Below are 72,089 nucleotides of genomic sequence, written 5' to 3'. Positions count from 1 at the left end.
CAGGGGGCCTGGGGCAGGGCCGGGCCTTCGGTGGCAATTCAGCGGTGGGTCCTTCTCAGAGGGAAGGACTGCCACCAAATTGCTTCTGAAGAATGAAGCGGCAGCGGTAGAGCTGCCGCAGATTGCAGCTTTTTTCTTTTTTCTTGCTCGGCGCTCTGAGGCTTCAGCAGCACTTCAGCGAAGGGTCCTTCACTCACTCCAAGTCTTCCGCTGCACTGAAGGACCCTCCGCTGAAGACCCAGAGGTGAATGAAGGGTCCGCAGCTGAAAACCCAGAGCAGCTCGCGGGGCCCCAGGCCTGGAACAAATTGCCCCACTTGCCCCCTCCACCTCTAAGCTGCCCTGCTGCACATAACTCATTGTGGGATCAGGCCTGAATTCTATCAAATTACAAAATTGGGCAAATAGTTTGCTTGATATACTGGAAGAAAAGGGACTTTAAAATGGCCAAACTATCAATGTTGAAAAATCATGCATTCTGTTTGAGTGGTGAACATTTTAAACATCATCAGGCTGTTGACAAATATTCCTCATTGGCTATCTGACAAGCTTGGTCATTTTACATCAAGTGATATAAAATTTTGTTCGGTATCCAATAATGTGATTTTGTAACAAATCTCTTATCTTACCATGCTTAAGTTACTCATGTTAAAAATATTTACTGCAAATATTTGTCATATGTCACTTCATGACAAATTGTCAGACAAGGTGTCATATTACATAAAGACACCATTTGCTGTAATTATAGTACAATATTGTGCTCAAGAGGAAAAGTGGGGAAGATTTTAGATGCTCCAGATGTTTAAGAAGAAGCAGAGACTTTCTTTATCCACCATGGGCCATTCATAGGTAAGTATATAAGTTGAATATAAAACGCCTAAAAAACCCTGGTTGAAGTGATGAGACAGCCTGTAAGAGGACAATGGTCCTTTTATTTCCACAGATTCCCATTCAAATTCTAGTTGATTCACTAGTACAAATGAGTTTTGTGGAACCATCTTTTTAGTATCTAATGGCCGTATGGGCCTGGATTTGGAACTATGACCACAGCTCAGGAGGTGGGATGTAAGGATGGCTTTAAGTTAGAGCCAGTCAAAAAAATATATATACTTGGAACAGTTTGTCCAAAAAAAATCAGTTTTGTCAAAATCAAAATATTTCTCAGGAATGTGTCAGTTCTGATAAAGTTTTTCAGCAGGAAGAAGTCACGATGTTTTGTTTCAATAGTTTTGATTTTGTTTTGACATTTATAATATATTACAATTAATATTTTTTAACAAAAATGAATAAAATGAAATAATTAGTTCAATGTATTTTTTCATTTTGCATAAAATTTTGGCTTTTTGTTTGAAAAAAAGTCATTTTCCCTCTGAATGGAAATTCAGGTTCCCAACTAGCTCTACTGTAAGCCATCTGGTGCTCCCCCTGATTCTAGGACAGCTCAGGTACTGGTCTGGATTCTGGCAAAGTTTAGAGCTGCCTGATATCCACTGAAGTGTATTCTGGATGCAGAAGGCCCTGCTGTTCTAGTTTTTGAGGATCAGCATGATATAAGGTTCTAAGCTACTCAAGGATTCCTCTACACTGTGACAACTTCCAGTGATAGAGCACAAACTGGTCCCTTTTTAACAGAAATTTATTTGATTTGTGTTGCAGACCCTTTGGCACAATAGGATGTCTATGTAGGACTATAGAGGAGTCACATAATATGCTAGGATTGTGTGTGGAAACATTACCACCATCTGCTTGCACTAAGCCTGGCTTAACTCAGTGTTAAATCCCTTATTTTATGAGCAGCAAGTTACTCTCTCACTCAGACACTTCACAATGAACGAAAGGAAGGAGGAGGATCCGGGGAACTACAGGCCACCCAGCCTCACCTCAGTTCCTGGAAAAATCATGGCGCAGGTCCTCAAGGAATCAATTATGAAGCACTTTGAGGAGAGGAAAGTGATCAGGAACAGTCAGCATGGATTCACCAAGGGCAAGTCATGCCTGACTAACCTAATTGCCTTCTATGAGGAGATAACTGGGTCTGTGGATGACGGGAAAGCAGTGGATGTGTTACACCTTGACTTTAGCAAAGCTTTTGATATGGTCTCCCAGAGTATTCTTGCCAGCAAGTTAAAATATGAGCTGGATGAACGGACTGTAGGGTGGATAGAAAGCTAGCTAGATCGTCGGGCTCAGCGAGTAGTGATCAATGGTTCCATGTCTAGCTGGCAGCCGGTATCAAGCGGAATGCCCCAAGGGTATGTCCTGGGGCCGGTTTTGTTCAATATCTTCATTAATGACCTGAAAGATGGTATGGGCTGCACTCTCAGCAAGTTTGCAGATGACACTAAACTGGAAGGAGTGGTAGATATGCTGGAGGGTTGGGATAGGATACAGAGAGACCTAGACAAATTAGAGGTTTGGGCCAAAAGAAACCTGATGAGGTTCAACAAGGACAAGTGCAGAGTCCTGCACTTAGGACGAAAGAATCCAATGCAGTGCTACAGACTAGGGACTGAATGGCTAGGCAGTAGTTCTGCAGAAAATGACCTAGGGGTTACAGTGGACGAGAAGCTGGATATGAGTCAACAGTGTGCCCTTGTTGCCAAGAAGGCTAACGGCATTTTGGGATGTATAAATTGGGGCATTGCCAGCAGATCGAGGGACATGATCATTCTCCTCTATTCGACATTGGTGAGGCCTCATCTGGAGTACTGTGTCCAGTTTTGGGCCCCACACTACAAGAAGAATGTGGAAAAATTGGAAAGAGTCCAGCAGAGGGCAACAAAAATGATTAGGGGGCTGGAACACATGACTTATGAGGAGAGGCTGAGGGAACTGGGATTGTTTAGTCTGCAGAAGAGAAGAATGAAGAGGGATTTGAAAACGGCTTTCAACTATCTGAAAGGGGGTTCGAAAGAGGATGGATCTAGACTGTTCTCAGTGGTACCAGATGACAGAACAAGGAGTAATGGTCTCAAGTTGCAGTGGATGAGGATTAGGTTGTATATTAGGAAAAAACCTTTTTCACTAGGAGGGTGGTGAAGCACTGGAATGGGTTACCTAGGGAGGCGGTGGAATGTCTTTCCTTAGAGGCTTTTAAGGTCAGGCTTTACAAAGTCCTGGCCCTGGATGATTTAGTTGGGAATTGGTCCTGCTTTGACCTCCTGAGGTCCCTTCCAACCCTTACATTCTATGATTCTATGAAAGGGAAGTGCATTAGATGATATATATCTGTCCTTTGGTGTAATTACATAACAAAGACATTTCAGAATTATTTTTAAAAGGGAAAACAAAAAAATTCCTTAAATACAATGTACAAAAAAACCCCTTAGAAATAATACTGTCTGAGAAAGCACCCCCAAAATGAGGGCAAGATTTATTTTTCTGCCTCTAAACTTCACCATGCAAAGCAGAAATAAGTTAATATTATAGATATAAAGAGCTACAGTTTACTCTATACAACACTATTGGACTGGTGACTTAAAATGAATGGCCATCCGTTCATTGGGGCATCCAATGCTGATGATCAATAGCAAGAAATGCCTCTAGACATTTTTTCCTCTATTCATTGCTTATATTTCTGGTACTCGTAAGAATTGTCTGTTGTTTTTGTCATCAGGTGAGGGAAGAAGTGTGGTACCAACATTCACTCTTAGCATAGCCAAAAGGCTACCTGATCAAAAGCTTTTGCTATAGGAGTCCTTGTGGTAAGACTGTCTTGGTAAACTTGCCAGCATGAATTTTTAGGAGTAGCAACTGGTGTTGTGTGAGTCTGTTTTTGGGAATCCAACTTGAAACACCTGAAAGAGGTCTAATTTTCAGAAGATGGATACTCAGCACTTTCTGAAAATCAGATGTGCACCCCAAAACTGGAAGATCCAAACTCACTTGTCACTTTTGCAAATGTGGGTCATCATTACCAGGTGCACATGTGCTAGAAGACATTTGGAATAACTTGTTAGTATGCATCAATTTATCTAACAAATGGATTTGGGTTTAGGCATCCAAGAAACCAGGCTGAAATTTTAGTGCTATTGAAGTCAATGAAATTTTGCTATGGACTTCAACTGAGCCAGGATTTCACCCCAGAGTTATGCATTAACTGTGAATGGCACTGTAACGGCATGCACTCATCTCTCGTGAACATCCTCTTGGCCGAGTATATGCACCTGCACACTCTCTCTGTCTCCAGGCAGGGAGCCCTGGGTCACTGCTCTGTCCCAGAGTAGGGACAATGTCTTTGCTCTCTTGATGCTTCCTGGCTACAACTCTCCAGCTGGGCTACTATAGTTCAGTTCTCTCTCTGGGGTGCCTCAATGTCCAGGCCACTTCCTCCCAGTGGCTAATGGAGGGTGGGGGAAAACCCAGGCTCATCCACCACTCTGGGTCCCAGCCCAGGGACCCTGTAGATTGCAGCTGTCTGCTGTGTCCCTCTCACTATGTTGCACAGCTTCTCTAATTCCCTGGGCTACTTCCCCATGGCCCCACGTCATCTTCACCCTTACCTCAGGACCTTGTCCTAACAGAGTCCCAGTAACCAAATCAGGGCTCCTTCTCACTGCTTCTGGCAGTGCTGCCTTGTCCTGGGTTCTGTAGCTCCGCCAGCCAGCCACACACCATTCACATTCCTACAGCTTCAGCAAGGAACTGAACTCCCTCTGGCCCTGCATCTCTTCCTATACTAGGCTGCTGGGCCCTGACTGGTTGTGTGGACACAGCCTCTCTAGGCAACTTGGAGGACACTCTGCATTGCCCTTTCTTAGGGTGGAGTGTGCCAGGGCCAGGAAGCCTCCAGCAGGGGGCTAAGAGGGTTTCCTGAGTAAGCTTTCATTATTAATACTGAAGATATGCTAAATGATTGTAGAACTAGATATACCTTTGAAAACAATAAGAAGCTGCCTTTAAAGTCTCTCTGGTGCATTTAAACCAGTGAAGTGCTGAGTGGAGGTAGAGAAGTATTCCTGATGAAGCTCCCAGAACCAGTTAAGTTTCACTTATTCTCACTGAACTACTCATGAAGTGAAACTACTCATGAAGCAAGTTACTACTCAGTGTCAGAGGGTGGCCATATCAGGCCTTGAGTATACATAGAAATCATATCTAGCTTGATATGTATTAAGTCTCTCTTTCCACATTTTATTTCTCTATGATCTCATTCTGATCTGAAAACTTTATCTTTCGTTGTCTGAAGAGTCAGGATGCATATGTCTATTAAGGTCTTGTCTTCACTACTGGAGAGATCAACGCTTCTGCAATTGATACAGCGGTGTCAATTTAGGGGGTCTAGTGAAGACCCACTAAATCGACAGAGCGCTTTCTGGTCCACTCTGGTACTCTAGCTCTCTGAGAAGAGTAAGGTAAGTCAACGTGAGAGCGACTCCCATTGACATAGAGCAGTGAAGACATCATGATAAGTCAACCTAAACTACGTCGACTCCGGTTATGTTATTCAGGTAGCTGGAGTAACGTAATTTAGGTTGACTTACTCCGGTAGCGTAGGCAAGGCCTAATTGCTTTGTACAGAGAGATTGTTGTTCACGTGTTTATACAGCGAATGTTCATTCTTATAAACATTGGGGAAGTTCAGCACTGGCACCAGTGCTTTCCTGCTGGTAATCTGTCAGATACGGAAGATAATTCCTTACGCCCCGCCCCCTGCAGTTTTTGCCAGTTTTGCCAGTTCTGAGCACATGAATAAGTTTAACTCAATATATTCCAGCATAAAAAGAGAGAGAGTCAATTGGATATTTTGGCTAGGATACAAGTGTTCATAATATCTTTTTGTGCTACTAAAATGTTATCTCCCATATGCAAGCTAACAAACACTAGTATATGCAGAAGTTTAGTTTAACTCCTCTTCCAAAGCATGGCAGATTCTGCAGCTGCACTGCATCCTGCATAACTACAATGAGGGCTTGATGTGTTAAGGAGCCTTAGCCATGCTGGAGAACTGAGAGGAAGGAATAAGGGACACCATGCAAGTTCAGAAGCCAGCATAATGCCGCAGTGGTGTCTTGGGGAGAGCTTTTATCTTCAGCAGTTTCCACACCTATGTAACAGAGTGGTTTGTGCTGTCTCCTTGTGCTAGCTGGTATTGGGGAAGATATGACCACACACTGAGTATTGTCAACCCCAAGCATTCAAAATCATGAGGCAGGCCCCCAAACATCACAAGATTGTACATTTGAGGCTGTTTATTTATATTCTGATTTTTGTGACTTTATGGTTGTTTTCAAGTATTTCTCTGCTTCTAATGGAAGTTTGCCGTTGAGGCCAGGGTTTCGCCCATAACTACGTTTAAAAGAAACAAAGCAGAGACTCTGGCATCTGGAGCTTTAAGAAAAAGACCAATAATGTGAGACTCCCATTAAAATTCCAGAAGTTGAGAACACTGCACTCTCCTGTCCAGATGTGGGACTTTCAGTACCTTCTTCCTAAGGAAACAAAAAAGAAGAGAGAATCCCTTGTATACGGTGCCAAGTCATTGTTGCTTCCTTTGTGGGTACACCCGGTACCTCCTCCCTGCTTCCATCTAGTGCATATACCCCTTATAGCAGCCATACCTGGACCCCAACAATTAAAGTTTGGTAACAACTTAGATACAGAACAGTAAATCAATAGGAAATAAGATATATGAGGATATAGTTCTAGGGCTTACACGCAGCACAGTATTATTATAAAAGCTTTCTCTTCCAGTCTCTATCAGACAAGTGTAAGTGGAGAATAGATCCATATTGTATCTTTTGCACTGAATTATGCTCAGTAAAAAGTAAAATTGTATATTCTACAAGCCATGGAAATATAGGGTGGAATTCTTGAAAGTGCCTGAGTGACTTAGGAACAGAACTTTCATGAAAAGTCAATAGGATTTATGCTCCTGAGTGACTTAGGTGCTTTTGAAGTCCCATCCATACTCTTATAGAAGACACGTAAGAATGTGATGGGAATGAAACAAAAAGGGCCATATAGAAATTGCTCTAATAAGCTGGAGATCTGAATGGAAAATGGTAACATTTCTAGAGAATTTTTAAAATCATCCCATAGAAATCCAGGGTGAGCAGTATCCACCTAACCTACTCCCATTGACTTCAGTCAGAGAAGACTTAGGTCAATACTGAATGTTTTTGGAAAAGAAATCACACCCCTAAAGCAGGGGATACAATTCTCTATTAAACTCTATAGTAGGGTTTCACAAAGTTCTATAGAAAGGCTGTCGTTTGCTGTTCAATTTTACAGAGGTTTTTCCCAAGGATAGAGAGAAGACTCTTTGCAAAGTGGTTTAATTTTCTGCTGTACCTGTCATTCCCAGAATGTAGGCAATTATTATTTCTGTCAGACACCTTACTGTACAGATAGACAGACATGATACTTGCCCTGAGGAATTTACAATCTAAGGCTCCAAATTCTGTAATTTATAACCCGCAGGCGATGCCCAAACAAAGTCAACTGCAATGAATAGCCTGTACACACATGCTATCAGTTGAAGGATTTGGGCCTAATATAGGCTACCCTTTCACCCCAAAATGTTGGGGCCACCTCCAGAACTCTCTGGGATAGCTCTTTAGCTGTGAATGTGTATAACTATCACTTTCCTTTATAGGGGAGTAGAAAGCAACTCCATCATTTGTCTCTTTTACCCTCTCTGCATGTGTGCTCAAAGGACCTAATTATTAGCACCCTCCATAGTTACCCTGAAATTACATAAAGGAATTTCCACTGTGCTGGGTGGGCTACATCATAAAAATATTATGATGGAAGGTGTTAATGGCTGCCATCAAGCACCTCTTTATAGATAATTACAGACCTGGTTAAAGCCTGGTTCTTTCAGGCTAATGGAAGGAACAGTTAAGTGCCTTTATGTAGTGAGATAGCTGGAAACAATAGAAGCCTCCACCCAAGGGAATGGTCACTATTCCGAACCAAAATTGCATTGACTGAAAGCATTCCTTGATTACAAATACAGGGACGAGAGAGATCATTTGTAAACTGCAGGGTGTGAAGTGATGTGTCCCTGAGAGGGAACAGAGACACATAGCTTTTTGGGCTTGGGAATTTCTAAGTAAGGTAACTGCCTGCTGTTTGTTTCTACAGTGTTCAGGAAACAGGACTCTCCATATGTTTTTTGTAAATGAACAGGATTTCACGTACTTGACTCATAATATCAATGTCCTCTCCTAATGGAGAAAAAGCTGCAGTGCCCCAAACATTGGTTATCTGCTCAGGCCAAAGGGGCAATAACAAAACAATTTAGCAATATTAGCACCTCTCATTATACTGTTAGAAAATATTGATTTCATAAGTAAATACTTTGTCTACCATTTCTATCCTCCATGCTTCAGTCCCATTTGCTATACATTCCATAACTTACACTTTTAAAAGTGTATTGTCCATTGTTTCTCTTAACAAATGTGGCTTAAATATAGCAAACAGGGGTGGATTTGTGCTGAGATTATATATGGACTGGCAACAACTGTTACTGTACCATGCATCTATCAATAGCTGTTTATTTTATTTTAAATCTGTAAAATCCCTTGATCTGTACAGTAATTTCCTTTTGTTCCAAGCTGTTAAAGGTGTCTTTGAACTACTCAGAAGGAACTATTCGTGTTCCCTCAAGACAAGGCCACTTTCATCATAAAAAATGAACACAGAAATCAAAGCAAAACACCAAAGGTGGGTGAACTCTGCACTACAACAAGATAAGTCTGGATGGCTGTGGAAAACTGCCAGTCATTATGGTTTTAAATTGCTCTTGATTTGTGCAGGGGAACAGACCCAGTGCACTGCACCTTAATCTTTCTTCAGAGTTATCTGTTGTGTTTATTTTCTGCTCTCAGGATCTCTAAAAAATTCTACTCACTCTTTGTCACTGCCAGGGAAAAAACAACAACCTGTAAGCTCTCCCCTTGTTGATATGTAAGTCTGGTTACTTATGGATAGATATCCTGTTGTGTTTGCCTCCTGTGGTCTTGAATTTTGTTATTGGTCCACCACAGTGCTCTCGGGTCAGCATTCTTCACAAAATACGTTTACATGAAAATCTGTCAGTTTGAGCTTTAAAAAAATAGCAAATAACCACCTATCTACATGCTTCTGTTTGAAAAACATGTAACCAGAAGAAAATCTTCAAAATCTGGAATGAGAAGCAAGATCCTCAGATTGTAATCACAGAGAACATTCACTTTTGAAGTGTAATGTGTATAAACACTGATGTGTTTCCAACATCAATGGAGCAGCAAAAGGAACATGCTAAAACAAAAACAAAAACCCCAACAATTTGGAGATATTGTAAAGAAAAAAGAAAAAAAACATAAGACTTGATCTGGTGCTAGTGTAAATCAGCATACCTCCACTGGAGGTAAAGAAGTTATGCCAATTCACCCCAGCTAAGGTCCATGATTCAGGCAGCTAAAGAAAAATATAAAGTAAAGTAAAAAGCATAGGCTTTGTACAGCTGAAAATGTTTTGGGCTAGTTGGTTTCAGGTAATTACTGGAATTAAATTAGTGTATTTGATTTACAATGCAATTTTTGGAATTAAATGGCAATTTCCATTTATTTTTCTGAACAGGAAGCAGTGTTATACTAGTTTCATGCTATTTTTCACTTGAACACAAACTCACATAACTAAGCCAAAATTATCTGGTCTTTTTTTGCAATTAAAGAAAATACTCTTTTGTAATGGGCACTTCTTGGTTATGCTGTTCTCTGAAATATGTGACTTTGCAAAGAATAGGAAAGAGATGAAAACCTGCAAGATGTATTATTTAAAAAGAAGAAAAGAAAAGAAAAGAAAAGAAAAAGATCACTAATCTAAACAAAACCAGAGGAAAAAAAACCCTCGGAAAATATTTCAGAAAAGGAGTATATTTAATTGACTGCAGCCTCAGGAGAGGCAATTTTTGTGCCAACAAGTTATGTGGATTTTATGTGCCTATTAGTCTGCTATTCAATTAAAAAATGTGCACTTACCATGGAAACTCCTGCGTCTTATGATACACATGCTAATTCTGAGATATTTCTATAAAAGCACTTTCTTAAAGCATATGCAAACACCACCAGCCATGATCTCTAGGTGTTAACAGTCACTAAAAGGAAAGGTAGTAAAGCACACAGATGAAGTGCCCTGTTTTATAATTAATTCTTTTTATAGTATAATTCTAATTCTGAAATAGAGACCTACTTCCACACAGGAACATACCAGGATAAATCATATACATTACAATAAGCCACTGTAGAGTCCTGTAAAGGAAAATGTCTACTTTTTAAAAGAGTCATATATGAATGGATTCAAGATAGCAATGTTAAATAATTCCCCCCTCTGCTTCAAATCTATTGGACGTCCTTTCTTGTTTTCCTTTAGAAAATGAGTAAGATTTACACAGCCTGAGCCCCATGAGTCCAAGTTAGCTGACACGGGCCAGCTATGGGTGTTTAATTGCTGTGTAGATATACCCAATGAGTGCACTGCCAGGCCTTAGTTGTGTAGAACAGTTACTATGAAAAATAAACCAAACTTGCAGGTACTTCCAAAGCCAGAGGGATTCAGTGTGGCACGGTAGGTTAGAAAGATTTTGTATTTTGACTAGTTAACCTACTTCCAAATCATGGCAGCTGCCATGTTAAAGGACGTCTCACTTAGAAATTATGCCCTAGTATTTATTCTTATAGAGATGTCATCCTATAAGTGATCTAGGTCAATTTGCTCATACAATATTTCCTCTGAAACTACTTGAGACACACATGACAAACAGAGGCTTATCTTCAAAGACCATTATATTGAAATGGCACAGACATATGAGCCCGTAGAATATTCATAAACCCTCTCTAGCAGTACAGACTATGTATGTGTGTGTTCCTGGAATCAGTAGGGAGTGATTAATACAAAAATCCCAAGGCTGGCTGTGCAGATAGCCAGCCTTTGAAGCCCAACCAACCCAGGGGATAGCAAGATGGACTGGTTTTACTGGTTTGCAAGAGGCTGGGAGACAAAGCAGAACTTTAGGTATAAAAGGCTGAGTTCAACCTGATAGGGTCGTCTTCTTTCTGATCCAACAAAAAGACAAATATCTGGTCCAAAGGGGTGTGTATGGGTGGAAGGTGAGGGATGACTCAATCCTTGCTGAAGAGTTCAAAGGATTTTGGCCTGCTAGAGCCTTATAGGACAGATTTTTGACCAATTTTTGATACGTGTAGGTCCGTTTATTGTTTTGATATTGTTTCTCTGAATGCTTTTTATTTCTGAGTAAATATATTCTGCTCAGAAAGAGCTGGGTGGTCACTTATCATTCACAGAGAGAAAGCAAAGCACAGATGCGGGCCTTTAGGCAGACTGGCTTGCTGGGGATATCAGCTTGTGATCTGAAAGGTGTGCTTTGAGTTTCCCGCCTCATGAAGCCTGTAACACATTTTAGGGCCAAATTCTAAGCTCATTTACCTCTTGTTCTCACGTCACAGAGCTCTCCTCCTCCAAGCTCTTCACTTGCCCCTACAAGCCCATTTGATCTCCTCTCCAGGCTTTCCTCACCCCCATTCTCATCCCCTTCCTTTCACTTCATCTTAGCAACTCACTCTCTTCTGGCTCTTTTCCCTCACAACACAAGCAAGTTCAAGTCTCTCACATTTGAAACCTTCCACCCTTGACCCCACTTGCTTCTCCAGCTACTATTCCCTCTCCCCCTTCTTCCTTCCATTTTAGAGCTCATTAAATGTGCTGTCTACAATCACTAACTGGAGTTCCTCTCCTCCAATTTCATTATGTATGAATTCCATTCTATATGAATTCCATTCTGAATGAGGGAGGCAACCTAGTGACAGAGGATGTGGAAAAAGCTAAAGTACTCAATGCTTTTTTTGCCTCTGTCTTCATGAACAAGCACTTCCCAGACTGCTGCGCTGGGCAGCACAGTATGGGGAGGAGGTGACCAGCCCTATGTGGAGAAAGAAGTGGTTCAGGACTATTTAGAAAAGCTGGATGAGCACAAGTCCACGGGGCTGGATGCGCTTCATCTGAGGATGATAAAGGAGTTCGTGGATGTGATTGCAGAGCCATTAGCCATTATCTTTGGAAACTCATGACGTTTGGGGGAGGTCCCCGATGACTGGAAAAAGGCTAATGTAGTGCCCATCTTTAAAAAAGGAAAGAAGGAGGATCCGGAGAACTACAGGCCAGTCAGCCTCACCTCAGTCCCTGTAAAAATCATGGAGCAGGGACTGGTAGATACACTGGAGGGTAGGGATAGGATACAGAGGGACCTAGACAAATTAGAGGATTGGGACAAAAGAAATCTGATGAGGTTCAACAAGGACAAGTGCAGAGTCCTGCACTTAGGACGGAAGAATCCAATGCACTGCTACAGACTAGGAACCGAATGGCTAGGCAGTAGTTCTGCAGAAAAGGACCATGGGGTTACAGTGGACAAGAAGCTGGATATGAGTCAACAGTGTGCCCTTGTTGCCAAGAAGGCTAATGGCATTTTGGACTGTATAAGTTGGGGCATTGCCAGCAGATCTAGAGACATGATCATCCCCCTCTATTCGACATTGGTGAGGCCTCATCTGGAGTATTGTGTCCAGTTTTGGGCCCCACACTACAAGAAGGATGTGGAAAAATTGGAAAGAGTCCAGCAGAGGGCAACAAAAATGATTAGGGGGCTGGAACACACGACTTATGAGGAGAGGCTGAGAGAACTGAGATTGTTTAGTTTGCAGAAGAGAAGAATGAGGGGGGATTTGATGCTGCTTTCAACTATCTGAAAGGGGGTTCGAAAGAGGATGGATCTAGACTGTTCTCAGTGGTACCAGATGATAGAACAAGGAGTAATGGTCCCAAGTTGCAGTGGGAGAGGTTAAGGTTGGATATTAGGAAAAACTTTTTCACTAGAAGGGTGGTGAAGCACTGGAATGAGTTACCTAGGGATGTGGTGGTATCTCCTTCCTTAGAGGTTTTTAAGGTCAGGCTTTACAAAATTCTGGCCCTGGATGATTTAGTTGGGAATTGGTCCTGCTTTGAGTAGGGCGTTGGACTAGATGACCTCCTGAGGTCCCTTCCAACCCTTACATTCTATGATTCTATATCCTTTCCATACTGGCTTCTGGTCTTTGTACTCCACTGAAACTATTCTCATCTAAGTCTTTAATGACTTTTTCTTAGCTAAAGCACAGAACAGGTACTCTATCCTCATCTTCTTCGACCCAACAGCCACCTTTGACAGCTCTTCTCCTTGAAACCTGGTCCCCCTCCTCAACCTTAGCTTCAGCAACTGTCTTCTCCTGGTTATTCTCCACCCCTTTAATCACTCTTTCATTGTGTCCTTTGGAGGATGCATCTCATCTCCCTCCAACTTCTGCAGGATGTTCCAGGTTTCCTTGGTCCCATTCTCCTCTCCCTCAATACCTTATATCTGAATAATCTCATCCACAAACTCAAATTCAGCTACCATCTCAATGCTAAGGACTCACTGATCTCTACTCCTGTCTCCTTCTGTCACAAACTAAAATCTTAACTTGCCCCTCTAGCATTTTGTAGTAGGTGTCTAGACATCAGTTTAAGATCATGATAGCCTAAACAGAACTTTTTCCACAACCACCCAAAAAGTCTCCCTTCTACCTCCTCTTGACCACTGTTGAGGACACCACCATCCTGCCTATCACTCCGTCCTGTAACCTGGACATCCTCTTTGACTTGGACCTTTCTCTAGGTCTTCACCTCCAGGTCATGTTTATATTTTGTCTGTTCTTTCTGCACAGTATCTCTAAAATATAGCCTTTCCAATTGATACACACAGATAAAATTCTCTTCAGACTCTTGATTACCGCATCCTTTTCTCTCATCTTGACAAATGCAGTCTTGCCCAGCTCATGTCCATTCACAAATGCTGCTGCAAAGAATATTTCCCTTGCCCATTGCTTTGACCATGCCACCCTCTTCTTTGCATCCATCTATAGGTGTCCTCTCCTCCACTGATGCAACATAAGCAGCTTGTCTTAACTAGAGCTGTGGGGGGAAAGTTAACCCCATTTTGTGCAAGATGTTAATATTTCAAAAATTGGTTTAATTCTGATTTGGAAAAAAAAATGAAATTCTCCAAGACACAGCATTACAGTTCTCTGTTTCTAGTGAAGGCAAGCAAACTATGTTTGATGCATGGCAGACTACCTGGAGCCAGAGTCCCTGCACACCTTGGGATATTGGGCTGCAGAGAAACCACACTCCCAGGCTCCTGGTTCCTCCTTAATCCTGCCTGGCAGGCTACAGGATCCCAGCTGGTGAGTGGTGGAGGAGCTGGCATCCTGTGAGTCCCACCAGTGATGGAGGATTTGGCATTTCAGCTTTCAGGCTCCTGGTTTCCCATCAGACTGCCTGGCAGGCTGCCAAGGTGCTGGGAGCCTGAAACCATCAGAGCTGGGAACTTCGACAGTTGGGACATGCAGCAATTGATCTGACAGTCGAATTTTGAAACCTTCCACTTTCAAAGCTATTAATAGGCATGTTTAGGCTACTGGTGCACTGATCCCATTGCCTAGCAGCTCACCAATGTTGTGTCTCATTGTTTTTTTACACTGTCCTGTGTATATCTATCTATTGTTTCTCAATTTACGCTTACATAGTAGGCTTTTTGGGACAGGAATTGTCTTTTTTGATCTGTGTTTGTTCAGCATAATGGGATCTGCCATGACTAGAGCTTCTAGGCCTTATGGTAAAAGAAATATATACTGCTAATATTATAACCAATGCAATCTCACTGTAGTCAAACACAGTTGGCAGAAACTAGGACTGGACAAGAGGGGAGGATCACTTGAAATTGACCTCTTCTGTTCATTCCCTCTGAAACATCCAGCACTGACCACTGTCAGAAGATGGGATGCTGAGCTAGATGGACTATTGGTCTGACCCAATATGGCAGTTCTTATGTTCTTACATTTCCAATGAAAGCAGAATTTGGTCCTGTAACTGGAATTCAGTTAAACTATTTTTCTGATTATTCCTGAGCCAGAATAGAATCCTCCCTCTCTTATAACTGTTTTGTTGACTCTGCAGTGTTCACATCAGTAAAAACTAATTTGTCAGTAAAATAAGTAGACATAACTGAATATACATGGTAGGAGATCACTTCAAGGTGGTACCCTTTTACATAGTTGCTTTTCAGATTAGAGCTATATTTTCAAGAAAATCATCTCTTACCTTGCTTAGGCTTCTTAATTTCTCTCCCCTTCTTATTCACCTGATGATGGAATGCCTTCATTTATCTACCTTTTACGGTCTATACACCAATATGCTATATAATTTGTGCCATATGTCATCTTCTTTCTCGTATTTGTAAATTTCAGTATGTCAAATGTTGAGGTATAATACAGTTGCAAGAATGTCTGGTATATCAAGTTAAATTCCAGACAGGCTCATCTTTTGAAGGTATTGTGTAAGTTTCCTTTGAGGATGAGGACTGAGAGGTCAGACATAGGGTGATCGCTTTATGGAAAGCGTTCACCCACAGGTGATATGGTATATTTTGTCTTTTATTATTTTTCTGTGTTAGGTCATTATCACTATATCACCTGTGGGTGAACACTTTCCACAAAGCTATCACTCTATATATGACCGCTCAGTCCTCATCCTCAAAGGAAACTTGCACAACACCTTCAAAGATGAACCTGGGAGCTTAAATTCATAACTTTTCTAGATACTAAAAATCATGAACTCAACAGACACACTGGATTTATGACTTTGTTGCAACAATCTAAAACCCACTTAACCTCCTTCCCTTCCTCCCACTCCTCAGGTTCTTTTCTTCTATGACTGGAAAGAAGCTAAATGGACCACTTCACCTTAAATGGCCCCTTGAAATAAGTATTTATCTCCTTATGCTAAATAATCTGTTCCATCTTGCATTTAGCTGTGAAACTCTAAGTACGTTTCCCAGATCTGAAGAGGAGTTCTGTTCAAGCTCATCTCTCTCTTCAATTGAAATTGGTCTAAAACAGTAGTTCTCACACTTGGGCTGCCGCTTGTTCAGGGAAAGCCCCTGGCAGGCTGGGCTGGTTTGTTTACCTGCTGCGTCCACAGGTTCAGCCAATCACAGCTCCCAATGGTGGCAGTTCGCCGCTCCAGGCCAATGGGGGCTGCAGGAAGGGTGTCCAGCATGTCCCTCAGCCTGCGCCACTTTCTGCAGCCCCCATTGGCCTGGAGCGGTGAACTGCGGCCAGTGGGAGCCATGATCAGCCGACCCTGTGGACACAGCAGGTAAACAAACTGGCCTGGCCCCCCAGAGGCTTTCCCTGAACAAACAGCGGCCCAAGTTTGAGAACTACTGGTCTAAAAGATATTACCTCACCCACCTAGTGTGTCTACTATCACGTGACCTCAGCATACTCCTCAGTAAGTAATGTAAATTGTGCTTTATGAACTGCATTCTGGTGTTATTCCACAGAAAGTTTTGAAGATGCTAGATATGGAAGTACTGTACTATGGGCACAGGTACTTGGAAATATTGTAGCTAATCCCACTCCAGGGAGGAACAATTCTGAACTGCTTTTTCACATGATGGATGTGAGTGATTGTCATGAGCAAGCTACAATGTCCTGTTTGTATCATATCTCTGCAATCCTGGGAAGGGAAAGTAGATAAAAGCTTCAATTTTTATGCAAACCATTTAAAGTCTTTAAATTGAACACTGCCACTTTAAAGACCCACACCTGGTTAAGATTCGTGTTTCACTGAATTCTTGCTACTGTAATGAGTCCTGAACATCAGGCTGAGAATGTGATCAATACAATTAATCACCAGCCCATGCACAATTTCAATAACACAAAAATTGCACGCAGTTTGATTTTCTAACTAAAACCAATATTTCATGCAATGAAAAAGGTGAAGTTTCAATGCATAACAAAAAAAAAAGAGTTTGAGTTTAAAAAAAAGAAAACTTGGCAGTCAGCAGGGCCACGTGAAGGTGAATGCATAAATCAAATAACTATACCATCTGTTATAGCAAACTTAATGGGAATTAAGTGCCCCATATTTTCTAAAAATATCTTTTGTTGCAGTGTGCAGAAGTACATCTCAAGAAGTGACTGATGAAGAATATTGGAATTGGACTTTAATTAGGAAGCTTTGGATTTGGAATACAATGTGAGCTCAGTCAAACTATCAGAAATATGAGCTTATTAGCAGAGAAATGGGAATGAATATAAATTTGCAGTACCCTCTTTCAGTAGTTTAAAAATGTACACCTCCTTGTCAAGAGCAAGGAATGGGATTAAGGAGTACCTACTTTACAAGTTATAGTGAGTGGGCACCAAAGTGTGCACAGAAGTTCCCCTCCAGTGGGCTCTATACACCAATCTGATTTAAATTTCTGGTACTCTTTTAAAAGACTGGGAAATTCACTAACAAAAATCTTTCTTAAAAAATTAGAGTTGAAGGTATATTTCAGTGGAGAGATAGTCACCTTGTAAATGGGGTATTTACCAGAAAGCATAAGCATAGCTCTGCAGGGGCGGTTCCAGGCAACAGCACGCCAAGCGTGTGCTTGGGGCGGCAAGCCATGGGGGGTGCTCTGCTGGTTGCTGCAAGGGCAACAGGCAGGTTGCCTTCGGCGGCATGCCTGCGGAGGGTCCGCTGGTCCAGCGGCTTCAGTGGACCTCCCGCAGGCTGCCGCCAAATCCGTGGGACCAGGGACTTCCCACAGGCAAGCCGCCGAAGGCAGCCTGCCTGCCGTGCTTGGGGCGGCAAAATACCTAGAGCAGCCCCTGAGTTCCAGTGTATGGGGGAAGCTCCCTGGATCATATGGAGGCCATGATTTTGATTTTCAACATTGTCTTCTATAGACAAAGATGGTTCAATGGTTGGGGGCACTAGCCTGGGATATGAGAAATCCAGGTTCAATTTGCTGCTCCGCCACAGACTTCCTTGGGCAAATCACTCAGCCTTTCCATGCTTCAGTTCCTCCATCTGTAAAATGGGGGTCTTGGAGAGGAGATGGACACTGCTGGGATAAGCTCATCTATTGAAATATCATGTGAATGATACCCCTGTGATCCGCTGAGTCACAAAATACATGCACACACTGCAGTATCATCATTATCACCTCTTTCCAGATTAATCTCCAACACTAACCAGTGGGAACAAACTAAGGCAGAGGAATGCTGGCTTACTTACTCTCCCCCACTGCACTACATAGATTATAAGAGCTTTAGGGACCATCTTTTTGTTATATGATTATACAAAACTTTGCATCATAGGGGCCTGGTCCCTGATTAGTGCTTGTAGGCACTACTGCAATACAAAGAGTACCTTTAAAAAAAATGTAAAAAGGGGCAATTTGGGGAATCAGGTAACACAGACAGACTTCCAGTTTCATTAGGGAAGAGACATGTTTACAGACTATGGTGATAGGCATGGTATAAAACTCTACACAGAATAGAGGAGCTCAGATTTAGGGATTGAGTGAGATGTTCTGAGAAAAAAGGGGTGGCATATGGAGTCTGATGGGGGCAAAAAAAGAAAGAGGCTAGAATGTAGAGAAAATGTAAAAAGTGAAAATAAATGTGTACAACTGAAGATGGGCATCTTGAATGAGGAAAGAGGAGAAAAGACTGATCTTTGGGAAAAAGTGAACAGAAATTTGTAAAGAGCAATAAAATACACATTTTTAAAACCTGGGGTCTATTCCTGGCTCTCCAACAACCTGCTCTGTGCTCGTCACCTCTCTGTGCCTCAGTTTCCCTCTCCCACCTCTTGTTTGTCTTGTCTAGGTATTGTAAGCTTTTCAGGGAAGGGATCGTCTCACATTATGCATTTTTATAGTGCCTAGCACAATCGGGCCTGGCTCTCACAGAAGCACCAATATGCCCCAGCTAACTCAAATAGATTTTGGGGACAACTGGTCAGGAATTTTCCATCTCAATAAATTTTAAAAACTGAAAATGAAGTTTCCGCAAAACCAAATTTTTCCATAGGAAAATTTCATCATCGTAAAAAAATTTAAAATTTTCCATCCGAAAAAATCAAAATTAAATATTTTTGTTCCAGGAAACATTGGTTCACTGAATGGATTCAAAAAGTTTTGTGAACTAAATATTCCTATTGAATGCACTGCTTACAGAGTAGTAGTTTGGATTCCTGATACCCCCTTTCTTTCCTATGGGCTGGTTTCCCTAGCTGGACTACATCTTCCATGATAAGAACAGGAGTACTTGTGGCACCTTAGAGACTAACAAATTTATTTGAGCATAAGCTTTTGGATGAAGCCCACTTCATCAGATACATGCACTGCATGAAGTGGGCTGTAGCCCACGAAAGCTTATGCTCAGATAAATTTGTTACTGTAAGGTGCCACAAGTACTCCTGTTCTTTTTGCGGATACAGACTAACATGGCCGCTACTCTGAAATCTTCCATGATGTAACACAGTATCCCTGGTGACTGAAATGGTGTGGTCACATGATTGCAATGCTTCATGTGAGATACAGTCCAGCTGGGTAGCTCATGAAGACATTGGTCAATGAACTATAACCGCCATAAGGCAATGCAGTTTAGCACTGAACTGACTCAAAAACGAAATGTTTCACTATTTCTGAGTAGAAATTTTTCAGAACTTTTTGTCCCATTAATAGTTTCAATATTTCACCTTTTTATTCAGACCCAGAACAAAAATGAATGTTGAAATATCAGAATTTCTTATGGGATGGAAATTCCAATTTTTGCTCACCCCATTATTGGGTATTAGGCATTGGCTTTTATCAATGTATTCTATGTATATTCCCAGATCCCAGGAGAGTGAGAGAATACAGTGGAAAGGGCTGGGTAAGGAAGCAAACTGCCGTGGGTGGGGGAGCAGGGGAAAATTAGGCTGTAGTAGAAGGAAGCAGATAAGGGAAGCAGTTTCTGGGGCCAAGAAAGGAGTTAAGTGCAAAGAGCCAGCAGAGGGTCTTTTGAACAAGTAAAGTTCTATAAAACTGCTAAAAATCTATATCAAGTCTTTGGGCATAGGAGGTGATGGGAGGCGAGTAGTACCATAGTTAAAATGGTTGCTGTTACATAGTGGTGGTGGTGGATCAGGGGCATTTTATTGTTCTTCTCTGGTGTGTGGGAGGGAGTGGGCTCCCAATGCAAAGTATAAGGTAATGCATATAAATTTATATTATATGGCAGAAAGAAAATGAGCATTAAATCACAGAAATGAACATTTTATTTGTTTGTTCAGGTGTTGGGTGTTGTGGAATATATTTCACAGTCTATCTTACTCTGATAGTTAATGCATATGAAATGCCTAAAAAGGAATGTTGATTAAAAACAACAAAAACTGTTTTGGGTCAATCACTTGCAAGGCTGGCAATGTCTGGGAGTTCTGAAGAGGTAGCACACTCAGTCACCCACTGAAAAGGTGTAGTTCACATCAGTGACTAGCATCTGAGCTCCAGATACCATACCAGGCTGGACAGGTAATTCTAACAAGACTTTTGAGAGGGGACACTCAAAGCCCTATAGAATAGGGATGAAAACTGAAGAGGGATATACAAATTTCTCTAAACCCCCATATAATTCAATAGAGATATGTAAAAGCAGCAAAGAATCCTGTGGCACCTTATAGACTAACAGACGTTTTGGAGCATGAGCTTTCGTGGGTGAATACCCACTTCCTCAGATGCATGTAATGGAAATTTCCAGGGGCAGGTATATATATGCTAGCAAGCAAGCTAGAGATAATGAGGTCAGTTCAATCAGGGAGGATGAGGCCTTGTTCTAGCAGTTGAGGTGTGAAAACCAAGAGAGGAGAAACTAAGCCATTCACAGTCTTTGTTCAATCCTGAGCTGATGGTGTCAAATTTGCAGATGAACTGAAGCTCAGCAGTTTCTCTTTGAAGTCTGGTCCTGAAGTTTTTTTGCTGCAGGATGGCCACCTTAAGGTCTGCTATAGTGTGGCCAGGGAGGTTGAAGTGCTCTCCTACAGGTTTTTGTATATTGCCATTCCTAATGTCTGATTTGTGTCCATTTATCCTTTTCTGTGGAGACTGTCCAGTTTGGCCGATGTACATAGCAGAGGGGCATTGCTGGCATATGATGGCGTATATTACATTGGTGGATGTGCAGGTGAATGAACCAGCGATGGTGTGGCTGATCTGGTTAGGTCCTGTGATGGTGTCGCTGGTGTAGATATGTACAGGACCTAACCAGATCAGCCACACCATCGCTGGTTCATTCACCTGCACATCCATCAATGTAATATACGCCATCATATGCCAGCAATGCCCCTCTGCCTCATCCTCCCTGATTGAACTGACCTCGTTATCTCTAGCTTGCTTGCTAGCATATATATACCTGCCCCTGGAAATTTCCATTACATGCATCTGAGGAAGTGGGTATTCACCCACGAAAGCTCATGCTCCAAAACGTCTGTTAGTCTATAAGGTGCCACAGGATTCTTTGCTGCTTTTACAGATCCAGACTAACACGGCTACCCCTCTGATAATAGAGATATGATTATTTCTATAGGTTTTTGACTTTGCCTATAGAATTGTATGGCAGAGAGATAATGTCTCAGATTCTATAGACTGTGTTACAAAACCTACAGAAACATTATTTTCTATGAAAGCCTAGAAGTCTTTTCTGTGATGGGAATTAAAGAAAAATAGGGGATTCCAGAGAACTGCTCCCCATCTCTCTTCTCCCTTTAAAAATGTGCTTCCTGCAGCCATGAACTAGAGATAAGTTATTAACCTTCACCTTTTTCTCAGCGTAGGAGCATAACATCAGAAGGGACGTTTTTGCGGGTGACTCACTTCGTTTTCAATACTGAATATTCACAAACTACACTTATGTCCCCTTGACCTAAAATGGAAAACCTGTCAAAAAGGGCATGAATACCTGTTTGTTTACAACAGAATTGAGAGAGAGAGAATTGGCCTTTATGGTGGACACAAAAAAAAAAAAAAAAAGCAAGATTGTATACTCTGTAGTATTTGTTCTGCCAGAGAAATAGCCACAGTATATAGTGAAATATAAGAGAAATAAAGTACTGGGTAGAAGTTCACTTCCTTGCTAATGAAAGTAAGCCCCTGGACAGAAGAAAATGTGATGATCATTACTAGGAGTCTGTTAGCAGCCCCCATTAGGGGACAATCTAGACCCCTGAAGGTTTACTTTCAGGTTGATCTGCTGCACTATGTGCTGTGAGTCACTTTCCACTAGACGTGAACATCAGCACTCTCTCAGAGCACATTCAGTTGAGTCCAACAGACATCATCAGTGCAGATGTAATGCCTGGCTCGATGGAAGAGACTGCTGCCAAGGGCTACATTCTAGGAGTAATAGCCATAATTCAAGCCTAAATCAAGACTAGGCTATATTGATGAGGATCTAGCAATACTCACAATGATAACAGAATTAAACAAAAATATATTTAAAAAGTACTTGTATCAAATGCATATTATTGTTAGTATTATTAGACTTAAAAAAAATTTATACTGTGGGTATAAATCTAATTAAACTGCAGTAACCAGCTATAAAAGCTATATACAAACACTATGGTTGAATTCCTGTAATTCTCATATTAAAACCTTTTACCATAAGATGTCTTGTTTAAATAAATAGTCTGTTATATTGCTATAGTGAATGCTCTCCGATTGTTATTACCAGCTCTTTCCAAGAGAGAGCAGTAGTGAATTGTGTTATCTTTTCAGGAGATAGTTTTACCCAAACACGATGTACGTTTTCAACTTTATAACCTTTCAACCTATTGACCATGAAAAATGCTCCAACATAACCTGACACATATAAATGTTTAAAGTCCAAAGGGTAATTATCTATATTCATAGTTAAAACTGTGCCTTGATTTCACAATAGAAACCATATGTTCACTCAAAACACTTTCAATAGGCTAAATAACACCCAGATTAACCCTGAGTTAGTTTACTGGTTAAAATAATAGCAGCATCTTCTTCTAATTCAGTAGTTCATTTATCACTTTTGATCAAAGCATTGAATGTGAACTTTCAATATTTGAAAGCTTAACTTGAAAAATAAACTGCATGCAAGAATGGTAGAAATTCTACAGATGCTGAAGTCTTATCTTTACTGTCACAGAATGTGTTTGATACTAGCTCAGGGCGTGTTATTTGGTTGAAAGTGGAACTCCATGTTGCCATGCATTTAATAAACTAAAAACAATTCTCTCCCCCAAATGGCAAGGATAATGACTTGTTTATTCCCCTCACCCCCACATCCTGCACAACGCCTGACATAATGCAATTTAAAGCAATTGTTGATCATTTTCTCTTATGAAAAATGCCTCTAAGCCCAACTCACTCCAAGGAAGGGTATGAAATGGAGGAGGGCACGCTGTGTAAGACACACATAATGGATTCTTACCTAGCAACAAGAGCAGAAACTTTGGTGGTATATTAAATGGAACCTCATTTAAGTTTTAGAATAAGTAAGCTATTTAGATATATGTCCCCTTATCTTCTCCTGGTAAGATAGGAAGAGATCTTTTGGAGCCTTTGAAACCAGTGCAGCCGAAAATTACAAACAGAAGACAAAATTGTATATTACAGGAGTAATGACAGGTCAAAGGAAAGAGATGTTTAAAAAATAGGGAAATAGGCAAATGACTTTTCAGTGAGTGCCAATGCTGTGCACGTTAAACTAGTTAAAAGCTCCTTCTTTCCCTGCTTGTCATGTCATTGTTTCCTGTCAAGCAGGGGAAGACAACTCCTCCAGCTAGTACATAGTACACAGAATGCTTCATCAAAAAAAGGTGTTTTCTGCCTGCAAATCTGAATTGACATTTTCCCTATGTACATTATAAAAGCTCTACGGAAACTGCAGCAGGCTGAAGTGCAGAGTAAGCTGGGAATTCTGCAGAAGGCTCAGTGGAATGTTGGCTTGGTTACAATGTCATTATTTCACGTGGAAATTGAAGCCTGCCCCTCTCTCTCTCCCACACACACACACACAGACTGCAAAAAAAAAAATCTGTCTGGACAGCATCACAGAGAAAAAGCAAACTCCTGTTGTGCACACAAGGTGCCTTGTTCCATCTCTTCTGGCTTTGCAATAGAAAAAAATTACTCTCTCCTGCAGAGCGAGGGTGAAGCCATGTGTTTGGCTGATTAGCATAAGAATATATTTCTTCATAAATTTGGACTCTTCCCTTGAACTGCTGGTGTTCTAAAATGCTGCAATTTTGCATCCATCATTGCATGGTATGCCCTAAACAAGTCAGCGGAACTATTCACCCTTAGAAAAGCTGGCTTTCAACTAATTTATTCACTCTGCGAGAGTCTTCATATGGTTCTCTTACACACCTTTACCATCATTTATGCATCATTTACCACACAGATAGGAACTGCTAATAAATCTGTTATATTGAATGCTGTAAGTAAATGGGAAAGGTCTTTCATATTTAATATCTCAATGACTTTGTAGCCTTCATTTTGTCATATTGTAGATTATTTTGGAGAAGGTTTACTTTAGGCTCAGTGTTATTTATCAACAATGCCTCTGCACTTCTGAATATAAACCAAACACTCTGAGCATTTGCATTGCTGGGAAGAAGTGTATTAGATGCCAAGTCCAAGTTACTGAAAGTTAATGCGGGTACAGTGCGATTTACAAGGGTACATGTAATTATAATCTGAGTTGCATAAACTCTGCCTAAACAGGGCCATAATTTTGTTTTTGCATCAGGTCCTGTTGCCAAGTGTTTGCTGACCTTGATGTTCAAAAGGTTTCAGGTCTGAAGATACTAATGTCAATGAAACTCTGTCAGTTTATGCTAGCTGAGAAGCTGATCCATAGTTTCTCTCAAGGCAGATTCTCACCATGAACCTTTAACTACGTTCTAGCTCATGTTAGTGCGCATACGGCATTTTTAGAACTGGACATGCCATCAGTGGCTCAGAATGAGTCATTTTAGAAAACATCACATGACATAGGCCAGAAACCTGTATTAAACCCAAAACGAAGAGCAAACAGGTGTCTAAAATGTTCTCAGAGATTCAGACAGAGGAAAAATAGGATATATCACTGTGTGTCATCACACACAACCTTGTGGGGAGAATCTAATCAACCACTCCTGGGTTTGTGAATGCAGGTCAGACCCGAATCAAGAAGTTTTCCGTTCCCATTTCTCTATTTGCAATGAACTATAGCAAGGATTCATGAAGGCAGTACAACATTCTGCAAAACTTTTACATTACATTTCAGGCCCAAAGAGAGAAGGAACAGGTAGCAATGCAAATTGAACAGGTCATTAAATTCCCCACTCAACAAGCGAACGAGCAGAAAAGAAGAGATACACTGTTAATGTTAATCAAATGGGGTCATGCTCGACAGATCTAACAGATTCCTAAGCATAAGTAGGGCCTAAATTGGTGGGAAGAGAGACACTGTGGGGAAGGATGGAAACAGCAATTCCTCTTGTTAAAATACAGTAATTGAATTAACATACACCTAGGGAGAAGCCAGAAAGAAGAAAAAGAAAAGAAATGTTCATCATTCAAGCTCTGGGTGCAAAGAAATAATTTGGAAAAATTAGGAATGATATAGTTTATCTTTGCTCTTCATTTATGGTCCTTCAGAAAGTTCAGTCCACAGTCAGTGTTTTTCCTCCAAGCCACTTTGAATTAATTTTTCAAGTAGGATTTCATGACTATATCAGTCCTGACTATCTATTGCATTCTCTTCAACCAAAAGTGGGGGAAAACAAAAACAAACAAAAAACCCCAACAACCCAAATTTAATCTGACAATTTTTCTTTAAAAAACCAGCTCAGTTAGTGGTTTCTCTCACTATTTGTTCCATTATTTCACTGGACTAAGTCTCAGTTCCCACAAAGACTTACACACGTGTTTAATGTTAAGCACATTAGTAATTCCAATGACTTGCAGGATTGGAGTCTTATAAAGTAAATTTCATGGATGGTAACTGCTAGGTTCGCTCTGATTTTCTTGTATACAAATCAGGGTTTCATCTGTTTTTTTTCTGCATTCTTCCAGCAGTTCTCGGCTCTCCATGGCTTTTAGAAAATATTTGTCAGTGGTTCAAAACAGTTACTTGTGGATTCTCTTAGTATCAAAGGAAACACATCAAGGCTGGCTGATCCAGATGTGTTCATACATTCAAAGTATTCCCTTACTTGCTCTTTAGAAACAGTCTAATTTTACAAACTCTTCCTTGCTAAATGCTCAAGCTTATTTTTACTTTCTTTCCATTTTTGGGTTAATGGCAAACTTTTTTTAAAAAAGTTCATCTTTGCAATTTTGAGTCATTAATTTAAACTCTTCTCCCAACCATTAGGGCTTTAATTTCTGTTAAAGCCTTTTGTAGTCTTCTTAACCCCTACACTCAGCATCATCTCATTTTTCTCTTTTTGCTGCTCTCATTCCAACAATACTTGGCTATATTCTTGTTGGGTTGTATTACCTCTTTTCCAATACAGTATTTTTTATTATTATTATTATTATTTTCTTGAAATTTGAGCCAGTCCCTTGTGAAGCCACATTGCCCATTTCATCTTCCCTTGTTACATATTTTTTTCTTCAGAGAAAGCTAAAAAAGACACCAGGACTTTAATTGTGGCACCCCAGTCTTCTTCCAGGCAACTAACTCAGTAAGGAAGCAACTTTGCCATTGACTTCAATGGGGCTAGGATTCCTCCCTACATGTCTTATTTCATGAAAGTTTGCTCCCCTTAAATCTAATATTATTGGACAGCTCCATGCTGTGAAATAGATCTATCCTATACTATACCGAAGTCAAGGTCCCTGGTTCTAGACTTCTCTGTTATACTCACATTCGCAGTAAGTTCCAACCCTTCAGTATGAAATAGATCCATAGTGGTTTCTCCTTTCTTTGGGGGAAAAAAAAAAAAGCATGAATTTCTCCCTGACAATGCATTCTTGTGAGTATCTATAACCCAACAGATTTATGGGCAGCTAAAATCCCCCAGGAAGACTGTAGCCAAGAATTTTCCATTCCTGTTGTCCTTGTTCAGATGGTTTGTAGCTGATGCCCACTATTATTTCTGCTTTGCCTTTCATTCCTTGCATCCTTATCTTAAGAATAATCACTAGCAAAAAACTTTCCATTGTTAAAATATAGCTGGCTGGCACTGGAAAAATATCTTTTAGCATAACAGCAGTACCCATTCGCCTCTTCGTCCTTTTCAACATATTTAATATCTGCTTCCAGTTCACTACTAACTACTTTGAGCAGCCTTGCAGGAAAAGGAATGTTCACATTGGCTATAGAAACACTTGTAATCATATTCACCATAGCAACTTCATAGCGCTTGACACAAGTATGTTGTTGTTTTTTTAAACTTAGCAGACATTTTGAAATGCATTACATCACTGCAGCTTACCCCATTGCAGCTTACCTTACATCACCATTTTAAATATATTTTTTTTTTTTTAGCAAACTTCTATCTTCGGAGTGAACCAGAGCAACAAAAATTATAAAGAAAAATAAAGAATTAATTCCCCAAACAGCACTTCTAGGAAAATACAGCCAGGTATTTATGTGAGCATGTATGTGGTCTCAAAGCCTTCCACTGTATAGAATCAGAACTGCTCAGCTGTGTGTCATAGACCTTTACCTGCTACCAGACAATAGCAATTCTCATTTAAAGTGTACTTTTGGATTATGAAGATCCAGGTTCTATCCCCACTTCCACCAGGATATTCTGAATTGCTATGACATGCAACACAAAGACAAATGTGAAATTCCTAGATGGTTAAGGAATCATTAGTATTCAGAGAAAGACAGGAGAAAAAAATAAAAAGGATTCACCTTCTTGAAAAATGCAACAGGGTTGTTTGAATTTCAAACACCCAGTGTATTGGTATATAACTCAGAGAAGCCATGAATAAGAACCTGCATGGGGTAAACCACGCATCCATGAGTATTTTGTTATTTACTTCTGTCAGGCGTCTCTTTCCCACTTTGAACTTTAGCTTCCAGAAAGCGGGGACCTGCTTATTCCCTTCTAAGCTTAATTCCTAGTTTAGATCTTATCACGCTGCCACCAACCCAAAATATAGTGTTTGGGTACACTCTCTGTCCCCCAAAACCTTTCCTGGGGAACCCAAGACCCAAATCCCCTGGGTCTCAAAACAAAGAGAAATAAACCATTCCCTCCTCCTTTCTTCCTCCCAGATTTCCCCCCTGGGGTTACACTGGGAGCTCACTGTGATTCAAACTCCTTGAATCTTAAAACAGAGAGGAAATTCACCTTCTCCCTCTCCTTGACTCTCTCTGAGAGAGAGACAGTGACCCTAACACAAAGAGAAATTAACCTTTCCCTCCCTCTTCTCTCCTTTCCCCCCCCCACCAATCCCTGGTGAGTCCAGACCCCGTCCCCTGGGGTCTTACACAAGAATAAAAAAATTAATCAGGTTCCTAAAAGAAAAGCTTTTAATTAAAGAAAGAAAAAAGTAAAAATTACCTCTGTAAAATCGAGATGGAAAATGTTACAGGGTCTTTCAGCTTCACCTAGACCAGAGGGCTCCCCCTCCCAGCCTACGTATACAAGTTACAGCAAACAGAGTTAAAATCATTCCAGCAAAATACACATTTGCGATAAAGAAAATAAACAAATGCCTAATCCGCCTGCTATCTAGTACTTACAGTATTGAATAGAAGAGACTTTTTCAGAAAGATTAGAGAGCATGTCTGGTCCTTCTCAGACCCCAGAGAGAACAAAGAACAGGACAAAAAGCACAAAACAAAAACTTCCCTCCACCAAGATTTGAAAGTATCTTGTCTCCCGATTAGTCCTTTGGTCAGGTGTCAGCCAGGTTCACTGAGCTTGTTAACCCTTTACAGGTAAAAGAGACATTAACCCTTAACTATCTGTTTATGACAACTTCACTACAGTTAATGACATAACATTCCATTTGTTGTATGTCCTTTTCTGCATCTGCTTCTGCCACTAAATATAGTGCAGAAGTGTTACTCATCATGACAACAGGAGTGGGAATAATTAATAGGTTTATATTACTTGTACTTATCTAGTTTTAATTGATCAAGTTCTATTTGTGGTGAAAAGTCCCTTAAAATCATTAAACAAACTGATTATGAAGAGGTGTGGTAAATGGGAAGTTACCATAGATGCCACTTCTATGATGCAGTCAAGTAGGCTGACTGTGAAGATGAAAGCATATATCAAACATCTATGCCTCCTGAAGCAGTAAACGGGGAATTAGGATAATTGCAGCAGGTGGGTGGGGAATCTGGGAATGGAAGCTACTGTTCTTCATCTCAGCCTCTTGCACTTTTTTTCTCAGGTCAATAACAAATAAAGAGTTTGAAGGGTCTAGTAAGGTACAGTAGAAAGGATCTCATTACTCTGAGCCATTCCTTGAGCTCTAAAACAGTAAGAAATACTTAAATATAGTGCAGTCAGTATCATCCCTCTCAGTATCATCCCTCCAGAATAATCAGGAACAATCTGATGAAACCATGATACAAAGAACCCTGTTTCCTTGTTGGGTGCAATTTTGCAGCAGACCATATTCTTATCTCAGCTACCCCTCTGTAAATATGAACCATTTCAGTAGACTTCAATGGAGTCACTGCTTTATAATATGTAACAGATTGATAGCACCTTTTACATTATCATGTTGCTTAACACACACTAATGATTGTAAGCTCTCTGCAGCAGGGACTGTCTATTTGTTCTGTGTTCGTACAGTGTGAGCCAATAGGGTCCTGGTTTATGACTGGGGCTCCTAGGTGCTATGGTAATACAAATACATAACAATGAATCATCACATCAGGACTATAGGGTAGTTAAGTATTATCATTTCCGTTACACAGACTAACAAATTAAGGCATAAAGTTTATTCACCTGATTTTCTAAAGTGCCTAGGAGCCATGACTCACATTAATTCAGAGGGATGTGGGTACTTGATACCTCTTAAATGAGGGATAAGAGACTTACCTCTGAATCCTTTCTGTGATCATGGGCATAATTAGAAATGTTTTCAAGCTTCCAGAATTTTGCTAAGACGACTCCTATCCTCCCCATTAAAGTAAATTTGCTCCATTTAAAAAATATTTTTGGGGACTGGATTTCAAAATTTTAGATCAGGTTATAAATGAAAGTGAGTATAGTGATTTTATCGTTGTCCTTACTTTGTCATGCACACCTGTGGCACTGCATCTAAATAATTACACACAAAAAGCAATGTTAAAATAATGTTAATATTACAGTCAAGCCAGCATTAAGATTGTCTGTATAATCTTATTTCAGCTCCATGTGCATGTACATTATTTAATTTTATTTAATTACATGATCACATACTATTTTTTCCCCGTGGGATCCCTGTTCATATGTGCAATTTCTTAAGGTTTTATGACAGCAAACTAAAAAGAATTGAAATTCCATCATGTAGAATCGCCCTGACAGGGCTGGCTCCAGTGTTTTTGCAGCCCCAAGTGACAGAAAAAAAACAAACAAACAAAAAGCTGCAATCGAGAGGGACTGAGGGATCCTCTGCTGAATTGCTGCCGAAGAGCCGGACGTGCCACCCCTTTCCATTGGCTGCCCCAAGCACCTGCTTGCTGCTCTGGTGCCTGGAGCTGGCCCTGCACACTGAGACCTCTATGGGTCACCAACAGGGCTGGAACCTTTAAACCCACTGCACAGACTTCTGCTATTCAGTTAGCTGAAGTGGTGGAAATCTATGCAGTAGGTCTAAAGATTCCAACCCTAGAGTAAGACAATCTTCCGCTGTTATGTGGATAATCACTAGAGGGAAGGGGAAAAAAGACACATGCACAGTTTGTCATTGGGTTTCACAGATATTGTTTGGCAGCTGAAGAACAGTGAGACTCAGGAAACTTGGGTTCCATTCCAGGTGTGTGTGTGAGTGAGAGAGAGATAGGCATACTCTAGTGGTCACAGCCGCTTATGCCCCTGTTCTCCCTGAGCCTGACCCCAGTAACCTGCCTCTCTCCACTGGTTCCCAGTTTCAGCCTTCTTGCTGCCCAGCCCCCTCAGAAACCTTGTCCCAATCTACTCCCTCTGGTCCAAATTTCGCCCCCTCTTCTTCCAAGCCAGGTCACTTCCTTCTCTATTCTATTTAGGCACAAGCAGGGGAAGCATTGAGAACACAGAACAAAAAGAGTTCCCCTATTTTCATTTCCTGTGCCTGATGCTATTCCCAGTAGCCAGAGGCCACTGTGGCAGAAGTCCTCAGCCCCTACAGCCCCAGAATGGAGTATGCTCAGTGCTCCTGGAGAATTTAGCTGCCAAATTCTAAAATGTCTCTACTGAGATTTTTCAAAGACCTATACTTGGACCAGAACTCAAAATGTGTACCTTTTTGTCACTGAACAGCAGATACCGCGGTGACCCTCCTGACAAATTTCAAGTTCTTGCTCCAAACAAGACCTCTCCACAGTCTTGGATTTAAATGAGGCTGTCCTGCTTTGACCCCTCAAAGCCACCTGTCCTAGTTGAAGAGCAGTTTGCTCCAGGTCTTCAGTTTGAGAGGGCACCTAAACCAAATGGCATTGTGACTTGGCTCACGAGGTTGAGGTACCATTCAAGAATAGCCTGGATGTCCCAAACAGAGTTATCACTTTGAAATGCAAAAAACACATATAGAGAAGATTGAGAACATCACACATCGCCTGACTCAAACCACTTTCTCACACGTGCACTTGCATGTTGGTGGGCTGACAACTGCTATATTTTCAACAGTTTTGATCTGCTATTGCTTAAATTGTAGTGGGAACACTGCAGCCACTTTAGCTGGGCACAGAAACTTTTAAGACATTAGATACCCCAGTGTATTATGATGATAATGCAAATCTTTAGACCCACATGAAACAAAACCAGTTAACAGCAGATTATTTTTCTGGCAACTGGCAGACCCATAAAAATAACAAACAACCCCAAACAAACCCACCAGTCAGGCTGGTCAAATACCGGCCAGGTGATAACCCTAACCCAAAATGTGTGACCCTGCACAGCAGGTTACAATGTCAATCATTTGGCATGTCTTCACCTCCAACTATATGTGGCTCTGTGTCCCACGTCAGCCACTTGAAATGTAGAGAAGTATGCCAAACTGTGGAGCCAGAGCTACTCAACAAAATGGTTGTATGAATTTCATTTATTTTTACATGGACAAAACATTTTCTCTTAATCTCATTCTTGGAAATGACTGAACCACATTTTGCTGAAACTTGAAAAAAAGAACAAAAACAAAAAATCAGCCCAAGGCAGATACCTGGCATGGGAAATTTCAGCCCAAATGGTTAGAGTTTGGCAAAATTATAAGTATATACATTATAAAAGTGTCTTATAATGGGAACTGTTGGGTAACCATACATTGCAGATGAAGCTAGTTGCTTCACCTACAATAAAGAAGTCCATAAAATATCACCACACAATTAAATATAATTCAATAGAATTAACAGTCTCTTCTCAAATCAAGTGCAGGAATGGAGTAACAGGCTACCACAGGTTAAAAAAAACCAATCACATATATTGGCAACAGCTGTATGGGAAAGCCAGCAGGTCTTTTGCCTATCCTATGCTTGCCTCACCTCAGTGCTATTTGATATATGTTCATGATCACTAAATTCACTCGCAGGTGGAAAGGAAATAGGGCTGCCACTGTGTTTACCCTCTGACAACTATGCTTGCAATCCAGTTAGGTCTTTCATTGCTATACCAAACACTGGATATTACAAATCAGGGACCTGATTGAGAAAATAACTTCTCAGTTTGGGAGAGCTCTTAAGCATGAGCTTTAAATTTAATCACATGCTTAAATTCTTTCCTGAACTGGAGCCTTAGGAGAGTAGAATGAACCTAGGGCAATCAGCTCAACTCTTAGAAAAACTACTCAGTGCTACTTTGCCAAAGTGCCTTATGTTACTGGATGTCGGAAGTCACTTCAGGGAGTGTTCAAAAAGAGTCAAGTTTTTGTATTTCACTCAATTTTCCCAAGAAAACTAAATATAAAAAGTTAGATTAATAAATCTCTTCCACACAATCTTTTACATTTTCTAGTTTTATTGCAATTCTTTAGCAAGTCTCTAAACTGTCACCCAAATGAATTTCTCTGTGTATGTGTAAGTAGAGTATGAAACAAAATAAGAGCTGAGAAAGTTCAGATTTAATAAAAGAAACACATACATTTGACAAATTCATGTGCACTTTTCTAATCCTGCTTTCTTGTAGGATGCTATTTTATTGGTTCTGGAAGATTGCAGTGACCGCCTGCCATTTATTTTGCAAGTATTTTTAGGTAAGCGAAAAAATGCTTCCCGGCGTCTTAGACATTGCAGCAAGAAGGCATACTGTAAACATTCTGTGTTAGGTAGACAATAGCCACACCAGGTCTCTATCTGTAGCATGTTACATTTTATGATTAGCAATTAAATCCCCCTCTGAGCCATCTGATTTATAGGTTATACAGGTTTAAATTTTCAGCTTGTCCTTCTAATACCAGGTTTTTTTTTAATTCTCTCTTTTAAGACTTACAAATATTTTTAACCTCCAGCAACAGTAATGGTTACTTCTGTGAGAGCTGGTTAATAATCTCAGGGTTATATTTTCAAATATCAGTGTATGCAAAATATGTGCACGGGCAAAGAACCACATAAGTAGTCTTCAAAATCTTGCTTGTTTCTCCCAAGATAGATAAAATAACCTCAATATCTGCAGTTCATTGTACTTTCTTACACTCAATAGGAAATTCCTTGAACTCTGGCCCAACTGGCTCAAGGTGTGTGTGTGTTTTCTGTGGGGGGGTGGAATAAGGATGGAATAAAAATGGTCTTCCCACCTCACACAGCCTGACTTTGAGCTTTCTGGATTGTGGGTCCTGGCACTTAAGAGTGCAGGGGCTACAACCAAACATGATTCATCTCAGAGGCATATAGGCAGAGAATAGTTGGGGTGATAGTTCAGCTCCACCCACTAGCGCTGGCTGGAAAGCAAAAATCCTGTTATTGAGTGTGCATAGATTACTATTCCCTCCACCCAGTACAGCCATGAGGCATTGTCGGGGTGATCCTATACACCACCCTTTTTTGGGGTTTGTCTTAGAAAGGAACGCTCTATCCCTTAAATATGAAAAGCAATTGTTCATTTTTTAGTTCCTCCTTTGTAACTGCCCATTTTACTTTCATTTCCCTGCTCCTTATACATAAAATAGTGTGATTTGATCATGCGTATTTTGAAGGCACTATATATATGCCAGTGCAAGATTTTCACAGAGGTTACCACCAAGTAACTGACACTCACTGCAATTAAGAAGAGCATTCACTATTTACATTTTTTCCTATACTTAGAATGTGGATTACCATCTTGGTAACAGTGCTACAAATATAATGGTAATTGTCAAGTGTATAATGGCAACCAAAGTAGCTCCAAGTATAACACATAATCCAAGGCCATCACAAAATAATGCTTAGACTCCCACACACATTATTTAGAATTGAATAAACCCCAGGCACTAAGCTTACTCTTAACAAAAATTCTCTCTTCAGCCTCTAAGGGGTAAGCTTGTTATGATCCCCATACAAGGTTAAAAGAGCCATTTTTAGTCCTTCCTTCCACCTCTCCACTTTTTCATAAAACATGTGGATTAAAATGAAGAGCTATGTAATCTCCTTTAAAAGGTGCTCTCTAAACTATGGACTTCTGCTGTGCCTGAGTCTAACGATCAACTTTTCAAATAGTCCCTAATTTTGTGCATGCAGATCATAGAATTTGCACATGCAAGTTATTTACCAATGCTGCTTGTGTGTGCAAATTCATTAAGCAGAAGTGTAAATGATAGGATGTACAGAATTGCGCGCCACACCATAAGAAGAGGGTGAATTGAGGTCCCTAGTTAGTTTGATCCACATAGCATTAAGGGATCTCTTTTCCACTCATATAGCTATATATCCTAATCTTATGAGATGAGAAAAGTAGAAAAATGTTCACACAGTTGATGCTATTCTATCAATGGTTTAAGACCCTCTTAAAATCCATTCTTACAGTAATTATCTGCAAACTTACTGTGGGCCTGATGAGAGAGGTTGAGCACTCACTACTCCAGCTGATTTCAATGGAACTCGCTGAAAGTTACAGTACTCAGCACCTCGGGGATTGAAGACTAATATTTAAATAGGAGCCTGCATTCACTGATCCAGTCTCAGTGATGCAGGATCATAGCCATGACTTGTGAGACAAGTGCTCCCATAACTGTGGCAGAATTTTCTACTTCTTAAACATACCAGTTCCCACGTTCTTCCCTCAATCCTTTTAGAAAAAAAGAGAAGCGGTCATGTGATATTTAATCAAAAATCCTTCTGAAAAATCATTTCACAGGGAGACATTCACTGAGAATCTTCAAAGAAGTCTTCAAAGATATCATTAGATGTACATAGTACATCTACTCTGTTTTTTCCTTGCTAAACCATATATGTCAATTAATAGATTCCAAGGCCAGAAAGGACCACTAATCTTCTAGTCTGACCACCCATATAAAAACACAGGCCATAGAACTTCTCCAAATAATTCCCTTTGAACCAGAGCATATTCTTTCAAATAAAAATCCAATATTGATTCACGAAAAAGAAAAAAAGGCAGTGGGAGAGAATCCATCATGACGCCTGGTAAATTGTTCATTACTCTCACTGGTAAAATGTATGCTTTATTTCCAGTCTGAATTTGTCTAGCTTCAACTTCCAACCACTGGATCATGTCATACCTTTCTCGGCTAGATTGAAGAGTCCATTATCAAATATTTGTTCATCATGTAGGTACTTAAACTGTGGTCAAGCCTCCCCTTCACCTTCTCTTTGCTGAATTATATTCAACTTCTTGAATCTATCACTATGAGACATGTTTTCTAATCTTTTAGTCATCCTTGTGGCTCTTTTCCAAACCCTCTCCAATTTAATCAACTTCCTTCTGGTGTCAACAATTCAAGAAGTGGACATAGCATTCCAGCAGTGGTCACATCAGTGCCAAATTCAGAGTCAAAAATAACTTTTCAAGTCCTATTCGAGATTCCCCTATATATGCATCCAAGGATCTCACAGCCATTTTGGCCAAAGCATTGCACAAGGAGCTAGTGTTCAGCTGATATCTGCCATGACCCCCACACATCTTTTTCAGAGTCACTGCTTCCCAGGAATTATGTGATCTTTAGTTGCTGTGTTTAGTCTTCTCCCTCCCATCCACTCCCCAAGTTAGCATCTGTGACACTGAGCCAGCAAGGGTTAAGCAACTAGTAGGCTGAGTGATCCAAAAAAACGCAACCTCTAAGAACAGATTAGAAAAAATATTGAAATATGGTAAACAGGGCCATTCCTTGTAGATAGTTAGCAAAGCCATGTTAAAATGGACTAGAGTTCTTAAAATGCGGGCTTGTATTGCTAGAGAATCAGAAGTAGATACTAATTGTATTTGTCTGTGTTAACCTATATCTTGTTAGATGTTTAACAAATGTGATCTAATGAGCTTGCATATGCTAATCTTCTGTTCTTCTTTACAATATTTTGTTACTATAGTCTATTGATTCAGAGATCAAAAGACGATATTAACAGATGGAACTTGTGGTGTAATGATATTGTTGTCTTTATTTCTCTTTGAAGTTTGTAGTAAACTACCTATGTACTGTTGTTTGAATGGTTAATTGCCTTATGTTAATGAATGCAACTAGTTACCAGTGGATGCCTAGGAGATAGGGATTAACTTCAAAGCAACAATATACGTTACCTATTCTTCTGCCAAGGAAGCCCTGCTGTGGCCACAGCTTGCTTCAGCTATAAAGAAAGTCAGGCTTGATCCTGTTTTATCTCAGATCTGCTTAAACTTTGAAGGGGAAAGTCTAAGCCCACAGGACTGAGGCCTCCAGGTTATTCTGAATCCAGCCTGAAAATTCTCATGGAAGAATTTGAACAAATTCTGTACATGGATTGCCTATTGGACTATAATCTATTACACAGATTCTAGGAGAACTTTTACAAATCAGCAACCTCACCACCTTTGCCATGAAACTGACCTAAGAGCTTTATTCATATCTATATGTATAATGATTTTTTAACCACAGCAACTTTTTTTTTTAATAAATCTTAGATTTAGTTAATAAGAATTGGTTGTAAGTGTGTATTTGGATAAGATCTGAAATACTTATTGACCTGGTGGATAATGTGTCTGATTTCTTGGGATTGGTAGAACTTTAAATATGGTAAATAGTGTTTTAAATAACCCTCACTGTATAGACTTGGCTGCCTGGGTGGGAACCAAAGGCTGGATTGCTTAAAGGGAACTTCTTGGTAACCAGTGTTACAGAGCTGTTTTGTTACAGGCTTGGTAAATCTAATTATAGAATAAACCGCCACTTTGCAGTTTGCCCTGATTGAGCAGTCTCAGTATAGACCTCCTAGTGACCATGGTCACAGCATCATTTAACATGCACACTTATCTTTTGTGAATATACTTGTTAAGTACTGAAACAGGAGATAATGGACTGCAAGCAATAGAGATCAGAAGCCATTTGGAACATGCAAGATATACCTAAGGAAAAGTATCAGATAGTCAGATTTCCCAAACACCAGATAAGACCGGAAGTCCCTATAAGGGATGGATATGAAATCCTGTGTCCACAGAAAAGGACAAACTCATAAAATATCACCTTCAGTCTGATTGGGAGACTCCCAAAACATGCTGAATCTAAGGAGTGAGGTCTACTTCCAAACATCAAGGAAAGTCCTGCATAGCACCACACAGTATCAAGTAGTTTTATAGATTCCTCCGCTGAATATACTGTGAAGACTTCAGATGAATTTTTCAGTTAATATCACATTGAATATCACTGTTCCTCACCTATTTTATCTCAGACTCTTTCATTTCATATAGGCATTGCCATTTCTATTTCATAGTGTCTGTTTTTTTTCCCCCTCCTTCAGGCCTCCTGGTTGTGCTTTCATTTATTAGGTTCTCTTCCTATCAGCTGATGTTCTCTTTTGCTCTACTGCCAGATTGTCTCTCCTTCAAATATCTGAATAGACACATGCCATAATTTTTGAAATAACTATGTACCAGAAGGTGAGCAAATTGGCTGCAATTCTAGATTTTGACAACAAACCAATTGTGTTTAAGAGGATCTAAGTCAACGTAGCACTGTTTTAAAAGGATTTTAAAAATGGAAAGTGGATTAATATATTCAGACTAGAAATAAGGTGTACATTTTTAATGCTGAATGTAATTAACCATTTGAACAATTCACCAAGAGCTGTGGTGGATTCTCCATCACTAGCAATTTTTAAATTGAGGTTGGATGTTTTTCTAGAAGATATATTTTAGGAATTATTTTGGGGCAAGCTCTATGGCTGTGCTATATAGGAGGTCAGACTAAGCAATCACAATGGTCCCGTCTGGCCTTAGAATCTATATTGTTCTTACATCCAATCTATGAACATTCAAGATTTTCTCCTTGACCAACAACTTTGTGAATATTCTGTTGTATACTCAGACACCATCCACCAAAAAGAGAACCTACTTTTGAGTGTTAGTTTGGCAGGCAACCATGCTTTTGCTGTTGCATTAAACAGGTCATTTTTATTACTTGCATGACATTACCTCCAAGAGCTCCCCAATCAGGATGAAGACCTTATTGTGCAAGATATTATATGAACAGATGACAAGAGTCCTTCTCCTGAAGAAACGACAGTCAATTGACAATAAAGGGTTGCAGGGAAAAGAAAGGCACAAAGATAGTGTGACGTGGACAAGGTCACATGACAGGTCAAAGCCAGGAATAGAAGGCTGGTGACTTGACTCGCCATGGCTTTCTGTTCTCTCCCCACCGCCACTCCACACACCCCTCCATTCTATTTAAGAAAACCTAATACAGGGTTAAAATATTGCTAATTTAATGTAGTGTGAGTGCAATCTATATTTAAACATAATTCTTATGAATCACCTGCAAATCAGGTGAAGTCTTTATTAGCTTCCCCTATTAGTAGACAAGTGGTTCTCCCACAAGTCACTGGTAAATAAGATAAGCCTTATATAATATACTGAAATTGTAACTCTTTTTTGGAGAGAATTTGCATCAACAGTCTTACAATATGTTTCTTACTATAGCCAGACTGTGTAGAACTTCTATCTTTTATGAATACAGATGATACCAAATCTGTTCTGGTTCATAAGCATTGCTAAGTTATTTAACACAGAGCCAAGGACTTTTTAAAATAAAAAAAATGTATTCTTAGATTTACCAATTGCTATATCATTATATATGCAAAATATTGTAATGCCTCTGCGGATCATTAGCCAAAATTATGATGGGGTGAAGGAGGTGGGGAAAATGTCAGTGTATGAAATAATTTGTTCACAGCAAATGCATCTGACTGCAGCGTTAAAAAAAATCCCCAGAGGCCAAGATAGTTCTCCCTTCCCCCGAATCCCCATATGAGCTCTGGCATTGCAAACAAGGTACTATGAAAATTTCTACAGATGGCTGCTTAATGTGTAAATTAATCTGACTCAGTAAGAATCATGCTAGTCAGTGGCAGTTATAATTATAGATCAGTATAAAATCTTGCTCTACAAATTTGTACAACCATAGAACTACCATACATATACACGTTTATTTAAATACTTTAATTATTTACTGTCAGGATTTGTGACATGTGATTCAGCTTGCAAACATTATTAAGAATGATACATGACCATGTAGCTAGAATAAACAGGTGATTAAAACATTGTGGGAGAGGGAGGGGAGGAAGACCTGCAGAAAACAATAAAATCAGTCTTCAAAATGTCATCTGATGTGTTATTTCCTAAGAAAGATAATACAGCAATGCAAATGAGAGACAAAATATTATAGAGAAAAATGTTAGCATCTCCAAATTAGGTCTATATTAAGACGCTGTATAGAAATCTTTAAGTTTTACTAAACCTAACAGTGAAAGCTTATTTCAAGCATGCATGTTTACAGTTAATGAGATTCAAATAAATTTTCAACTTTTTTTCTTCCAAGAGTTTAGGGGAGCAGCAACCTTGAAAAGCACATCTGTCCCGTTAGTCATGTTGGAAAACAATCCTCTTCTCTCTATCAACATGCAGAATAGAAGTGCCCATGACGAATAGTCCGCAATTGACAATATTTTTTCTTTTTGCAAAGATCCTTTGCTTTAATCCTGTCCATACTTTAACTAAATCCTAATTAAAATTAGTTAATCTGAAGCACTTTCTCTATTTTTCTTTTGTGCCTGTGTGTTTTTTGTAGGAGCGAGAGAGAAAGAAAAAAGGTAAGGTAGGATGAGGTCCTCTGCTATTACATTTTAAAACAAGCCTTAATTTACTCACTGCAATAGGTCTTTAAGATAACACAGCAGCATCCTCATCCTGAGTTTGAGGGAGCACAGGGTACTAATTTGGCTGTGCACTTGTGACATCTGAGAACTACTTAAACTATATACTTGGCTTTTACTCACACACAGTAGATCAGAGCCTCAACTAAACTGTGTGTGAAATAAGAGACAAATTGGAAAAAAATTGGTTTTGGTGATGCATTTAATCTTCAAGTACAAGCATTTTGAAACTTTCTGAAGGGTTCATGCTGTGGCTTGTCTGAGCTCCCCACAACCACTGAATTCTTAAATATGTTTACTTGGATAGGTCAATAACTGGTTACCCCCCAAACTTCTCTCTAGGCCAGCTAATAACAAAGTATTACTTTTTGCTCATCTTTAGTTGTCAGCCACACACTGGGAGGTATCCCAGTACGTTCATTCTTTCTCAGATTGTAAATGAGAGGAATAAAAAAGGATCAGACACTAACAGTTGACAGCCTTTTTTGTGGCTCTGAAATAAAAACCTTAAGAAAGATGTATTTAAATAAGCCATACCCTAGACAGTAACAGCATCAAGTACATGAAGCAGGAAATGTATCCAGAACTCAAACATTGCAAGCAAAGAAGTTGTTAAATCAAAATAACTGTATGGCTCAGTTCTAGGGTATTACTCTAGTGTTATTTCTCTTACATAAACAAGGCTACAAGAGGTATATATTTCAAATAAGTCCTTGTCCCCTTGTGTTCTGAACAGAGATTTTTCTGGAATCCTATGACAAGGTAGATAACTGACAGAAATCAAGTTTGCCTGAACTATAGGGATTGTCATTAAAAAAATAAAACAGAGGTATCTTACACACCTTTAATTTTCCCTACACCTGCTACAGGAAATAACTTTGGTAACCACTGCCTGGCTGAGATCAGGGCATTAAGCTAGATAGGCCAGTTGTAATCCAGACAGGACTAAATTGATTATGGTTGGCTTGGGAAAGCCAGAGGAAATGGTGACAAACACTGGTCTCTCTAACTGAGCATGTGTCTGCACCATTTGTTGGTCTGGTTTGCAACATAGGGGCCCAACTGATGTACCAGAAGAAGGTTACATAGCAGCAACAGCCAGTGTAGCATTAAAAAATAATTTTTTGTATGGCCCAGAGTCTGTGACTGTTCCTTTCGGCTGACAACCTTGTAACAGTCAGCCATGTCTTTGCTGTAATCTACTGTTGAGCCAGCAATGATCTCTGAAGCTGCAATTTAAAGGCATCCAGAAACTGAAGCTAACACAGAATACAAAGGCCCGCTTGGTAAGTGGAGTATCTCACCCCAAGCACATTCAACCTGTACTCTACAATCACCACTGGCTGCAGTGGGCTTCCAAGGGACATTTAAGGTATTGGTTTTGACCTATAAAATCCTAAATGACCAGAGAGAACGCTTCTTTCCCCATGCTGTACTGTCAGAGTTGAGATCAGAAGAGCTGCTTGAACTGAAACAGTATTGGTTTAACATGAGAAGGGACTGCTGGCTGGGCATGCTCTGTCAGAGCCAGTCTTTGTAATTTACTTCCCATTGTGGTCTGTTATAACTGGACCTTCATGTTGTAAAGCTTATCTTTTCCCCAAAGACATCTAAAAATGAGATTGTAAGGGTGTGGAAATGTTGGAGGGGTGTTTAAGCTTCTGAGTGGTCTGATTTGCTGTGGTGCTTATAACGCATTGTGTGGCAGTAGGTTGGCTGTGTTTAGGTTGTAATTTTTGAGTACATCAAAATGATCTAGAACACACAGACAGGTACCTTAGCTTACTTATTTATTGAGATTTATATTAAATGCTATGTGGTACTGGTTGGCAAATGTTGACTTATTAATGTCTACTAGAGCGAGGCAAATAATGAACAATGTAGATAGCTTCTTCCAGTTGAAAATTATCTATGAGCAACTTACATTTCACAAATGAATACATTTGAAATTACATTATTTTATATTAATAATTGGCTCTGAACAGGGTTGCTTGTTTACAACAGTTCTTTATGAATATTCGAATTTCATGCTGTTTTGATTAGACTTTTAGGTCACTTGGAGCTGGCTTGGATTCCACAATTATATGAGAATCAATTTCTGGCAAGAATAATGTTTGAGAGCTCAAAATTTGTTTTCCCTAAATATTCTGTAACATTAGTATTAAAAAATAAATCAGGCAAGTTGGCAGCACTGAAAGGTCAGTCCCTGCCCCAAAGATCTTACATTCTAGGTCATTGCAGAAACAACAACTGGTGGATTAGCAAACAAACAGACTGAGGGCTGGAGAAGAGATGGAGGAAAAAGTAACAGTAAAAAACATGTCTGTTGGTTTTCCCCTTCTGTTAGTCATTTGAAGCTTTATACAGAGAATTCCTTTCCAGATTTCTGCAGGAAAGTGGTTTATAGTAAACACTGTATAGTGAATTAGGTGAGCTAAACAGAATGCAGAGATTAGCATAACGTACAGCTTAACATGTCTGCCATATGTTCAATTGTGCATTTGGTATGGGTATGGATGAATAATTATATAATTCCACTTTTTCCTATAATTTACATAAGACACACTTGGCTAAAATGATGTTAATAGCCTGAGACAAACCCTCAAAGTAATGGAAGTCGCAGCTGAGGATTAAACCTTTAATACCCCGTTGCAATGAGTACCAGGAGAATAGAGTTAAGGTAGCTCTGTAGCTGGTTGATAGGGGTTCAAACCTTACCTGAAAGCTTCCCAGTTTTTATGAAATTGTGTTGGGCTATTTTATTTTAATTCATTGTATTTATGTGAGTTTATTTTACACTACATAAGCTTGAAGGTAACCTTCTTTTGAACCAATTACTGCAGTTTTGGAAAGTGACATAACAGGGCAAACTCTGATCTTGCTCACATGGTCTGACTTGTCTGCAATCAGGGGGCTTGCAATTTTGGGCAGGGAATCTCCACACTATTAGGCAGTGAACGTCCTCTTCTGACCTGGCAGGAGTTTAGGAATGGGACAGATACCAGGCCAATGTAGCTGGGCAGGTGGTAGTAGGAGGAGGTGCCAGCAGCTGGTATCTGCTTTGTCCAGTATAGGAGCACCATGAGGGTCTTTTCATTTCAAAGTGTTTTGATATGCAATGATTATGAACAATGATTTGTATGTATAGGAGGATTGCACAGTGAATGGAGGGAAAAATTCATCCAAATGAGAGCATGAGAAACATGTGATAGAGGATCCAGGGAAGGGGCTGGGGTAGCTGCTGAGCCAAGAAGCAGGTGTCCAGGAGAAGATGTCTAGACATCGGAGCCAGGGACGATGTCCAGAGCAGCTCTTGAGCCAAGGAAGCCAGAGCCCAGACAAACTAGTAAACAAACACAATAAGATAATTGGCCAGAGCAGCTAAAGCCAGCGGGCAGCAAATGTTACTATAGTAGTTCATGGTGAAAACTTTGAAATCCTGAATCCCCAGTCCTCTCCAGTCTCCTTACCACCTACCCTCCTCTGGAGCCCCAACAACATCCACTAGGGCTCATTCAAGATGGAGCTTCCATAATGCCACGTGCAAATCTCAGAATGTGTGTGAAAGACAAAGCATGAAGAGTATAGCTCCACTGCAGCTGGGTGTAAGCATCCAAGCCCAGGAAGTCAGACTTGCACTAGCTTGGCTCAAGCTAGCATGCTAAAAATAGCAGTGTCGATGTTACAGCTCTGGTGGAGACTCATTCTAGCCAACTGAGCTCAGACCAAGAGAGTTGGGGTTGGGGGGCTTGAGAGCCCACGCTGCCACCCAAACCACAACATCTACACTACTACTTTTAGCAAGCTACCCTGAGCCCCACTAGAGTAAGTCTGGCTACCTGAGCTGGGACGCTCGCTCCCAGCTGTCATGTAGAAATATCCTAAACATTTACTCATATAAAAATTGAGGGCCAAATCATAAATAATCATAGCACTATTGAAGTCAATAGACCTACACCCATTTAAACCAGCTGAGGATCGGACTCTGTTTCTATTTTAATATGTATAAAAGTAGATATAAATGGTGACAGTCATTTTGGTTCATTATAGGCTGACAGGGGGAGATAATACCCCTCTCTCTCTCACTCCATGACAACCCCTTCCTGGCAAAGCTACTCTGTTCCCTGCTTATAGAATTTCATACGCTGGTGACTCTTCCCACTGTAAATGGATGTTATATGAGGCTGTGGAGGAGGAGAGCTGGTTAGTATGGTATATACTGTTCACTTCTGCATCAGCACTGCGCTTGCTGGTAGCTTTTACCTTGTAATGGACATTCAAAGCAGGTAACCTTTCTTACTGAATAGTTCAGTCCTCTTCCCTTCTCTCTCTCCCTCCACCACCCCACAGTCCAGATCCACAACCTTCCATTGCCTTTAGTATTTTTACTGATGTTGGTTACAGAATCAAGCTCCATGCATTATGTGCTGGTTTCCATTTGGCTTTGGGGAACGCGGAGAGTCCACTTTAATCAGCCTACCTTAAAAATTAAGAGATGGCTGCAGCAATTTTAATACTATGTTTTCTGCTGAGCAACGACAATAAGAGATTGTTTGTTGCTGAGCTGTAGACGATTTGTCTTATCTGAGTGTCACTAAGTTTCCAAACCGAATAGACAGCTCTGCAAACACAGACATAGATTAGCACTTTTAAAAATCCCAAACAGCTCATGAGTGAATTTTACATTATGCCTTACCCATTTTGTTTAAAGACACAGATAAATGACTTTAACCCAGTTTCAATTCCAACATTGTTTCCTCTCCCCTTCAAATTAAAGCTACAGCATAAACCATTCTGTGCACTCACACAAAGGCGTAATTGGGGTGTATTGGGCCCCCTGTATCCCTCCATGCCAGCTACCTGCATAAACTGGTAGGAATGTGGAGGGAAATTGCTTCCACAGAATCATGAGTCCCCCTTCCACACTGTGTGGTACTGGGAAGGGTGGAACCTTGACTTCCTGACCCCTCCAGTGCCAGGTATAAGACATGTGCAGGGCGCAGAAGCAAGGCAGTGGGACAGAGAAATATAGCACTGTGTTACACTTGCTGGTGGATTCTCTGCAGCTTGAGGTCTTCAAACCAATTTTGAGGATTTCAATAACTCTGTCCTGGGATAGGGGTTGTTATAAAATTGGATGGGTGGGGTTCTGTGGCCTGCCTTGTGCAGGAGGTCAGACTAGATGATCATATTGGTCCCTTCTGACCTATGAGTCTATGAGTTTCCTGGACTGCTCAGTAGATAGGGCTTGCAACTAAGCCCCAGTTTAGGTTTAAGGGAGCTATCAGGCTACTCATTGGTTGAGGCACTTCCATCTAAACACAAAATGCACATGCATGAAGACAGGAAAATAGATCACTAAGTGGGATGACAACAAGGGTATGAGTTGGCAAAGATTTCTTTAAAACAAATTTCTAATAGTATAACTACAGAGACAAGGTGGGTGAGAATCTTTTATTGGACAAACTTCTGTTGGTGGCTTTCATGCTTTATTACCTCTCAAAACTTGTCTCGCTAATATCCTTGGACCAATACGGCCACCCCACCACAGAATATAATAGTACAAGTAGCCTTTGTGTTTTTAAATCAGCAAGTATAAGTGCAACTGATTTCACTTCAGAAATTAAATTCAGTAGTGTGTACAACAAAAGTTACTTTTAGAAGTCACTGCATGCATTCTGCCAAGACCACAGCACTGAAAAAAAGGATGGGCAAATATTTTCTCAGTATTGTACACCAAAAAAAAGATGGCCAAATATTTCCTCACATACATAGTTTCTTGTGAGTTTATATACTGGATTCTGGATTTTTATTGGAACTATTTGGTGTCAAACCTTATATTTAACAAAATGAAAGTCAGCTTCCTCCATTTCCTCATTTCTGCTCTTGTTTTTCTCTTCCTTCTACTGGTAGTTTTAGCATAGCTCTTAGAATCCTAGGACTGGAAGGGACCTTCAGAGGTCATCTAGTCCAGTCCTCTGCACTCATGGCAGGACTAAGTATTATATAGACCATCCCTGACAGGTGTTTGTCTAACTTGCTCTTAAAAATCTCCAATGATGGAGATTCTACAACCTCCCTAGGCAATTTACAAGTTTTTCCTAATGTCCAACCTAAAAGGGCCTTGCTGTAATTTAAGCCCATCACTTCTTGTCCGATTCTCAGAGGTTAAGGACAAAAAAATTTCTCCCTTCTCCTTATAACAACTTTTTAATGTACTTGACATTTTGTGTGTTCCCCTCTCAGTCTTCTCTTTTCCAGGTGAAGCAAACCTAATTTTTTTCAATCTTCTCTCATCAGTCATGTTTTCTAGATCTTTAACTAATTTTTATTGCTCTTCTCTCGATTTTCTCCAATTTGTCAACATCTTTCCTGAAATGTGGTGCCCAGAACTGGATAAAATATTCAAGTTGAGGCCTAATCAGCATGCAGTAGAGTGGAAGAATTATTTCTCATGTCTTGCTTATAACACTTCTGCTAATGCATCCCAGTATAATGTTTGCTTCCTCTCCCCCCATCTCAAACAGTGTTACACTGTTGACTCATTTAGGTTGTGATCCACTATGACCCCCAAATCCCTTTCTGCAGTACTTCTTTTCTAGGCAATCATTTCCAATGTTGTATGTGTGCAACTGATTGTTCCTTCCTTCATGGAGTACTTTGCATTTGTCCTTATTGAATTTCATCCTGTTTACTTCAGATCATTTTGAATTTTAATTCTATCCTCCAAAGCACTTGCAACCCCTCTCCTCTTGGTATCATCTGCGAACTTATAAGTGTATTCTCTATTCCATTATCTAAATAATTGAAGATATTGAACAGAACTGGACCCAGAACAGGACCCCATTCGATAAGCCCTTCCAGCTTAACTGTGAACCCCTAATGATTACTCTCTGGGAATGGTTTTTCAACCAGTTATGCACCCACCTTATATTTCCCTAGTTTGTTAATGAGAGGGTCATTGCTTTTCAATGGTTTTTCTAAGTTTCCAGTAATGTTGAATGATTGTTTTAAAAATTTCCACATTTTTCTCAGTCTATTCTTTCATGGCCTCCTGAAGATGTTATTTTGACTCTTCTCTCTTCAAGCTATTTTGCCACCTCTTTATTTTAATAATCTGCATCATATTCTTCCTCTGTGACCCAATCTTCTCCCCTTTGGAAAGCTCAAATCAAACTCTGCCCAGAGGAATTCTGCAGCAGATAGTGTGGCTGGGATACTTTCCCCACTGTCTGCTGCCCCTAAATTCTGGAGCATCAGAAAAGTCTGTGAGCTGAAATAGGGTCCTTCCTTATTCAAGGATTGGCCATGGCCTCCTCACTTTTAAGCCTTCATCTGCATTTCCAAAGTTAGAATCCCCACTAGAGAAGAGCCAGGAGGTGTGAATGCCCATGAATGGACTGTCCATAATCACCACTTTTTTCCAAACATGGAGTGCAAGGGGTGTATACAGGAGTTTTTTTCCAATGTCTCTTTCTCCATACTCCATGTTCTGTTTTTCCTCCTTGTCCCCTTTCACTCTCACCATACATTCCCTGACCTCCATTTCTCCCTATCTTCCCTTCATTTTCCACCCCAGCCTTCAATCTTTGCCTTCATCTCTCCAACTAAACTTTTCTTCAATTTTCCATCTCATACCCTTTCACTCTAAGTCATCTTCTCCTCCATTTCTCTTTGCTTTGGTTTATACTCCAGGATAAATTAACACTTGGAGAGGCAAGAGCTGTACGTTCTCCTGTGGAAGGAAGAAATCATTTCCTTTCCTCTCTTCTTCCTCTGGTGCCATAAGGCTGAAGAAAACAAAGGCAGAGAGAAGGAAATGTTCATTGCTTCCCAACAGCTGTAGGCTGTAGGCAGGGCTACTCCAGGCATCAGCCGAGCAAGCTCCTGCTTGGGGCGGCAGATTCTATGGGGCGGCATTCCACCCAATCCTAGGGCAGCACGGCCGCTTTTTCTCTTTTGGTTCGCCGCTCTGGCTGCTCTGTAGGGGGCGGCGGCACAGAGGAGGGGAGCAACCTGCAGCAAACTCGTCAGGGCAGCCCACATCCTTCCCTCCCAGCTGACTGGAGTGGTGCAGAGCCCTCCCAGCAGGCAGAGCGGAGGTCAGGGCCGTGTGACGAGTGCCCCACTGAAGCCTTGGCTGCCCCCTTCTCTTCCCCCCCTGCTCCCTGCCCTTCCCCCCGCTCGACCAGGCACGCACTCCGCTGCACATTTGCAGTGCAGGGAGTCCCCCTGCACCCTGGCTCTGGCCACCCTGCAGGTTTTTGGTTTTTTGTTTCCCCTCCTGCTTTGTCACTCAGGCCTTGCCTTTCCTCCACTTCCTTGCTTTGCTGCTCCAGCTGTGCTGTTTTCCCCTCCCTTTGCCAGTCCGCCCCCCTCCTTTTTTTTTTTTGCGCTTGGGGCAGCAAAAAAGCCAGAGCCAGCCCTGGCTGTAGGTAACATTGCAGGAAGAGAGAATACACCAGCTGTCTAGTATACATGTTAGAGAAGTCAGTGGAATCTTCCCACTGAATGAAAATGCATCACTGCACTTTGGTTAGCCACTAATACAAAGATGCAATAACAGGAGACCAAATTCAAGCCCAGAATATACATCTGACTGGATTTCTAGTCTATAAAACCTACTTCAAAAGCTTACAGCATGTGGCAGGTGACACACTGATTTGAGAGAAATCAAATGAGAAAGAAGTGAGAGGCGGAAATCAGAAGTTTGAAGAAATATAGACTGTTTTCAATCTCATTGGAATAGCTTTGGCTGAATCCTTTTTTATCCACTTCTCAAGTAATAATTTAGGCTGAAGTAAGGAGCAAAATGGTAATGCAGAGTACGCAGCCTGTCTGGATACTTGCCCCAATTTCGGACAGCATCAAAATTAAAGTCAGTTTCTTTTCTCAAATGCTCTAAAATGGGATTTTTATCCCCATATGATTGTACTGCTCTTGGCATTAAAGGGCTCTGTTGTGTTTTAGCTAGCCCCTAAGTGCTATTGCAATTTGAAAAATTAGTCATTTTGTAGAGGTAATTGTACATTTGTAGAAATGTACAATAAGACTTCCATTTTTAAGGCTTCCTGGGGGGATTTAGACATGCAATTCCTATTAATTTTCATGGGAATTGGCATCCAAATCTGTTAGATAGCTTTGAAAATCTCAGCCTGCCAGTCCAAAAGAAATAAACTCTAAAGCTCAGTAGTTCCATTCAGGTACATGTTCTAAGTATGGGCTTTCTAGTACAACCCTAAACCAAGCACTTTGCAGCTGGTTTTAGATTTTTTTCAAACATTTTGCACAACTTTATAAGTTACATGGCTCAGTTTCAGGAATGGGATTCCCAGGAGACTAAAATGCCATTGGACTTGACCACAATGGCTGTTTGTCTATTTAGGTTAGCTGTTCAGTTTTTAATTCTTGAAAGATAATGGTCACATAACATCTAATGGATCTCACAAGTTGTTTTCTTTAGAGATGGTCTCAAGTGTATCCACTACCCTTGGTTTTTTTTTGGGTAGGCAAGTACATACCTGAAAAATAATCATGGGGATTCAAACACTAAGGAGTTGTCATCATTAAAATAAAATAAAAAAAATCCCATCCTATTGGTATTCTAAATTCACAGTGTCTGCAAACAATGGCCATCAGCCAGAGTTTCAAGTCAATGTCCCAATATGCTCAAAAGAAGTTCACATTTCCATTATCCTGAGCACAAAGAGCAACATCGATTCAAAGTGTTCTTCCATTACTATATAGCAAGCTACAATAATCTTCAGTCGCTACAGGACTAGAAAGCCTCAAATACTTTCCCCCACCTCCCCAAAAAGAGAAAAACAATAGTTTAAATCAGCTGCCTGTAATTGAGCTCAATCCCATTGTCATTAATGCGATTAGATCAGTTATGACTAGATACCCCAGACCAAAAATATCCTTGGTCTATATAGTGTTTCAAGTTGGAGAAGTCTATAAATGTAGTTAAAGAAATCTCTGCTGGCACTACCTATCCCTGATGCTCAGTGGGTTATCATAATTTAAGTACAAAACAGTTATATATTCTAAACTGGGAGCTTCAACATTAGACTGACTAGACATGGAAGGATGAATCTTTTGAGTAATATATGCAGTCACACTGAACCCCATCTTTCCCAGTGTTGAAGAAATAAGCAATTGAAACCCATAAAATGTAATACTGACATTTCACCTCTCTCCCCCCAACACACACAAAAATATTGGTTAGCTGAATGATAGCAATGGCTGCGGGGACAGGAGGAGGCTATTGTTTTCAGAATTGGTTGAAAATTCTATTTTTCCAGTGACAAAACTTGAGAGGTTGAAGAGATGAAAGCAAAGGAGTTAAGAGAATTATGCATTACTGTTCAATATCAAATGCTCTTAGTTTTACCCTAAGAAGAGTAATGACAAATCTCTATGAAGTCAATAGACCAGAGTGCAAAAATTGGCCTAATTCAATCCAGGGGTATTATCATGGATGGCCACGATACAGATACCTCACCTTCATTTACTCTAATAGATAGATAAGAATCCCAAAGAGACAAGTATAGAAAATAGACAAGTTCTGGAAAGTGAGTAGTAGCAGTTAGGATCAGGCTGTTCCCAACACTAATAAATGAAAGATGTAAAAGGCTCAGAGGAATAATACTTTGGCTAAAATAAATGCAGTGGGTTAACCTTCAAACAACTGGGATTCTAAAGCCAATGAGACAATTTGGATCACTGCATGCACCACTTCCACCACTTGTGGAGTCCAAGTCTCAGATAATTTAATGAGAGTGGTGATTAAGGAATGATCCCCAAAATTGCTTGGCACACTTAGTAATAGTGGGAGAGGGCTGAAACAATAAACCGATACTGTAGGGTCTTTCTCAGACTGTCCTCCATCTCTTTCTGGCTGTTTTGAAAAAGAAGACAAATATTCCGTATTCCCGGCAAGCAGACTGACACAATATCTGTCTTGAGTCTCAAAATTCCATACCATAATCATGGAACAGTATATTAAATTCCTCTGGCCTTGCAGGATGAATGCTATTGAACAACACGGAGTTCCTGTTTTTTTTTTTTCAGGACTGGTGGAGTTTTAGAAGATTTGCTGATTTAGATATGGGAGTCATTTTTGTGGCTAACATGGCACACTGGATTGTTATAACTTAAGATGCACATCCTAAGAGATATCATCTATATGAATTGCCACAAACCGCAAACTATCTATAAATAGAGAGTTTAAGTTACAAACAGCCATCAGTATGATCATTAAAAAGACTCACCTTTCCCAGGATTCACAGTCTCTCCAAAACAACATTTTAAGATTGGGAGGGAACTTCCTTTTAGGGCAGGTTATTTTATAGTTGTCCATTATGAGTTTAATCTCACCTTCCTCTGTGGCATCTGGTACTAGCCACAGATCTGATCTTGTTGAGGTTGAGATGTCCATCTTTTATTAGCACTCCAGAAGGCAGCACTTTTAGAAATGTGTCCAGTGCATCAATAACTGACGATGCCTGATGCTGGTCTCTTTCAGCATAATACAAGTGGGGATATAGCCAAGTAAGACGGCTTAGTAAAGAAAGTTTAGTGCCCCAACTTCAAGTACACTAAAATCCAGAGATACTCAACTGGCTAAATCCAGTGGTGTCACAGCACAATTCAAAAAGAACTTTAGAGGAAAGATTTTCATAATCAGTGTTACACAAATTAACAATAATTCACATTAAGGTGGGAGAAACCTCAAGAAATTCCGAAGACTGATGACAGTTCAACAGTGTGGATCAAAATGTGTTAGTTGCAGAAATTAAACAAGAGTCTTGAATTATTTTTGCAAGGTCTTTTTTCTGGTCAAGTGAGAAGGAAAATCAATAGGAGTTGGGTGCCTATTAGGTCGCTCCCCATCCCCAAATAGCTTTGATTCCATGATTGTTACTAGCACTTTTTATCCTGGTCAAAAGTCAGGAAATGAAGAGGAGCATGAAAACAAAAGACAGCCTGTACCTCTGAGTTATTTTGAGCCTCATACTTTGAAGTAATTATTAAAATGATTTAGTACGGATTTTCGGTTTAGATTCTAGTTATGTTCTTATTTTACGTAAAGCCATTGGAAAGTGCTAAATTGCAACTGTTAACAGTTATTCATATTCAGAGCACATTTTAGGAATGTTTGAAAATTAAGAAGAAAAAATTCTGGGTGAATAGTGACTTTCAGGCCAGTTAGTAACTACTCAACCTAGGCTTTTTGGTTAACCAAACCAGATTGAATGTTTGAACTCTTCAGAAATACAGAAGGACAAGGTCAGACCCCTCTCATATCCAGGTAGAGAGGGAATTCACTGGGTTAATTTTCTACATTTGTCTTTCTTTTTCCTCATTATGCTTGTGGAGAAGTGTGCAGCTTTCTTTTACTATACTTTCCCTTCCAGCCTTTCCCAGTGAGTTGATGGCATCACATGGAAAGAGCCCAATGAGATTTTTGTTTTTGCACCATTGAACTACTCATGTTAAAAAATATATAATTCAGCATGTATTTTTATATATAAAAATGCCCACCAAATGCAATGTTCAGGGAACATATCTTGAAACATACTGCAGAATGAGAGTATAAACAAGTATGGATTCATGTAGGGATGCTGGCGTAGCGTTTGATCTCTGTGGTCCTTAGGATAAGATGTGATATTACGAAATCTAAGCAATAACATTGCTCTACAGCCAAAATGCTTCTGAAATAAATGTAGTCCAACTTTACTAATTCTGGGTCACTGAGAATGAAAATGGTGCGTAAAATTGTTGATTGGCTCTAGTTTTCAAGATATGCTATTGGGTCAGTATATACGACCCTTGACTTGGGAATGGCGGAGGATAAGTGAGTTATAAAGGGAAGGGATCTCAATTTAAACCAGAAATTACTAAAATACATCTTTGACTGGATCTATGAATAAATCTATGACTGGGTTTGGACAGTACTTGCTTTTGAGGCAAAACAATGAATGATGCAATCTGAAGCTGGTATTGCATCATACATGATATGAATTGCATCATGGTATTCCTAGAAGTCATGGATGATGCAATCATAACGAAGCTTATATCACTCTGCTGAACAAACTGTCCTATATCAGCACTAGAAATCATACAGTGTCCTGCTCTCTTATTTGTCAGTGTTTGATTTTGCAAAGGGACACATTTCTGTTTAGCCAAAGTGAGCAGAGATGCCTCGTACTTGTGTGAACAGTGCAGATAACTTCTGCTATGTTTGTGGTGAAGTGACTTTTGCATCACAAAAGCGCAGTATAACCACTATGGTTAAGAAAGCCTATCCCCTTTCTTTTGGCTTCAAAATTGGAGATCAGGACAAGAGGTGGGCCCCACACATATGCTGCAATACTTGTGCAACAAATCTTCACCAGTGGTTGAACAGGAAAAGAAAATCTATGCCTTTTGCAGTGCCAATGATTTGGAGAGAGTCAACAGATCATACCAGCAATTGTTACTTCTGCATGGTGCCTCCAGTTGGGAAAGGTGTGTCAAAGAAGAAAAAGTGGACTGTGTATTATCCAAACATTCCATCAGCTATACGCCCAGTACTCCACGGAGAAGGACTGCCGGTTCCTGATGCACCAGAAATCATTCTCACTTGAGTCAGACGAGGAAAAGGATGAAACTTCTGGTCCTGAACCATCAATGTCACAGGACCCACATTTTCTCCCATCCTCCTCCTCTGAACCACACCTCATAACACAAGGTGAACTGAATGACCTTGTCAGGGATTTGGAACTACCCAAGAGTAAGGCAGAGCTGTTGGGCTCCAGACTACAGCAGTAGAATCTCCTGGCAGGCTATCAGGGCAAATGGAGCCCATCAATGCTTGAAGACTATTGCTGGACAGTGACAAGAGATGCTCCATTTAATGATTACAAGAGACAAGCCAAGTAGCGCCGAGTAGACACTGAATAGGACTAAACTATGTACATAATAGTTTTTTGCCTTTTGTTTCATAATCAGTTTTATTTATATAACTCTTTTGCTGGTTTTTAAAGTGTTACCTAAGCAGGACAGGTGAAATATTATCATGTAAAGCAACCATAAACACATGAAAAGACCTAGGTTTACAATTTATGATTAAAACTCTACTATCTACACAATATACATAGACATAAAATGTAAAAACTTAAATATCTTAGAAACAGTAGCCAATCAGTTGTTTTAATTGTCATATTTGAATTCAGCACATCAAAATACATAATAAATATCACATTTTATCTCTGAAGCAGACGACTTCTCAAAAATTGTAGACCAGTGTAATCAACTCCCTCAAATGGCTAGACATTGTCATAGCTAATGACAAGACTCGTACTTCTCAGACTCAAGTCATGGTGCAACAGTCTCTCTCCCCAATTAAATAAAAGGGCATGGGGGAGGTTAGAAAAAGACACCTATCTCCACGTGGTCTTACATTGCTTGCCTAATATCTTTTTCCAGTGTCGTGCTACCTCCCCCACCCTTTCTTCCCCACCACATTGAATGGCTAGGGAATTATCTAGTCAAATAACTGAATTTAGGAACTGAAAAAAACTGCCCCCACACCTGCCTGAGCTGCAGATCAGAAAACAGTGGGCAGAGTACCAGTGAGGTAACCAAAGTGCAGGATAAGTTGAATTTATCACATGACTCTGACCCTATAATTGATCACATGGACAACACCAAGACATAATGTCTATGTTCTAATTATTCCGACAATGATCTGTTTTATCAGAGGAAATTCTGAATGACTGCACCACTCATATAGGTTAATATTTCAAGTAATCCATAATGAGTGCAATAACATCTATACTATGTTGTCATTTAGTCTGTAGGAGGTTTCTGAAATGGCATATACAGAGTTATTTTAAATTTGAGTAAAGCTATTTTGTTTTTTATCTCAGCCTATAAAAAGCAGTAGTTACCTCAACTTTGTACAAGGGCCTGAGGGTTTTTATGGCTTACTCTACAAGTGACCTAAAATAGCCTTTTATATAATATTATATATAAAAAATCCCAGCAGCCTTAAGATCCAATATTGCAGAATTTTCCAGGGCAATTAGGATACAATGCATTACTCCAATGAAAAGCTGTGAATGTCACTTTCCCAATGATGCAAAGCTGCCATTTCCAGCCCTGGAGGTTTGAAAGAGATGAGACTTTGAACCCAACACCAGTATAGGATCTATCTTGCTTATTCTGGACCTTGCACATATATGTGCATTTTAGGAGGAAGTTCCACATTTGTAGAAAAGGAGGAAACATTTATCTGCTAAGTTGCTTTAAAACATAGCAGATGTTTAAAGTTAAGAAGTTTAGAATGTTAGATTTATCCCCCAGGAAACAGAATTAATGGGAGGAGAGCAGGGCAGGTGGTCAAAATAGTATGACAAATTGCAGAATCACATGCAGCATTTTATTTATAACATGACTTTGCAATTGCTTACATGGCTATCATGCCCAGCTTTGTTCAGGATATTCTCTCCACACATGTGCGAAAGCCAGATTTCAAATCATGGGCTAAGATCCCAAAAAGCTTCTTTTAAGAAATGTACACAAATATTTTTGCTCTACTGAAGACTTACAAGTTTCTGTGGTCCTCCAGGATATTCTCCTATGCTGAATTTTACAATTGAAGTCAATGGGCCTAATTTGTCTTTTGTTGACTTCAATGACAAAACTCATTAATTCAGGGGGAAGCATATTTAGGCCAAGAAACTATTTATGCTATTTTAGAAAACATTATCTCATCACAACGAGAGGCGATGCCAAGTTTCAGTCTGAAGTAACAGAACCAAGTGCCATATTTTGATGTTGAGCTGCCCCGTTTCGGGGATCTCAGAGGAGTGCAATCCTTCAATAAGCAATCTTGCATCATTCATCAGCTAGTCTCAGTCTGCATACTGGCAAATTGATTTAGGTTACTATATATCGGGCACTAATAATGCAGATATTTGCATTGTCTAGTATACATACAAAATGTCATCTGTGCGCGCGCACACACAAAGTGTACTGCTTCATGGAACATTAGGCCTAAGTCATTAGAGATCCATTAAGAGGATGAGGTTGAGACAGCAGCTATATTTGATACTGCCTTGTTTTGGATATTGATGACAAAAGGCAGCAAGAAGAGGCAATAGATTTTTACTGATTCTATTATCTCTAAAACTTTTTGCCTCATGATATGTAAAGCTTATATTTTTGGAGGCACAAATTAAGCACACTGCATTAAATCCACCCATGAAGTAGAGGGGGAGGTTTTACTCAGTGCAAATGATGTAATAACACTTTAACGTAGCTGAAGAATTCACCTCTATCCCCATATAACACTGTCCTTGGGAGCCAAAAAAAAAAATCTTACCGTGTTATAGGTGAAACTGTGTTATATTGAACTTACTTTGATCTACCGGAGTGCGCAGCCTCCTCCACCCGCAGAGCACTGCTTTACCGCATTATATCCGAATTTCTGTTCTATCAGGTCGCGTTATATTGGGGTAGAGGTGTAGCTAACAATGATCTTTCCATAATAATCAGGTAGAATTATTTATTACAGTTGTTAACATGAGTTAAAACAGACAGAAAAGCTACAAAATTAATGTATTAAATTATTAGTATCTAAAATGTGTCTCATAGCTTTCCTTCCAAAGAATGTAAAAGTTTATTAACTATTCTTCATATTTTACATAAAGGAATCAGCATTTCTGTCATTACAGTGAAACGCAGCCATCTCTAATATCACTTTGTTTTATTGCATTGCAATAAAACACTTCCTTTACTACAATACTAGACAATTAATTATTAGAACTGGTTGGAAATTTTGACAAAATGCTTTTTCATTAAAATGCTGATTTGTAGAAATTAAAACTTCATAGGATAAGATTGGTTTCAATTAATTTTCTATTTCAATTTTTTTTCGAAAAATCAGTTTTGAAGTTGTCAAAATGAACAAGTTCCACTTTTGAGGTTGAAATGAAGTCAATTTGAAATTTAAGTTTATTTGTTGTTAAAATAAAGGTTGAAATTAAAGCAAGAGATTTTGATTTAACCTGATTGGATTTTTATGAGTTTTGGCTAGTGACAGTTTTTTAGATTGACTTTTTATCCTCAATTTGGGATGGGAATTTTTTGTTTTGAATTTTCAAATTCTCACAGAACAGGAGAACTGTTCCTCATCCAGCTCTAAAACAAGAGCCAAAACCAAATTCATCTCTCGAGAGACAAGGTGGGTAAAAGTAGTGTCTTTTATTGGACTAAGGTCTGAGTGGCTGGAAAGCTTGTCTCTCTCACCAACCAAAGTTGGTCCAATAAAGACATTACATCACCCACCTTATCCCTCTAATATTCTGGGACCAACACAGCTACAACTACACTGCACATAAAGTCAACTTTAGTGAGACTCCAGTGGAATTACACCCAGAATGATTTTCACTTAATATATTGGAATTTGGCAGAGACATCAGATTATGAATATTGGGATCTTTAACAACCTCAAATCACAATGGCCTCAGTTTTAGATTTTTATGGGGGAAGATTATACCTCCAGCAGCACAGCACAGGGCCTGAAACACCATCCTGGATACTAGTTTAGTACCAACTCCACATACAATCTGCTGAATCAATTGATGCAATTGTGTTAACCTTTTGGTTCTTTGCCCCTGCTCTGAAAGATGTTAAAAAACAAAACCAATACCGCCCCCCCCATGCGTCAGGTCCATCCCTATTCAGAAAAAAAAAAAACAAAAAAAAAAACAAAACACAAACCCCAAACACTTACGCACATACTTAAGATATAAGCACATGCTTCAATTTCATTGAAGCCAATGGGTCTTAATCACCACTGAAATGCCAAATCTGATCAGTGGTGTTTCCCTGAGGTTTTTGTTTGTTTGTTATTTTTTAATTTAAAGTGAGATGCTGCATTCTTCCATTTCTTCTTGTTACACAGTGAAATATCCTAGTCTTGTTCACTCATTTTGGAAGACCTAATCAATCCTGAATTCTGTCACAATACACTGTACACATACTTTTAAAAAACTGTCCAGATTTATTTTAAAAAAAGTGAATGTATTGAGGAAATTTCAACATATATTGTAAGACAAAAATAAATACAATGGTAGAATATATGAAAGTCAACATTTATGTAGTAGCTCCACAGAAATTCATTTTGCAACTATAGGATGTTTTGATTTAGCATATTTTATCAGTTATCCAGAATTCCTGAAAAAAGAAAAAATAGCCTTAAAATTATCATAACAATAAAAGATGTTTCCACCCCCTCCCATGCCCCTGACATATATTCTACCCTCAGTAGCTTTCCATGTGCTGCCAAGGTACTGTTGCAAGCACAGCTGGGGCTGAGAATCTGGCCCAGCATCTCAATATCTATTAATAAGAGGATTGTTTTGTGCCCTGATGAGAGAGAGAAAAGCTAGATTGAAAGAAAGACACTTGTGTCAGGTAAGCATAAAGGATCCAAACAAGGGTGGGGGAAGGGAAAAAACCCCAAACTAACAAAATAAGTATGGCCCCTTTAATAAAGTCTCAGGGAAAGAGCAGTTGTGACACAGTTCGTAAGGCTCTTACCTCAGGACCCTACTTCAGAAGTCCCACACTTAGAGACTGCAAAGTCTCTGAGTCTGATCAGGCTAATCTCCTGGAGCCTGAGAGAGAGATGCATGCACACACACAGTCTGCATGGTTTAAATCACCTCTCTTCTGCTCACCTTCCTGCTCCAATAGCCAATCCTAGATTAAAGCCATGCTGTCCTGGTTGTAAGCTCCAGCCTGTCTTTAAAAGGATAGTACTTTCCTTCACATTAAGATATTGAAGTCAGCGCTGGCTGCAGATTCTCAACACTGCAGAATGATGGCACTTTATTTAGGTGTCCAAGTATTTCTTTAGGTGTCTAAAATTAGGCACCTAGGTCTGAGAATCTAAAATGTCTGGATTAATAAGATCTACAACCACAAGACACTCGAGGTCTTGCATCTATCTGGCATTTCTTTGCTCCAGTAGAGATTTAGGGTAAGCCAAGTCATGCTACTTTGTCTATAACCCTGCCCCCACTTGTTTTGGCTTCAGAAATAGACCCTTATAACTTCTCTCTCCTTTTAACAAAACCCTTGTACATTTTTATGATTTGCAAAGTTTAAAGAGAGAGTCACAGTTGTGTTTATATAAGCCACAGTTACAAAATTGGAACCCAGCTGATAGAAGGAGAAATCCCTGTATAATGAAACATTAACTGCCCTTAAAACAACCTAGATGTAAGTTTATATCATATTGCAGGAGAAAGCATTTCAGGGACTGTAGCATGGTGCCATGAATTAGCTGTAAACACGGAACTACTAGAAGATTCAAGTAATGCTAGGTAACTTAAGGGGTGATTTTGGATTACTGGCTATTTTGTACAGCATTTTGAAAATGTTAAAAGCTATAAAATTACTACAAAGATGACAGGTTAGCATTGTTAACAAGACTGCTGTATAACATGCTTTTGATAGGGAATAGAACATTTGCAATATATGTGTGCAGACTTACAGCTCAATTACCTATGAAAAATTCTCTCTTCTTAGTATAGCTCTATGACCTAATAAGCCTATTGCACATCATCATTAAGCAGATATTAAGTGAATTTTACAGTTTATAGAAGATTAGAGGTTGCTTATGTATGGAAAGTATAAATACCATTGTAGGGCTTGCTTGTGCCACTCTGTTACAATACTACAGAAGCTCTCCATGTCGCAAAAATTCTACACTGACCTGTAGTGCTGAGACCATGATATTAGGAATTCTGCCTACCTCTTTGTGTGGTCTCCATCTCCATAGTATTTGAGTGATTCACGCTGAACAAATTGAAGAATCTAACTACATCTCATGAGGTATGGAAGTGTTGGACTCATTATACAGACAGCAGGTCAAAAGGCAGAGAGTTGTGGGTCAAATTAAGTTTGCATGTAGAATTTTAATAATATCAGCCTTTGGTAAACTCTTTGGTTTACAAAGGCTGACATGTCCAGTGATAACCTCTAACATGTAAGCTTCTCTTTAAAGTAATTTCGGGAAAGGAGGATAAAAATTATGACTGCTTTTCTACACTTCCCCTTCTTTCTGTCTCTTCCCAGAATGTTGCTTCTCCCCCAGCTCTACCATGGTACTACAGCACAAACTTCAGTAGCTATTAAAGAGCTGTAAAAGGACCTTATGACCTACTGCGCAGATACTCTGTATCAGGATGATTTACTCTGGCTTTCCAATAGGGACTAGCGTTTGTCCTTCTAAAATAAAGAAAGATAGGATTTAGCAGCTGAGTTCACATCTGAACCCCAATCCAAACTTCCCCAAAGTTCAGAGATGCTCAGATCTTGTCTTCTGGTTCAGGTTAATCTCAAGTTATTATTGATAGATTTACCAGATATGCCGTACACTTTTTGGAAGCCGCACGTCTACAGAGTTGTAAACTCTATATAACAGAGTTCATCTCACTCACCAACAGATGAAGACAAAAACAGTTTAAAGGAAATGAAGCAAAAAATAATGGTAAGGAAGACTAAATTACCAATATTGGAATTTGATTAGGAAAAGTGGCAGATTCACCATACTGCTGAGAAGTGTGGCATTGGGATTTAATGACCGAAAGTAGTCAGAATGGTTTTACACATCATCCAAGAAAAGGCCTAGCACCCTAATTTTATATTGCGGCATTGGTTAAGTTCTTCTTTAGAGGGAAAAGAATCACCTATTGAATATCAGTAGTACTTTCCTCAACACCTGGTGTGGAGGGCTGTCTCTTCACCCTTCCACTTCCCTGGTTCTTGTCACGCAGACAGCAAGCAGCAGACAATGTGATGTTTATTGTGCTGGTTTCCAAGCAGGAGTATTCTGAAGCCCTTCACATCAGTCAGGGTTATCACTATAGGCCGATAGAGTTGGTTCCTCAGTGTTCTGTTTCCAGCTCTGATGCCACTGAGCGTTTACTCGATGTCCTCTTCCCTGCTCTGATGCTGCAGACCCTTGCCTGTGTCCATTCCCTATTCCTGTTCCCCCCCTTAGAAAGCATGATTTCAATTTCCCTTCTACCTCCTGCTTGATCCCAGTTTATATAGTAACACTGTCAGGTATACCTTAACCAATCATTTTACTGAAATTTAGCTAACCAATCCTAATATATTGTAACATAATTCTCTAACCAATTGTATTCCACTACCCTCATTAACTTAATCCTAGAAAAAATTATACATCAGAAAGAAACAATTAGAGAATCAGACAGATTAACAATAGAAGAGCGGGGGCCATAAAGATAAAAATACAGAAATGAAGGTTTCACAACTACAACCATGGTTAAGTGATTTCTTGCCAGACAGGATGCTATCAAACTAAGTTTTCTTTATCCATCTTAAGAGCCATTTCTTTATCTGGTGGTGATGGGCACTATCAGGACAGGATCGTCTTTCTAACAGCCCAATACCACCTTATTTCAGTGTGACTAGTTTGGGAGGTGAGGATGTGACCATATGCTTCCCAGCTTATGGCTGCCCTTGCTGCTTAGCCAAAGACCTTAGTCAAAGAACAAGGCCTCAGACTATTCTAGTTAGAAAAGGCACATACACAGGCGGACTGTGATTTTGATTCTTGGTTTTTATATCCTTGTAACTAGCTAAGTGATAAAAATACACCCAAGTTCCTATCTATATTCTAACACCTGGTAGCATTTGAGGGGAGGCACATGCTGCATCTATAATAGCTTCTTTTCCTTAAAATTTTCTACTGTTGCTACCACCAATGCAGGTCTGTGAGTGGAGCACAAGTGTACTCAAAGGATTTGTCAGCCACCAGCATTTTAGCCACTGTTTCATCTGTCCCTGCTCAAAGCAGGCCTAGATGGTATAGTGGTTAAAACAATGGGTACTGTTGCCTTTTCTGTGTAACTTACTCAGTGTGGCTCTGTTCTACTCAACACCAACACTCCTGCCATTACTACTGTGCGAATGAACTAGTAGTGGTGAGAAATCTGTAGAAGTACAGTATCTCTCAATAGTGTTCATTTCCAACCTTATTTAGCATGAGAGATCTAATGAAATCACTGAAGCTGGTATTGCTGCAGTGTGGTCTTATCTGCATGGTTTGCTCAGATACAGGAAGGTTTGCGCAACTGGTTGACTTTTTTGCAAGTGTAAAGAGTCAAAGGTTTCATGCAACACACACTGTAGACACTTTTCATATTATTCTAACAACAAATGCTAGTATAGTCTCAGTATTTGAACAAGGAGAGAGTGGCAATTTCCATTTTGCTTATCTGTACTTTAAATACAACATATATTTTACAGGACCATTATTTCCAAGTCATTCCCTCATTCCTCTCTCCCCGCCCCAAGTTTTCACTGCTTCACATTCTACAGCAGACATTCACTTGAATAGTATAAGCCATCTGTAGTTTATAAAACACCTTTAAGCTATTGTTTTAAAGTTTTATACCTTTTAATGGTTTTCTTATTTATTTCCTGCTGATATCAACACACAGTCTGCCAAAAGCAATCTTTAGTGGATACTAACATATTCATATTGAACATTTGATCCAGAATTTTTGCAGATAATAAGCAGAGTGAACATCTGTGAGAAGTAGATAATTTTTAATATTTATGGATAGCTCATTTCCATGTTGTAATCCTTAAGATGGGAATCAGGTTTGTACAATGTAAGTCATTGCTGTATATTCCTATCATGGTTAGGTAATGAAGGGAATAGAGGTTTTGAAGATGGAATACCAATGAGTTTATAAATTAACATTGGAACAAAGACCTCACCATTACTTGCATTAAACCCAATATTATGTCGACTATGTGAAGAAGGTGATCTTATACATTTTAAAAAAGTCTCATTGTGCTCTTATTTCAGTGGGCCAAGTGTGTTCTGGAAACATACATACATTTTAGAGATAGAACCACAAAGCTAGAAGAATTAATTCTTGTGGCCACTTAGATATGGACATTCCTTACTTTGCTGATTAAAAAACAAGGTGAGAGGCAGTATCTGAGAGTGAGCCAAGGACTTAATGTCCACAGGCAGAGGGCACAAGGTATGTAAGGTTATAGGGATCAACAAAAGTGGTCATGAAAACATGTTACATTTTTGCAATGATTATGATGACCAGTGTATGTGCAGATCATGTGTAAGGACTTATGGATATATACACCAAACATTATGATTTTAAGGCCTTGGCTTTAAAGGCAAGTCACTCAGAGATAGTATGCATGGAGACAGATGGTGAGAGACTTATCTCCCTAATTGATCATTGTGTATCTTACAATGGAAGTCTATTTACATATTTAGTCAACTGCTAATCATTACATGGCAAGGGCTGCAGGAAAAAAAAAACCCACCAAAGAGCAGCAGGGATTATTTTAGTTATGGTTAAAGGCAATGAACTTTTGGAGGCATAGCTGGGGGTATGGAGGTATATCTGTGAAGATAAGCTACCAGCAGGCCTAATTTTATGAAGGCAGGGAGGGGAAGGTCTCAGCCATCCTGGCCGGAAAATACTCACCAAAAAGGACTTGGAGGTATGCTATCCTGCAGTAGACAGTCATGCGAGTAAAACTTTAGGCTCTGGCAAGCATATTGTGCTCGGACTTGATATGTAACCATTTCTTTCTAATATTTACTTACAATCATCTGAATCTCTGTTCTTTGATAATAAACATTCTTGTGTTCATTATAAATATATGTCAGTGCTGTGTGTTAAGCACAGAGATGATCTGCAGGTAAAAGTAATAGGTTGGGGTGTACTTTTCCTTTGGGAGTGAAGAGTCCGAGTTCTGTGAGTGTTCGGTGAAACAGGGGCTGGGCATTTCGGAGGGACATTTGGAAGGCTCAGGGGTTGGTGTGTGCCTATCACTTGCCTGGAGATGGACAGCAGATCCCATGGGGCTCAGATGGGAATACTTGTGCTGCCTGTGTCGGGGTTGTCAGGAAGCTGACCCATGACAGCTATGGGCAACAAGCCCTCTCACACTAACAGTAGGTGGTAGATACATGCCTCACAACTCTGGGTACCACTAGGAAGCATTATGTATTTGCCTTACACAAGCCTAGTTCAGTCATTGGTAGTTAAACCCAGTTGGTAGCACCTCCTCCTGTGTGCCAGAAGATTGTGGAGTTCAAATCCCATGCTAGGAGTTCGTTACAGAGCCAAGCCACATAAAGGATGAAGGGGGAAGAAAGAATTGAGATTAGAATTTTTCTTCCCAAGACAAATATGGAACCAAGAACCCACAAACTTGGCTTGAGCCATTGGAGAGGCAGAAGGGTGCAATTTGAGCTGAACCATCTGCCAGTCACCAATTTTTTAAAGTGTGAGGCCTGAGGTTGGCACACAAATTGGCCACCTACAAACTGTGTACATGATTTACAAGTCACAAATGCTAAAATGTCTTTTTCATTCTTGCTTTCAACCACCAAGCCCAAGAAATTATTTCTTTCTTCTCTCTCCCTAATACCTAGGCACCTACCATAATGCTGAACAATCAGCATACCTAGCGAAAGCACGCATTTCAGGATATCATTTGTGCCACCATTATTCAGTTGGAACTCCTTCTAATAGCACCTTTAATCTTCCATGAGGTTGTAACACTTTAAATAGTTAGCTCTGGTATTGAGGCATGTTTCTATAAGGAACAAAAACAAACCTTTAGACTGTTTTGCCAAATAGTTGTGTTGACATCTGTTTTTGAATTGAAGCCCTAGCTTTCCAGTTCAGGAAGGCTTTTACGCAAAGAACAAACACTCTCTCTGGTCTATCTAACCTGGTGTTTAGTGCTTAGAATATGGCCTGTTCTGCCTAGCTCAGTGTGATCTGGAATTATTCTGTTTGGCGAGAGGTAATGCAGGGATTTGAGCTTACATCTCCTGTCTCTTGGATTAGTGTTCTAACCACCAGGTTAGAGCACCAGTTACCATCTCACTCTCTTGTTGGGGGAGGGAATCCTCTCCATGAAACAAAACAGCATATTTTACTGAAATATCATTTCATCTACAAATATTCTGACTTGTTCTACTAACATCTATGTGAGGTAAGTATCTCCCCCATTTTACAGGTGGGGAAAAACAGACTTGTCCAAAGCTGCAAAGCACTCAGGCATTCTCATCTCCCAGACTTATGCCAAAACCACCTCTCTTTTTTGTTGTCATTTGAAAACTAGTTCTATTTGCAATACCCTGGACCCAACAGCCCATAAGGCTGGATATTATGCACAGAGAGCTCCAACTCTTGGATACACATGACAACAACATAATCTCAACTTTCATTTTGAAAAAAAAAAACAAACCCCAAAACCAAAAAACATTCTAACTAGCATAAAGAAAAGCCCATACACTTCAGTCACATGTAACAGGGGCAGTGATATCTGTTGAAGTCTGCGTATAGCTTGAAACAATAGCATTAAAAAGTATAAACTACCCCCTTTTTGTCCTAATGGATTAACTCTGAAAGCCACTACTCTGGGCACGACCTAAACAGAGAGATTTTTGCAGTCAGACCAAACAGTTTTGCAGGGCTGCTATTGGCAGAAACCACTACAAAAAAATTCATCTGATCAGATAGAGGAGCTCAGTACTCCCTTCTCCAGGAAGAGTCCCGGCCCTCATGAAGAGAGGAAACTGTGGTTCAGCCTGTTCAAAGAAGAGTGGTAATGGTCCCTCACCAGACTGCTCATCCAAGCAGCCTCTACCACTGCCACCTCAAGGAGTGGTGGAGCCATTGTATAAGGACCCAAATGTTGTGTTGTCTGGGATCCATATTACAATACTACTACCCTACAGTTGCTGTGATGACCCTCTGACACCACTTCAAATGCCCTGTACTTCCTTTCAAGTCCGCTGTGAGGGAGAGAGAAAGGGGGTTGTAGGAGGGGGTTTGTCTTCTATTCCAGCTTTTATCTAAATGTCAGCAGTGATCAGAGTGTGATCTGACTTTGCCTGTTGCTCCCTGCTCTGCTGTGGCCTGGGCAATGCAAAGACAGAACGCTCAGCCCGCATGGCCAGTGCAGTCTATGCCCTTGTAGCATGCAGAGATACTCAAAATAAGAGGAGGTTACTCACCTGTGCAGTAACTGACATTCTTCGAGATGAGTGTTCCTGTGGGTGTTCCACTCCAGGTGCTGGTGTGTCCCTGCGCTGTCGCTCAGAGATTTCTTCAGCAGTACCCACATGGGCTGCACACGCGTGGTTCCTGCCTCACGCATCATTGGTGCCTGAACGGCCTAGTCCTATCCAAATAAGGATATAATGCTTTGTGCACATCACTGCTTCGAAAGTATTCACATGAGGTTTAGGAAAGAAGGTTGGTAGATAGATAGGTTCATTGAGGTGGAAGGATGAATGCACCTTCAGGAGAAATTTGGGATGCCTTCGGAGCATGACTTTATCCTTAAAAAACAGCGTACAGTGTGTCAGCCATGAGAGGTTCCAAGTTCTCCTATGTGTCTGGTGAGTGAAATTGCCACTAAGAATGCAGCTTTCATAGATAGGTGTAATGGAGAGCAGGATGCTAGCAGTTCAAATAGCTTTTGCATCAAACATGTGAGGACCAAGTGGAGGTCTGTCATAACTGTCCTACTCAGATCTGAACCTTAGAGTTCAGAACATGAGAAGCTAGCATGAAACCTCCAAACTTAATTACCAGCTTGGATCTGATATCGCTGCCACCAGCCAGAAGATTCCAGTGTCTGGCTCACTGTGGTCTCCCCAAAACCTTCCCTGGGGGACCCCAAGACTCAAATTTCTTGAGTCTCACAACAAAGGGGAATAAACCATTTTCCTTCCCCCTCCTCCCAGATTTCCCCGCCTTGGGTTCCCTAGGAGATTCCCTGCGTCAAGTCCTTGAAACACAAGTACCGAGAGATCAAATCTCTCTCCCTCCTCACCCAGAGGGTATGCAAAGTCAGGCTTTGTAAATCTAACACAAAGAGATGTTCCCCCTCCCTTCGTTTCTTAGCCTTAACCAGTGAAAAACACTCAAACAGGTCTTAAAAAGAAAGCTTTATATAAAAAGAAAGAAAAAGACATAAAATTGGTCTCTGTATCAAGGTGACAATATACAGGGTCAATTGCTTAAAAGAAAAAATGAATAAACAGCCTTATCCAAAAAGAAAACAATTTAAAACATTCCAGCAACTACACACATGTAAATACAAAAAAATATATAAACCTGTTGTCTTACTATCCCTGTACTTACAACTTGGAAACAGAAGATTAGAAAGCCTGGAGATAGAAAGATCACTCTCAGAGCCGAGAGGGTCACCGAACCAAGACAGAGAACAAAGAACTCACACCCAAAACTTCCCTCCACCCAGATTTGAAAAAGTCTTGTGTCCTGATTGGTCCTCTGGTCAGGTGTTTGGTTCCCTTTGTTAACCCTTTACAGGTAAAAGAACATTAACCCTTAGCTATCTGTTTATGACAAGGTCCCATGGTTGAGCAGGTGGTCTGATGTCTGGGTACAGGGTATGCATGCCTTTGAGGAATCTTTTTGTGATAGGGTGGGTGAAGATAGTAGTATCACTGATCTTCCAGTGAAATGCTGTGATTGCTGCCAGTTGTACCTTTATGGAGCTGACGGAGAGCCCAGATTGTTTAAGCTCCAGAAGGTAGTCCACTATGATTAGAAGAGGTGTGGAAGTAGGAGCGGTTTGCCTGGCAGAACACCACGCTGTGAACCCAGACCATTTATGGAGATAGGTGGTACGTTTAGATTGTGTCCTGACGTGTAATAGTACAGTTTGTACTGCTCAGAGAAACCTAGTTCTTCACTGGAGAACCATTGAGGAGCCATGTCTTGAGGTGGAGCATTTCTATGTTTGGGTAGTATAGAGGGCTTTTGCATTGGGACAATAGGTTTGGGAGTGGGAGGAGGGAGATTGATGGACAAGTGGACATCATCTTAGAAGTGGGTACCACGGCTGTCTGAGCCATGTAGGGGCTATCAGTATGATCCTGGCCCTCTCTTTCCATACCTTTAATACTACTTTGTGTAGGAGTGGTATCAGTGGGAATGCGTATAGTAGGTTGTCGCTCCACCTGATTGTAAATGCATCTCCCATGGCCTGTTTTCCCAAACCCTCTCTGGAGCAGAATCTGGGGCATTTCTTGTTGGTCACGGTCACGAATAGGTCCAGTTGTGGATAAACAACAACATCTTCAAAATCTGGGGTTATTTCCCATTCATGGTGGAGCAGGAAGGATCAGCGGAGCTCGTTTGCTGTGGTGTTTTGTGCACGGGGCAGGTACAAAGCAGAGATATCGATATTGTGTTGGAGGCACCAATTCCAAAGTTTCATAGCCTTGGTGCAGAGTAAATGGGATCGAGCTCCCCCTTGCCTGTTTATATAGAAGGTACAAGCAATGTTGTCGGTCATGATCCTGATCTTTTGGTTTTTGATGAGTAGGAGAAAGTAAATACAAGTGTTGTGTATCGCTCAGTGCTCTAGAAGAAGATTTATATGTAGTGAGGTCTCTGTAGGGGTCCATTGGCCTTGAGTGATATGGTGTCCCATGTGTGCCCCCCTGTCAGCGAGGAATGCATCTGTAGTCATTATAATCAAAGTGGTTTCCTGTAAATACGGGACTCAGGAGACTGTGTGGCTGAGACCACCACACGAGTGAGTCCTTGGTAGGCACGGTGAGAAGTTTGTTTAGTCTGTACACATTTGGTTCGTAGACAGTGGCTAGCCAACCTTGTAGGCATCGCAAGTACAGGCATGCGTTCTTGACCACAAAAGTGCACGCAGCCATGTGGCCTAGAAGTTGTGGGTAATCATGAGCCATGACCTGTGGGCTGTTCTGCAGTTTAGCAAACAGATTCTTTATGTTGATGAATCTATTGGTTGGAAGTGACGTGATGCCAGTTGTGGAGTCAAGGTGTGCACCTATGAACTCCAGACATTGAGTAGTGATTAATGTGGATTTGTTTGTGTTTATTTGCAGGCCAAGGCCCTGGAAGCAGTCTATGGTCATCTATGTGGATTGAATGGCTTCCTCGCAAGTTTGAAATTTGAGGAGTCAATCATCTAGGTAGAGGAAGATTATTATTCTTTCCCCCCCACCCCCCGAGGTGTACAGTAACCACTGCAAAGATCTTGGAAAAGACATGGGGTGCTGTTGAGACACTAAAAGGTAGAACCCTGTACTGGTAGTGGCTTGTTCCCAGAACAAATCTGAGGAAAATGTCTGTGGGCAGGGCATATAGCTACGTGAAAATAAGCATCCTGCAGGTCGAGGGCTGAAAACCAATCTCCCTGCTCCAGCGCCAGAATAATGGGGTCATTAGGGTAACCATTTTGAATTTTTGCTTTTTGACAAACTTGTTGAGTCACCTGAGGTCAAGAATGAGTCTCCATCCCTCACTTTTCTGTCAAAAAAATAGTGGGAGTAAAAACCCTTTTCCCCAGTGCTGATTGGGTACCGTCTCCACTGCTCCTAGTCACAGAAGATTTTGTGCCCCTTGGTGGAGCAAGTGGTCCTGAGAGGAGTCCTTGAAGAGGAACAGAGCAGGGAGGGCAGTGGGAGGGGGGTATGGACAAGAAGGGGATGGTATAGCTTGATTGGATATCCTCTAGGGCTCATCTGTCTGTAGTGATGGTTCATCGGTGCTCATAAAGTGGGAGCAAAGGGTTGAGTAATTAGTATGAGCACTGGAGGAGTGGGAAGTTTTCTGTGCCCTCGACCAAGGCTTAAAAATCTGCTTGTTAGGTGGAGGAGGTTGGGACACTGCTAATGGTGGGGGGCATCGTTGCTGAGGCCTAGGTCTCTGACGGTGATGCTGTTGCCGATCATATGGCTTTTGTTGTGTGTAAGCCAGGTATCACAGGTGTTGGTAAAGCCAATCCCTGCATTGTCTCCTTCTAGAGGCTGGTGTATGGATGCCTAGAGATCTCAGAGTAATCCTGGAATCCCTCATGGTGTGCAGAACCTCATTGGTCTTTGCTGCAAATAATTTCTCACCATCAAAGGGGAGATCCTCCACACTCTTCTATATCTCAGATGGGAAAGAGGAAGAGTTGAACTATGAAGCCTGACACATAACAGTCATCGCAGTGGACCTGGCTGCTGTGTCCACAGCATCAAGGGCAGCCTGAAGTGCCTGCGGGAAATTATTTGTCCTTCAGATACCACTGTCTTAAATTGCAGTCTCTTTTCTTCGGGAATGCCATTAATAAATTCCATGAATTTCCTGTAGTTTCTATGGTTATTTGGCTAGGAAGGCCGCATAGTTTATCACCCTGAATTGCAGTGTGGAGGATGCATAAACCTTGTGACTAAATAAGTCCATTTTTTTTTAAACTGTCCCTGTCCAAGGGAGCAGGCCAGAAATATTGCTGCTTGTGTCTTTGGTTCACCACTTCCACTACCAGCGAGTTTGGTGCTGGATGTGTGAAAAGAAATTCTGAGCCCTTGGAGGGAACATAGTATTTTTGACCTGCCCTCTTGCAGGTCAAGGGTATAGTAGCTGGGGTTTTCCGGATATTCTTGGTCAGGTCCATGATTGCTTCATTGATCAGGAGGGCAATCTTGGAGGAGGCCACAGGTTGCAAGATGTCCGTCAGTTCATGTTGAGTCTCTGACACCTTCTCTATAAAGATCTTGAGCTTTCTAGCCACCCTTTTAAATAGGACCTGAATATGGGGTGAAATCGTCTGCTATTGTTGTTGACAGCAGCATAATAGCCTCATCAGGTGAGGAAGATGAGTTATTGTTATTTGGAATGGTATCAGGGGCCACCTCTTCTGTGTGTACCACTACAGGTTACTCCTGTATGTCTGTCACAGAGGTGTGTGAGGGTTGAGGAGGAGATTTGGTGTCACCTCTATGTGGGTTATGTTGACTGATGTGATGTCTCCTGTAGGACCCTCATGGGCTCCAATAATGCCATTGTCTGGGGAAGGGCATGGGTGGTAAGAGTAGTAAGTCTCTGGCATATGAGGACCTTGATTTTATTGTTCTAACATTAGTAGGTGTGTTGAGTGGTGTGGAGGAAAAAAACACACACACACACACACACACACACACTCACCCACCCACACCTCCCTCCGCTTCGCCATCCACATCACTAGAAAAGTGAGAGGGGATAATTGTTAGTAGAGTCCTGGTGAGATGTTGGTACCCAGTAAAGGAGATTCAAGGATTGGTGAAACAAGCAAATCTCTTTGGTGAAGAAAATATGGTGCCAATGTAGACAGTGCCAATGGGTACTGTGCTGAGTGCAGCGGCAGGACAGCAGGGTCAGTTGCTACCCAATTGGCATGGCACTGTGTGCGCATCATCAGATGGGGTTGAGGAGTTGGTGCTGAGGTTGTAATAGCGGTTGTGTGCGGCACAGACAAGTGTGCCTAAGGTGATGCAGAGTCCTTTGCAGTGCCAGGTGGTGTCGTGGCAAAAGAGGTAGGCGACTTCAAGCCATTGGTCTCAGCACCAGAGTGCTGAAAATCAGCAGCAGCTGGAGTACGGACAGCGCCTGAGGTGCTCGGAGCATTGTATGTGCTGAGTCGTGGTGTGGTTGGTAAGGACAAAACAGACCATTTGGAGGCAGTCTGGTCCCTGTGAGGTGATGAAGCAGCCTGTTTTTTGGCTGATTTTTTGTCCTTGGTGGACTTATGAGCCCTCCTTGGGACAGAGCCCTCCTGATCTGGATCAAAGATGGGCCTGAGGGAATTTTCCCCATCAGCATTAACTTGAGCCTCAGGTCTCTGT

The sequence above is a fragment of the Gopherus flavomarginatus genome, chromosome 7 (assembly GCF_025201925.1).
Source record: "Gopherus flavomarginatus isolate rGopFla2 chromosome 7, rGopFla2.mat.asm, whole genome shotgun sequence".
NCBI lineage: Eukaryota > Metazoa > Chordata > Testudines > Testudinidae > Gopherus > Gopherus flavomarginatus.
This window is presented reverse-complemented; position numbering follows the sequence as displayed.